Source organism: Passer montanus, unplaced genomic scaffold (assembly GCF_014805655.1).
Source record: "Passer montanus isolate IOZ18808 unplaced genomic scaffold, ASM1480565v1 scaffold255, whole genome shotgun sequence".
Taxonomy (NCBI): domain Eukaryota; kingdom Metazoa; phylum Chordata; class Aves; order Passeriformes; family Passeridae; genus Passer; species Passer montanus.
The window spans coordinates 36877-105692 of NW_024367206.1; the positions used below are offsets into that span (position 1 = coordinate 36877).

A 68816-nucleotide genomic window follows, 5' to 3' on the forward strand; every position below is an offset into this window, starting at 1 on the left:
CGTGCCAGCGGGCGGGATTTGGGGCAGGAATTCCTCCCTCGGGAGCTCCCGGGGATGCGATTCCCGAGCTCTTGGTGCCCTCTAAAGGACGGCATTGGGAGGAGCTGCGATCCCGGCAGCGGGAAAAATCCATGGAAAAGGCGGAAAATTCCTCCCTTGGAGCCTCGGGTTTGAACTGGGAGCGCGTCCGGACCCGAAGGAGGATTTGGGATCGCCCATTCCAGGTGGGAACATCCCTGAAGCCGGAGAGGAACTCCGGGATCAGACCCTGGTCCAGGGGGGCCCCGAGATTCCGCCCTTCCCATTAAAGATCCCAAAGAATTCCCGGATCCATCCTGGGTTTTCCCTCATTTTCCTCCTCTTCCCTGTTTTTCCCCAGTTTTTCTTCTTATTTTTAATTTTTTTTGTGGTTTTTTTTATATTTTTTTTTTGTTTCTTGGGGGTTTTTTGATGTTTATTTTGTTTTTGTTTTTGGGGATTTTTTTTGGTTTTGGTTTTTTTTTTAGTTGTTTGTTTTTCCCGATTTTGTTGCCTTCGTTTCCACCTTTCAAATTTTCCTCCTTTTCCTGCTTTTCTTCCTTTTCTTTCCTTCCTTTTCTTCCTCGGTTCTTCCGCGACATTCCCGGGATTTTTTGGGAAGGGCGGGGCCTGCGGATCCCGTGGAGCTCTGCCTCAGTTTCCCCACACCCAAATTCCTGCAGCTGGGAAGGGAAAAGGGGAAAAAGGAAAAAAAGGGAGAAAGGGGGAAGGGGGAAAAGGGGAAAAGGGGGAAAATTTAATCTTTAAGAAACTAAAGTCTGTATTCTTCAAATCTCCACTGTGCCATACAATAAGTAAAGCTCTCTCCTGTATCATTCAATAAAAAAGTACATGGATAGTTTTATATGGTATTATCATGTTTAGAAATGGCATTGTTCTTTGTTGGAAAGGAAGTTTCTCCACACCCAAATTCCTGCAGCTGGGAAGGGAAAAGGGGAAAAAGGGAAAAAAGGGAAAAAGGGGGAAGGGGGAAAAGGGGAAAAGGGGAAAAGGGGGAAAATGGGAAAAAAGATGGAAAAATGAAAAGGGGGAAAGGGGAAAAAGGGGGAAAGGGGAAAAAGGGGAAAAGGGAAAATGGGAAAAGAGGGAAAAGGGTAAAAGGAGAAAAGGGGGGAAAAGGAAAAGGGGAAAAAGAGGGGAAAATGAAAAGGGGGGAAAGGGAAAGGGGGAAAATGGGAAAGGAGCAAAGGGGGGAAAGGGGAAAAGGGGAAAAAGGTGAAGAGGAGAAAAAGGGAAAAGGGGGAAAAGGGTAAAAGGTGAAAAGGGGAAAAAGGGAAAAAAGGGGAAAAGGGGAAAAGGGAAAAAAGGGGAAAAGGGAAAAAAGGGAAAAAAGGGAAAAAGGGGGGAAAAGGGAGACAAAATGGGGGAAGGGTGGAAAAGGGGAAAAAAGGGGGGGAAGGGAGGAAAAAGGGGGAGAAAACGGAGAGAAAAGGGAGAGGAAAGGAAAGGAAAGGAAAGGAAAGGAAAGGAAAGGAAAGGAAAGGAAAGGAAAGGAAAGGAAAGGAAAGGAAAGGAAAGGAAAGGGGACAGGGAGCGGAGAGGGCAAAGAGGAGGAGGAGGGAAGGAAGGGGAGGAGGGGGAGGAAGGAGGGGCTGAATAACTCAGCGCCGGGAGCGGGGCCAGCCCCGCACCGGCTCCGAGCGGAGCCCCGCGGCTCTCCCGCTATCCCGGAATAATCCCGGGCGGGCTGAGAAGGTCAGGCCGGGGCTCCCGGGGATCCTCCTTCCCGCCGGCGGATCACCCATCCCTATTTTTAGAGCCCTGAGAGGATCAGCGGGAATCAAGGGTCGGGCGGCCGGACGGAGCCGGCGCCGGCCGCTCCCGGAGGGTCCGGCCTGGAGGCTCCCAGGTGAGCCGGGAATTTCGGGGGGGATCTGGGGGGTCCCCCGGAGTTTCTTACCAAGAAAAGTTGGGAAGAGACGCAGGGAATTGTTTCGGGGGGGGGTGGAACGCGTTGGGGTTTTTTGCTGGGAATGGCTGGAGTGGGATAGGGAATTTTGGGTGTGTGTAATCCATGTCCTGATTTTTTTTTCTTCCGGGGAATGGCTGGAGTGGGATAAGGAATTCTGGGGGTGGGGGGGGGTTAATCCATGGGTCTTTTCCTTCCTGGGAATGGCTGGAGTGGGATAAGGAATTCTGGGTGTGGGGGGGTTAATCCTTTTTTTTTTTCTTCCTGGGAATGGCTGGAGTGGGATAAGGAATTCTGGGTGTGTGGGGGGGTTAATCCATGGGTCTTTTCCTTCCTGGGAATGGCTGGAATGGGATAGGGAATTTTGAGGGAGGGAGGGGGGTTGTCTAATCCGTGGATGTCCTTGGGAAGGGCTGGAAGGGGATAGGGAATGTTGGGAGGGGTCGAATCCCTGTCCTGAATCCTTGGGAATAGGTGGAATGGGACTGGGAATTTCCAGGGGGTCTGATCCATGAATCCTGAATCCTTGGGAATGGCTGGAGTGGGATTGGGAATGTTGGGAGTCCTAATCTATGTCCTTTTTTTTCTGGGAATGGCTGGAGTGGGATTGGGAATGTTGGGAGGGGTCTGATCCATGTCCTGAATCCTTGGGAACGGGTGGAATGGGACTGGGAATTTTGAGTAGGGGGGGGATTGAGTCTAATCCATGTCCTAAATCCTTGGGAATGGCTGGAGTGGGATAGGGAATGTTGTGAGGGTCTGATCCATGAATTCTGAATACTTGGGAATGTTTGGAATGGGACAGGGAATGTTGGGAGGGGTCTAATCCATGGGGATTTTTTTTCCTGGGAAGGGCTGGAGTGGGATAAGGAATTTTGAGGGAGGGTTCTAGTCCAGAGATTGCACTGGGAATGGGAAAGGGAATTTTGGAGGGGTCTAATCCCTGTCCTGAATCCTTGGGAATGGCTGGAATGGGATTAGGAATGTTGGGAGGGGTTTAATCCATGAATCTTGAATCTTTAGGAATGGTTGGAGTGGGATTGGGAATGTTGGGAGGTGTCTGATCCATGAATCCTGAATGCTTGGGAATGGCTGGAACAGAATTGAGAATGTTGGGAGGAGTCAAATCCCTGTCCTGAATCCCTGGGAATGGCTGGAATGGGACTGGGAATTTTGAGTGGGGGGGGATTGAGTCTAATCCATGTCCTAAATCCTTGGGAATGGCTGGAGTGGGATAGGGAACGTTGGGAGGGGTCTGATCCATGAATCCTGGATCCTTGGGAATGTTTGGAATGGGACAGGGAATGGTGGGAGGGGTTTAATCCATGAATCCTGAATGCTTGGGAAGAGCTGGAACGGGATAGGGAATGTTGGGAGGGGTCTAATCAATGGGGTTTTTTTTCCTGGGAAGGGCTGGAGTGGGATAAGGAATTTTGAGGGGGGGGGGTGTAATCCATGGATGGCACTGGGAATGGGATAGAGAATTTTGGAGGGGTCTAATCCATGGGATGAATCCTTGGGAATGGCTGGAATGAGACAGGGAATGTTGGGAGGTGTCTGATCCATGTCCTGAATGCTTGGGAATGGTTGGAATCGGATAAGGAATGTTCTGAGGGGTCTGATTCATGTTCTGAATCTTTGGGAATGTCTGGAATGGGATAGGGAATGTTGAGAGGGGTCTGATCCTTGGATGTCCTTGGGAGTGGGATGGGGAATTTTGGGGGGGTCTAATCCCTGTCCTGAATCCTTGGGAATGGCTGGAATGAGACTGGGAATGTTGGGAGGGCTCTGATCCATGAATGTCCTTGGGAGTGGCTGGAGAGGGATTGGGAATTTTGAAGGGGGGGTCTAATCCATGTCCTTTTTTTCTGGGAATGGCTGGAATGGAATAGGGAATGTTGGGAGGGGTCTGATCCATATCCTGAATCCTTGGGAATGGCTGGAATGGGACAGGGAATTTTAGTGGGATCTAATCCATGCTGTGTTTCCTTGGGAATTCCTGGAAGGATCCTGGAATTTTGGCAGCACCTCTGGATGCTGCTCCCAAAAAAATTTTCCATCATCCATCTCCTTGCTCTGATTCCCATTCCCAGGAAGCTCCAGAATACCGGGATACCCAGTCTGGGGGAGCCATCTCCTTCCCACGCCTGATCCCAAGCAGCCAGGATTCCAGAATTCCGTAATTCCCAAGAATTTGGTCACTTCATCCCGACTTCCACGCCCTCCAACCCGTTCCGGAGGGCGGGAATTGCAGACCAAGGAGTTTTAAGAGAGCGGAGGATCCCAGCTGATCCCAGATTGGAATTCTACGGGATTAGATCCCCACCGGATCTCTGTGATCTGTGATCCCATAAATCCGCATTTCCCGGGATCGCGGGAATTATTCCCGGTTCGGCGCCGCCGCCTTCCCTCATGGAACTCCACCCGGGAAAAGCGGGATTGCTCTCCCTCCTCCTCGTGGCCGCGCTGAGCCGCCAATCCCTGGAGAAATCCCTTCCCGCCGGCTACCGGGAGCACGAGGATCCCCGGGGATCTCCGGGGCTGATCCGGTGCGGCGAGTACAGCAACCAGGTGCTGCCGGACGGGCGGTGCCGGATCGTGGCCACGCTGCCGCAGGGCGACGAGCAGCGCTGCCCGGACCTGTTCCGCTGCACCGACGAGGTCTCCTACTGGCTGCACGAGAACGAGGAGCGCAAGCAGCAGATCCTGGAGCTCCGCGAGCTCATCGCCGAGCTCCAGGAGGAGCTGCGCAACCACCGGCACCGCCTCAAGGCCCTGGAGATACAGGTGAGGGGGTGCCCGTGGGGGTTATTCCGTAGGCGCTTCCAGCTCCTGGAATGTGGCAGGGTTGGAACTTAGACACCAGGGTTGATTTCCTCAAAATCAATCCCAAATCCTTGAGTTTTATCCATGGAATCTCCTCCTTTAATCCTTCTCAGCTGTGGATCCATCCCATTCCCAAGGCCCTGGAGATCCCAGGTAAAATTGTCCATGGGATTTATTCCATTGGCGCTTCCAGCTCCTGGAATGTGGTAAGGTTGGAACTCCAGGGGTAATTTCCTCAAAACCAATCCAAAACCTTTGAGTTTTATCCATGGAATCTCCTCCACCTTTAGAAGGGCTGTGGGTCCATCCCATTCCCAAAACCCTGCAGATCCATGTAAAAATGTCCATGGGATATATTCCATGGGCACTTCCAGCTCCTGGAATTTGGTTGGGTTGGAACTTAGACACCGGAGTTAATTTCCTCAAACACAATCCAAAATCTTTGAGTTTTATCCATCGCATCTCCTCCACCTTTAGAAGGTCTGTGGGTCCATCCCATTCCCAAAGCCCTGGAGATACAGGTGAAGGTGTCCATGGAATTTTTTCCATTGGTGCTTCCAGCTCCTGGAATGTGGTAGGGTTGGAACTTGGATTCCAGGGTTAATTTCCTCAAAATCAGTCCCAAATCTTTGAGTTTTATCCATGAGATCTCCTCCTTTAATCCTTCTCAGCTGTGGATCCATCCCATTCCCCAAACCCTGCAGATCCATGTGAAAATGTCCATGGGGTTTATTCCATGGGCACCTCCAGCTCCTGGAATTTGGCAGGGTTTGAACTTGCATTCCAGGGATAATTTCCTCAAAACCAACCCTTGAGTTTTATCCGTGGAATCTCCTCCACCTTTTGGTGGGTTGCGGATCTATCCCATTCCCAAAACCTTGGAGATCCCAAGAAAAAGTGTTAATGGAGTTTTTTCCATTGGCGCTCCCAGTTCCTGGAATTTGGCAGGATTGGAACTTGAATCAGGAGCATTCCAGGAATAATTTCCCCAACATAAACCCCAGATTCTTGAGTTTCACCCATGGAATCTCCTCCACCTTTTTGAGGGCTGCAGATCCATCCCATTCCCAAAGCCCTGGAGATCCCAAGAAAAAGTGTCCACAGAATTTTTTCCATGGGCACTTCCAGCTCCTGGAATTTGGCCGGTTCAGAACTGGGATCAGGAGATTTCCAGGGATAATTTCCTCAGCATCAACCCCAAATCCTTGAGTTTTATCCATGGAATCTCCTTCACCTTTGGAAGGGCTGTGGATCCACTGCCAGACCCACGGCAGGAATTGGGAAGCGGAAGGGAATTCCCAGGCTGCTGCGAGATTTGGGAATTTCTGGATAAAGCCTGATCTGCCAACAATTGGGAACAAGGAGAGAGCGGCTCATTCCAGGTGGGATCGGGGTGTTCATCCCCCGGAATCCGCTCTGGGAATCTCCTGCCAGCCTCACCCTGGATTTTACACGGGATCAGAGTCTGATTTTCCTGGGGAAAAAAGGAGGGAAAGGGATGTGAATGTTCCTTTAGGGGCATCCAGGGCTGGAATTCTCTGGATGAGGAGAGGGTGGGAGACCTGGGAATGTGCACTGGGATCAGGGAAGGATCCAGGGAATCCCTCAAGGGGCTCCAGGAGAGCTGGGATTTGGGCAAGGGCTGGAGGGCCAGGAGGCAGGGAATGGCTTCCAGTGGGAAGGGGGAACTTGGGATGGTGGGATCTTGGGAAGGAATTCCCAGCTGGGCTGGAATTCCCAGAGAATCCCTGGATCCCTGGCAGTGTCCCCGGACAGGGTTTGAATCACCCTGGGACTGGGGTTGGAATGGGGTGGGATTGAAGGTCCATGGATCCCATCCCAAACCATTCCGGGATTCTGGGATCAAGGACACTCAGGATCCATCCCCAGGGATTTTTATGGAATTTGGGGATGGAAAAGGGAAGGGAGACCCTTCCTGGAGTCCTGAATTCCCAGGGAAGCCCCTGGATCCCAAAATTCCTTCTCCAGGAGGAGTTGGGATGGGGATGGATCCAGTGCCAGGCTGGGAGAGCTGGGAATGTTCACTGGGATCAGGGAAGGGTCCAGGGAATGCTTGGAGCCTTTTCCAGAGGCTCCAGGAGAGCTGGGATTTGGGCAAGGGCTGGAGGGCCAGGAGCCAGGGAATGGCTTCCAGTGGGAAAGGGGAGCTTGGGATGGTGGGATCTTGGGAAGGAATTCCCGGCTGGGCTGGAATTCCCAGAGAATCCCTGGATCCCTGGCAGTGTCCAAGGAAAGGTTGGATCACCTTGGGACAGTGGGAGTTTCCCTGCCCAGGGAATGGGACAAACTGGAATATCCCGATGAAAAAGATGTTTGGACAGCATCCTCACATTCCCAACCTGCTCTTCCCTCCCTTCACAGAATCCTGGGAACACCAATCTGAGTGGGAACCATGGGAATTCCAACCCCAATCCTTGGCATCTTTGATCCACGAACCCACCAGCTTGCCATCATTCCCAATCCTGTTTTTCCCCCCACAGCAGGAGGAGGCGGCGGGGCGGAACCAGAGCCTGATCCAGAGGCTGCAGGACCTGGAGCAGCATTCCCGGGAATCCAGCACGCTGCAGCACATCCAGGCCACGCTGCTCTACGACATCCAGGCGCAGATCAACAACATCTCCGCCCTGGCCGACTGGGCCTGGCGCAACCCCAGCTGCCTCAGCCCCGCCGACCTCCGCCTCCAGGAGGAGATGCGGCACCCAGGTGGCGGGAATGGGGCCGGGAATGGGATCGGGAATGGGGCCGGGAATGGGATCCGGAATGGGATCAAGAACGGCGATGGGATCCCGCTCCCCCCACTTCCATGGGGGCTTCTGTAACTTTTCCAGTTACGTGGGTGTAGGATGTTCTCAGGATCACACCTGGAGTTTGCACAAATTCTTGGAACATTTTCCACCCAAAAAAACCACAAAAAATTCCTAGAAATCTGAAGTTTTTACCATTAAAAATTCTATTTCTTCACTCGAAAACCCAACAATTTTTTGTAATTTCTCTGTTTTTTTAGTGAATTTTTCTTTTTTTTGGGCAGGTTTTTGGTTCTTTTCCAGGAGGATATACAGCATCAAGGTGGCGGGAATGGGGCCGGGAATGGGATTGGGAATGGTGTTGGGAATGGGATCCGGAATGGTGTCGGAATCCAGCTCCATCCCAGTTCCGTAGCTTTTCTATCTCTGTGGGTGTGGGATGCGCTCAGGATCACACCTGGAGTTTGCACAAATTCTGGGAATGTTTTCCATCCAAAAAAACCCCACCAAAAATTCCCAGAAATTTGGAGTTATTACCATAAAAATTCTTTTATTTCTACTTGAAAGTCCAACAAATTTTTGTAATTTCTCTGGTTTTTTAGTGAATTTTTCTTTTTTTTTTTTTTTTTTGCCAGGTTTTTGGTTCTTTTCCAGAGGGAGATGCGGCATCCAGGTGGCGGGAATGGGATCAGGAATGGGATTGGGAATGGTATCGGCAATAGGATTAGGAATGGTGGTGGGATCCAGCTCCATCCCAGTTCTGTAGCTTTTCCAGCTCCGTGGGCTTGGGGTGCGCTCAGGATCACACCTGGAGTTTGCACAGATTCTGGGAATCTAGACATCCAAAAACACCACAAAGAATTCCTGGAAATTTGGAGTTTTTACCATTAAAAATTCATTTTTTCCATTTGAAAATCCAACAAATTTTTGTAGTTTCTCTGGCTTTAGTGAATTTTTTGTTTTTTGGTTTTTGGCCAGGTTTTTGGTTCTTTCCCAGGAGGAGATGTGGCATCCAGGTGGCGGGAATGGAATCAGGAATGGGATCAGGAATGGGATCAGGAATGGTGGCGGGATCCAGCTCCATCCCAGTTCCGTAGCTTTTCCATCTCCGTGGGTGTGGGATGTGCTCAGGATCACACCTGGAATTTGCACAAGTCCAAGGAGTGTTTTCCATCCAAAAAAACCACAAAAAATTTCCCAAAATTTCGAGTTTTTACCATAAAATTTGGGGTTTTTTCAACTTAAAAACCCAAAATTATTTTGTCATTTCTCTGGTTTTAGTGATTTTTTTTACAGGTTTTTGGTTCTTTTCCCTGGAATAATTTGGGATTGTCCCTGGAATAATTTGTGATTCTCCCTGGAACAATTCCAAATTTTCCCTGGAATAATTTGAGATTCTCTATGGAATAATTTCAGATTTTCCCTGGAATAATTTGTGATTCTCCCTGGAACAATTCCAAATTTTCCCTGGAATAATTTGTGATTCTCCCTGGAATAATTTCAACTTTTCCCTGGAATAATTTGTGATTCTCCCTAGAATAATTTGGGATTGTCCCTGGAATAATTTGTGATTCTCACTGGAACAATTCCAAATTTTCCCTGGAACAATTTGTGATTCTCCATGTAATAAATTCAGCTTTTCCCTGGAATAATTTGTGATTCTCCCTAGAATAATTTCAGCTTTTCCCTGGAATAATTTGTGATTCTCCCTGGAATAATTCCAAATTTTCCCTGGAATAATTTGGGATTCTCCCTGGAACAATTCCAAATTTTCCCTGGAATAATTTGTGATTCTCCCTGGAACAATTCCAAATTTTCCCTGGAATAATTTGTGATTCTCCCTGGAACAATTCCGAATTTTCCCTGGAATAATTTGGGATTCTCCCTGGAACAATTATTCCCTGGAATAATTTGGGATTCTCCCTGGAACAATTCCAAATTTTCCCTGGAATAATTTGTGATTCTCCCTGGAACAATTCCAAATTTTCCCTGGAATAATTTGTGATTCTCCCTGGAACAATTCCAAATTTTCCCTGGAATAATTTGTGATTCTCCCTGGAACAATTCCAAATTTTCCCTGGAATAATTTGTGATTCTCCCTGGAACAATTCCAAATTTTCCCTGGAATAATTTGTGATTCTCCCTGGAACAATTCCAAATTTTCCCTGGAATAATTTGTGATTCTCCCTGGAACAATTCCAAATTTTCCCTGGAATAATTTGTGATTCTCCCTGGAACAATTCCAAATTTTCCCTGGAATAATTTGTGATTCTCCCTGGAACAATTCCAAATTTTCCCTGGAATAATTTGTGATTCTCCCTGGAACAATTCCAAATTTTCCCTGGAATAATTTGTGATTCTCCCTGGAACAATTCCAAATTTTCCCTGGAATAATTTGTGATTCTCCCTGGAACAATTCCAAATTTTCCCTGGAATAATTTGTGATTCTCCCTGGAACAATTCCAAATTTTCCCTGGAATAATTTGTGATTCTCCCTGGAACAATTCCAAATTTTCCCTGGAATAATTTGTGATTCTCCCTGGAACAATTCCAAATTTTCCCTGGAATAATTTGTGATTCTCCCTGGAACAATTCCAAATTTTCCCTGGAATAATTTGTGATTCTCCCTGGAACAATTCCAAATTTTCCCTGGAATAATTTGTGATTCTCCCTGGAACAATTCCAAATTTTCCCTGGAATAATTTGTGATTCTCCCTGGAACAATTCCAAATTTTCCCTGGAATAATTTGTGATTCTCCCTGGAACAATTCCAAATTTTCCCTGGAATAATTTGTGATTCTCCCTGGAACAATTCCAAATTTTCCCTGGAATAATTTGTGATTCTCCCTGGAACAATTCCAAATTTTCCCTGGAATAATTTGTGATTCTCCCTGGAACAATTCCAAATTTTCCCTGGAATAATTTGTGATTCTCCCTGGAATAATTTCAACTTTTCCCTGGAATAATTTGTGATTCTCCCTGGAATAATTTGGGATTGTCCCTGGAATAATTTGTGATTCTCCCTGGAACAATTCCAAATTTTCCCTGGAATAATTTGTGATTCTCCCTGGAATAATTTCAACTTTTCCCTGGAATAATTTGTGATTCTCCCTAGAATAATTTGGGATTGTCCCTGGAATAATTTGTGATTCTCCCTGGAACAATTCCAAATTTTCCCTGGAATAATTTGGGATTCTCTCTGGAACAATTCTGAATTTTCCCTGGAATGATTTGTGATTCTCCCTGGAATAATTTCATATTTCCCCTGTAATAATCCCCTTTAGGCTCTGTAAAACCCTGGAAAAATCCCCAGCGGCCACCGGAACCTGGACCCTCACTTCCAAAACTTCACCCCTGAACCTCCAAATCCAGGATTATTTTTTTTCCCCCAGCTTTTTCAGATTTATGGGAAAAGCTGTAAAAACCGCGTGTTTCTCCCCGTTCCCATTCCCAGAAATCAAACACGGCCGGAATTGTCCCATCGACTGCGCTTCCGTCTACTACAACGGGCTCCGGAGATCCGGGATTTACAGCATCCTGCCCTCGGTCCGCGGAATTCCCATCGAGGTCCTCTGCGAGATGGACACGGAAGGTCCGGAATTCCCGAGGGATCTTTTGGATCCCGGCCGTTCCAAGGCTGCGGTGGTTCCCAAGGGAATGGGGGTGTTCACAAAGCTGCCGGAGATCCCGGAGGGTTTGGGAAATGCTCGGGTGGGAATTTTGGGGTGTCCAGGAGTTGGAGGGGTGATCCTGGTGGGTCTCAACCGGATATTCCGTGGTTTGGGTTCAAAGCAGGCATAGGGAATGAGAAATCCTGGAATGGTTTGGGTGGGAAAGGGCCTCAAATCGCATCCCGTCCCAACCCCGACACCTCCCACCATCCCAGGGTGATCCAACCTTTCCTGGGACACTCCCAGGGATCCAGGCATTCTCTGGGAATTCCAGCCCAGCCAGGAATTCCTTCCCAAGATCCCAAAATCCCAAAATCTGACCCTCTGGCCATGGTGGGAGCCATTCCCTGTGCTGCCATTCCAGGCGCTTTTCCCAAATCCCTCTCCAGCTCTCCTGCATTGGATCCATCCCCATCCTGACTCCTTTCCAGAAAGGAATTTCGGGATCCAAGGCCTTCACTGGGAATTTGGGACTCCAGGGAGGGTTTCCCTTCCCTTTTCCATCCCTGAATTCCATAAAAATCCCTCAGGATGGATCCTGAGTGTCCTTGATTCCAGAATCCCGGAATGGTTTCGATGGATCCATGGACCTGCAATCCCATGATCCTGAGGTGCTCCAGCCTTTCCTTGGACACTGCCAGAGATTCTCTGGGAATTCCAGCCCAGCCGGGAATTCCTTCCCAAGATCCCACCATCCCAAGGTCCCCTTTCCCACTGGAAGCCATTCCCTGGCTCCTGCCCCTCCATCCTTTATCCCAAATCCCTCTCCAGCTCTCCTGAACAATCCCTGGAATTCGAATTCCGCTTTTTCCAATGGATCTCTCTGGGACTCTCCGGATTTTCCCCTGGATTTTTCCCGTTTCCCGTCCTCTCCCGGCAGGGGGTGGCTGGACCGTCATCCAGAGGCGCCAGGACGGATCCGTGGATTTCAACCGGACCTGGAACGAGTACAAAGAAGGATTTGGGGACCTCAACGGGGAATTCTGGCTGGGCAACGACAACATCCACAGGATGACCAGCCAGGGGGATTATTCCCTACGGATCGACCTGGAAGACTGGAATAACAAACACAAACACGCCTTCTACCAGGTCTTCAGGTAAAACCTGGGATAATTCCCGGGATTTCAAACCCCGGGAGACCCTCAGGCAACGGGAATTCTGTCCAGGGATGCTTTTTCCAGTGGATCTCTCTGGGACTCCCTGGATTTTCCCCGGATTTTTCCCGTTTCCCGTCCTCTCCCGGCAGGGGGTGGCTGGACCGTCATCCAGAGGCGCCAGGACGGATCCGTGGATTTCAACCGGACCTGGAACGAGTACAAAGAAGGATTTGGGGACCTCAACGGGGAATTCTGGCTGGGCAACGACAACATCCACAGGATGACCAGCCAGGGGGATTATTCCCTACGGATCGACCTGGAAGACTGGAATAACAAACACAAACACGCCTTCTACCAGGTCTTCAGGTAAAACCTGGGATAATTCCCGGGATTTCAAACCCCGGGAGACCCTCGGGCAACGGGAATTCTGTCCAGGGAGGTTTCCGGGCTGAGCCTGGTCTCTCCTTCCCTTCCCACCTGGATTTCATCCCAAATTTGGGATGAAAGTTGGGATAAAGTTGGATGTGAGTTAGGGAATGTGTGGTGTCATCCGGCCATGCCAGAATTCCAAATCCAAGGGAGAAAGGAGGTGTAGGATCCCATGGATAATCCCTGGCTTCTCCCGGTTGTTTTTTGACCCCAATTATTGGGCTCTGTGCCCAAAATCTGAGGATTTTGAGGAATTTGCCCCAAAATTCCGCAATTGGACTCAAATTTTTTCCTAGTTTGGAATTTTGTCTCCAATCTCCGCTCATTTATTTCCTGGAATCCTTTGGAATCTCCAGCCCTTCCCCTCTTCCTGTGTTTTATTTTTCCAACCTCCTCAGCCACGTCCGGGATTATTCCAGAGTGACCCAGAGTGCCTGGATTGCCCCAGAGGATCCCATTCCCTGTTTTTCCTGGAAATGCGTGTGGCTCCTAAAATCCTGGAATGTTTTGGGTGGGAAGGGTATTCCATAAAAATTCCCCTAAATAGATTTGGAATGTCTGTGATCCCAGAATCCCAGAATGGTTTGGGTGGGAAGGGGCCTCAGATCCCATCCCATGGACACCGCCCACTAACCCAGGCTGCTCCAAGCCCATCCAACACTTCCTTGGACACTCCCAGGGATCCTCTGGGAATTCCAGCCCAGCCGGGAATTCCTTCCCAAGATCCCACAATCCCAAGCTCCCCTTTCCCACTGGAAGCCATTCCCTGGCTCCTGGCCCTCCAGCCCTTGCCCAAATCCCAGCTCTCCTGGAGCCTCTGGAAAAGGCTCCAAGCATTCCCTGGATCCTATTTTTTTTCCCCTTGGAGCCACATCCCAAAGTATTTCTCTGCTGGGACAGAATTCCAGCCTGGAGCCACCCTGGCAGCTCCAGAGGATCCTGGAATGGTTTGGGCGGGAAGGGACCTCCAATCCATCCCATTCCATGCCCTGCCATATTTTTGGAGCAGCCTGGGATAGCGGGAAGTGTCAGGGTTGGAATGGGATGGGCTTTAAGGTCCCTTCCCACCCAAAGCATTCCATAATTCCATTATTCCAGTAATTAATAATTTCAGGGATGCTGCTCAAGTGCAGAGTGCTGGATAAATAAAGGGAATTTTCCCAAGGCTCCCACATTCCTTTGTCATGGTTTCCCAGTCTCGCTCTGCCCGTTTCATCCCGAAATTCCCAAATTCCTGACCACGTCCATCCAGAAGGCAAAAACAGAAGGGAAAAACCCTCCTCATCCTTGACTTTTCGAGGAGATAAATCCCAACAGGGATTCAGCCAGAGCCGCCACACCTCAAGAATGCCAAATCCCAGCCGGAAAATGAAAATTCCAACAATCCCAAGGAAAAAATTCCTTTTCTCCCCGCCCCGCAGCATCGAGGACGAGGAAAACTTCTACCGGCTGCACGTGGACGGGTTCAGCGGCACCGTGGAGGATTCCTTCGCCTGGTACCACGACAAGAGGAGCTTCAGCACTCCGGATTCCGGGAATATCTGCGCCGAGATTTCCCACGGGGGCTGGTGGTACCACCAGTGCTTCTTCTCCAACCTCAACGGCGTCTACTACAAGGTGAAGGCCAGGAGGGGTTCGGGAATTTTTGGAGATTAATTTTCCTCCTCAAAATCAGCGGGATGGACGTGAAGGAAAGGCGGGGTGGAGAGGGTGGGATGTGAGGGAGGGTTTCGGGAATTTTTTTCCCCGGTGGAGATTAATTTTCCTCCTCAAAATCAGCGGGATGGACGTGAAGGAAAGGCGGGGTGGAGAGGGTGGGATGTGAGGAGCGAGGGTGTTGCTCCTGGAATCGTGGAATTGTTGAGGTTGGAGAAGTTCTCCGGGGCTGAGTCCAAGCATTCCCAGGATTTCCGATCCTGACACTGATCCGTGTCCTCCCAAATCCATCCGGGAATGGGAAATCTGCCCCAGCCCAGGCCTGGAAAACCCTTTCCAGGCAGGAATTATTCCCAATATCCCATAAACCTTCTCTGGCACAGCTGGATCCCATCCCTCATTCCCTTAGAGATCATTCCGGAATTGTTGAGGTTGGAAAAGTTTTCCAGGGATGAATTCAAGCATTCCCAGCATTCCCAATCCTGCCATGGATCCTGGAAAGATTTAAATCCACAGGGATTTAAATCCATCCAGGAATGGGAAATCTGCCCCAGCCCAGGCCTGGAAAACCCTTTCCAGGCAGGAATTATTCCCAAAATCCAACTAAACCTCCCCTGGGACAGCTGGCGGCCGTTCCCTCCCATCCCATCCCTCATTCCCTGGGAGATCATTCTGGAATTGTTGAAAAGTTCTCCGGGGCTGAATCCAAGCATTCCCAGCATTTCCAATCCTGTCACCGATCCTGGAAAGATTTAAATCCACAGGGATTTAAATCCATCCGGGAATGGGAAATCAGCCCCAGCCCAGGCCTGGAAAACCCTTTCCAGGCAGGAATTATTCCCAATATCCCATAAACCTTCTCTGGCACAGCTGGATCCCATCCCTCATTTTCTGGGAGGTCATTCCGGAATTGTTGAGGTTGGAGAAGTTTTCCAGGGATGAATTCAAGCATTCCCAGCATTCCCAATCCTGTCACTGATTCGTGTCCTCCCAAATCCATCCAGGAATGGGAAATCAGCCCCAGCCCAGGCCTGGAAAACCCTTTCCAGGCAGGAATTATTCCCAAAATCCAAATAAACCCTCCCCTGGCACAGCTGGATCCCATCCCTCATTCCCTTAGAGATCATTCCGGAATTGTTGAGGTTGGAAAAGTTTTCCAGGGATGAATTCAAGCATTCCCAGCATTCCCAATCCTGCCATGGATCCTGGAAAGATTTAAATCCACAGGGATTTAAATCCATCCAGGAATGGGAAATCTGCCCCAGCCCAGGCCTGGAAAACCCTTTCCAGGCAGGAATTATTCCCAAAATCCAAATAAACCTCCCCTGGCACAGCTGGATCCCATCCCTCATTCCCTTAGAGATCATTCTGGAATTGTTGAGGTTGGAAAAGTTCTCCGGGGCTCAATCCAAACATTCCCAGCATTCCCAATCCTGCTCCTGTATTTCCAACAGGTCGTTTTTCCCATGATCCCATCCCAAAGGAGCTTCCAAGTGTTTCCCACTTGTAGTGGTTTTGGTTCATTAATTTAATTAACGTTAATTAATTTAATTTTGTTAAGAATTTTGTTAATTTAATTTTGTAATTTTGTTTAGTAACAGTAATTTAATTAATTCATTTAAATATTTAATTTTTTTTAATTTTGAGATTTCTTATTTAATGTGTTGATGTGTATGGTGGGTTTGGTTTTGGTTAATTATTATAATTATTATGGCTCCATTATTAATGTAAGTATTTATTATAACAATATTATTATAAAAATATTAATATAATGATATTAATAATATTATAAATCAAAATATACTACGAATAATATACTAATAATAGTATATTTATAATATTAAAATATTAACATTCTATATTGTAATAACAAAGTATTATACTGTAATATATATTATTATATATTATTATAGTGTACAAAAATTATGAGGAATATTATCTTTAGTGTATTTATTATTATTATTATCATCATCATTATTAATGTATTTAATTTTTGTTGTGAGGTTGGAATAGTAGAAAGGTAAAGTCAATTTCAAACTTTAAAAGTGTATAAAGAACATTTTATTAAAAGCAATAAAAATTTTAAAAAGTAGTAAGAATCAAAACAAATTAATTCATTTTTTACTGATTTTGATGTTTTTATGGGGTTTTAAAAAAAGTTTGCATTTTGGTTTTTTTGCTGTATTTTTGCTGTTTTTTGCCACTCCTGAGCTCCTTCCTCTGCTCCCCAGGGCGGCCGATATTCCATCAAAAACCGGAAGATGCTGGGCCCGGACGGGATCGTGTGGTATTCCTGGAAGGACACGGACTACTATTCCCTGCGGAAGGTGGTGATGATGATCCGGCCGCGCGCCTTCCGGCCCCACCTCTCCCCGTGACCCCTCCCGGGCCCTTCCCCGCCGCGCATCCCACGGAACGCCGGGAACGGAGGGCGGGAATCGCGCCGGGAAACGGATTCTGCATGGACCAAAGAGGAGCTCTTGGCGTTTGTGGGAACGATCTGGATCCAACCGGGATCCAACGGGGAATTGATCTGAGTGCTCCAATGCAGGAGATCTCCTGGGAATGAGGAGGTGATTCCTGGGAAGAGAATGGATCCAACTGGGAATCGATAAAAGTCCTCCAATGTGGGAAATCTCCTGGGAGTGTGGAAAGGAATGGATCCAACTGGGATCCAAATCTCCTGGGAATGTTGGATTGATTTCTGGGAAGGGAATGGATCCAGCTGGGATCCAGCTGGGATCCAGCTGGGGAATTGATCTGAGTGCTCCAATGCAGGAGATCTCCTGGGAATGTGGTAGTGGTTCCTGGGGAGGAAATGGATCCAACTGGGATCCAAATCTCCTGGGAATGGTGGATTGATTTCTGGGCAGGGCATGGATCCAGCTGGGATCCAGCTGGGATCCAGCTGGGATCCAGCTGGGATCCAGCTGGGATCCAGCTGGGATCCAGCTGGGATCCAGCTGGGATCCAGCTGGGATCCAGCTGGGATCCAGCTGGGATCCAGCTGGGATCCAGCTGGGATCCAGCTGGGATCCAGCTGGGATCCAGCTGGGATCCAGCTGGGATCCAGCTGGGATCCAGCTGGGATCCAGCTGGGATCCAGCTGGGATCCAGCTGGGATCCAGCTGGGGAATTGATCTGAGTGCTCCAATGCAGGAGATCTCCTGGGAATGTGGTAGTGGTTCCTGGGGAGGAAATGGATCCAACTGGGAATCGATAAAATTCCACCACTGTGGGAGACCTCCTGGGAATGTGGAGGTGATTCCTGGGAAGGGAATGGATCCAACAGGGAACTGAGCCGAGTGCTCCAACATGGGAGATCTCCTGGGAATGTTGGGATGATTCCTGGGAAGGGAATGGATCCAGCCAGGATCCAAATCTCCTGGGAATGTGGATGTGATTCCTGGAAAGAGAATGGATCCAGTGGGGATTCGATCTGGGTGCTCCAACGTGGGAGATCTCCTGGGAATTCCTGGGAAGGGAATGGATCCAACCGGGATCCAACACGAGATCAATCAGAGTGCTCCAATGCAGGAGACCTCCTGGGAATGTGGAAGTGATTCCTGGGAAAGGAATGGATCCAGCTCGGATCCAATGGGGAATCGATCCAAGTGCTCCAATGTGGGAGATCTCCTGGGAGTGTGGAAGGGAATGAATCCAACTGGGATCCAGCTCTCCTGGGAATTTGGTGGAGGTGATTCCTGGGAAGGGAATGGATCCAACTGGGATCCACCAGGGAATCGATCCAAGTGCTCCAACATGGGAGATCTCCTGGGAACGTGGAAGGGAATGGATCCAACCAGGATCCAAATCTCCTGGGAATGTAGAGGTGATTCCTGGGAACGGAATTGATCCAACAGAGAATTTATCCCAGTCCTCCAGTTTAGGATCTCCTGGGAATGTGGAGGTGATTCCTGGGAAGGGAATGGATCCAACTGGGATCCAAATCTCCTGGGCACGTGGAGGTGATTCCTGGGAAGGGAATGGATCCAACAGAGAATTGATCCCAGTCCTCCAGTGTAGGAGATCTCCTGGGAATGTGGAAGGGAATGGACCCAACTAGATCCAAATCTCCTGGGAATGTGGAAGGGAATGGATCCAACTGGGATCCAAATCTCCTGGGAATGTGGAAGTGATTCCTGGGAAGGGAATGGATCCAGCCAGGATCCAACTGGGAATTGAGCCAAGTGCTCCAATGCAGGAGACCTCCTGGGAATGTGGAAGGGAATGGATCCAACTGGGATCCAGCTCTCCTGGGAATTTGATGGAGGTGATTCCTGGGAAAGGAATGGATCCAGCTCGGATCCAATGGGGAATCAATCCAAGTGCTCCAATGCAGGAGATCTCCTGGGAATGTGGAAGGGAATGGATCCAACCGGGATCCAACACGAGACCAATCAGAGTGCTCCAATGTGGGAGATCTCCTGGGAATGTGGAAGGGAACGGATCCAACCAGGACCCAAATCTCCTGGGAATGTCAAGGTGATTCCTGGGAAGGGAATGGATCCAACTGGGATCCACCAGGGAATCGATCCAAGTGCTCCAACATGGGAGATCTCCTGGGAACGTGGAAGGGAATGGATCCAACCGGGATCCAACACGAGACCAATCAGAGTGCTCCAATGTGGGAGATCTCCTGGGAGTGTGGACAGGAATGGATCCAACCAGAATCCAAATCTCCTGGGAATGTGGAGGTGATTCCTGGAAAGGGAATGGATCCAGATAGGATCCAACAGGGAATCGATCCAAGTGCTCCAACGTGGGAGATCTCCTGGGAGTGTGGAAGGGAATGGATCCAACCAGGATCCAAATCTCCTGGGAATGTAGAGGTGATTCCTGGGAACGGAATTGATCCAACAGAGAATTTATCCCAGTCCTCCAGTTTAGGATCTCCTGGGAATGTTATGTTGATTCCTGGGAAGGAAATCAATCCAACCGGGATCCAAATCTCCTGGGAATGTTGTGTTGATTCCTGGGAAGGGAATCAATCCTACTGGGATCCAAATCTCCTGGGAATGTAGAGGTGATTCCTGGGAACGGAATTGATCCAACAGAGAATTTATCCCAGTCCTCCAGTTTAGGATCTCCTGGGAATGTGGCGGTGATTCCTGGGAAGCGAATGGATCCAACCGGGATCCAAACCTCCTGGGAATGTAGAGGTGATTCCTGGGAACGGAATTGATCCAACAGAGAATTTATCCCAGTCCTCCAGTTTAGGATCTCCTGGGAATGTTATGTTGATTCCTGGGAAGGAAAGCAATCCAACCGGGATCCAAATCTCCTGGGAACGTTGTGTTGATTCCTGGGAAGGGAATCAATCCTACTGGGATCCAAATCTCCTGGGAACGTTGTGTTGATTCCTGGGAAGGGAATCAATCCTACTGGGATCCAAATCTCCTGGGAATTTGGTGGAGGTGATTCCTGGGAAGGGCATTCCCAAGACTGAATGCAGCTGTTCGGAGGGTGGGAATCTGCTCCAGGCTGATCCATGTGGAGTCCCATGACGGCCAACCCACTGGAATTTCCCAAGGGAAGCAATGGAGGCATTCCTGGGGGAATTTTCCACCTGGGATTTGATGGAGCAGATTTTATTCCCGAGAATTTGCATCCTGTTTCCAAAGATCCCGAAGATCCACGACCACAGGGATGCAGGGAATTGGCTCTGAGGGAAGCCAGGAGATCCAGTGTGCATTCCCAGGGATGGAATCACAGGAAAACGAGAAAGGGTTGTGTTCCGCACCCTTGGGAATAAAAATATTCCAAACAAGAGGATTCCAAAGAAAAAAAAAAAAAAAAAAAAAAGCTGGGAAGTTTTTCCATTTCTCCTTCCATTTTCACCGCCCCGCCCTTTCTCTGGCAAAGAATTCCACATGAATTTTCCATCCATCCTAAAAGGATCAGGAACGATCGGGTGGGATTTAAAACACACTTTTTTCACTGCCTTACTCTGGATAATTAGAATTGATTTAGCTAATTTGAGTAATTCGTTTGGATAATTAATTTTAATTTTCCATGGGTAGTTTCAGCCGGAAACCCTCTTTTTCCCTGGCTTTGCCTTTTCCCTGGATCTGGATTTGGAAGCTGGGACTTGGCTCCACCTTCCCTATGTTTGGTGATGAATATTTAATTTAATTTAATTTAATTTAATTTAATTTAATATAATTTAATTAATATTTAATTAACTAACCTTTTTTCCTATTCCATGTTTTCTGAAGAGGGAAAATCAGATTTTTCTCTTCCAACCACTCCACTCTTGGTGCTCTCCTGGTGGATTATTTCTGATATTCCAGACTCTCTTTTCCCTGGAATGTCGGTTTTTTTTAATGGATAAATCCATGGACAAGTTGCCTTCCAAGAATCCCAGAAATAAATATTTCCAAGAGAATGAACCATTGTTTTTTGGCTCTTGATTTTCCTTGGAAGTTTTCCAAGGGCGCGAGGTATTCCCAAGACTTTCCCAGATGTGTCTTGGATCTGACATTCCCGTTGGATCATGGGCCAAAATACCATGATCCTTCCTGGATAATCAATACCCTGCTAAGGGATTAATTAATCACTTAATAAGCAGCAGATTAATTGATTAATTAATTATCCCGTTACTGTTATTAATCCACCATCTGATTTCCCACATTATTAAACCTGGCAATTCCCAAACCTTGGGAATCCCACACGGCTGATCCAGAGTGAATCCTTCCATCCTTCCTTTCCCACAGCGTTTATCCCTGGTGCAAATTCCTCCCTTTTATCCAAGTCTGGGATTCCAGAAGATTCCAGGAAATCCTTGGAGCTGCTTCCCGAGCCCAAAGGGGCTCCTGGAGAGCTGGAATTTGGGCAAGGGCTGGAGGGCCAGGAGCCAGGGAATGGCTTCCAGTGGGAAAGGGGAGCTTGGGATGGTGGGATCTTGGGAAGGAATTCCCAGCTGGCTATTCCATGTTTTCTGAAGAGGGAAAATCAGATTTTTCTCTTCCAACCACTCCACTCTTGGTGCTCTCCTGGTGGATTATTTCTGATATTCCAGACTCTCTTTTCCCTGGAATGTCGGTTTTTTTTAATGGATAAATCCATGGACAAGTTGCCTTCCAAGAATCCCAGAAATAAATATTTCCAAGAGAATGAACCATTGTTTTTTGGCTCTTGATTTTCCTTGGAAGTTTTCCAAGGGCGCGAGGTATTCCCAAGACTTTCCCAGATGTGTCTTGGATCTGACATTCCCGTTGGATCATGGGCCAAAATACCATGATCCTTCCTGGATAATCAATACCCTGCTAAGGGATTAATTAATCACTTAATAAGCAGCAGATTAATTGATTAATTAATTATCCCGTTACTGTTATTAATCCACCATCTGATTTCCCACATTATTAAACTTGGCAATTCCCAAACCTTGGGAATCCCACACGGCTGATCCAGAGTGAATCCTTCCATCCTTCCTTTCCCACAGCGTTTATCCCAGGTGCAAATTCCTCCCTTTTATCCAAGTCTGGGATTCCAGAAGATTCGAGGAAATCCTTGGAGCTGCTTCCCGAGCCTCAAGGGGCTCCAGGAGAGCTGGGATTTGGGCAAGGGCTGGAGGGCCAGGAGCCAGGGAATGGCTTCCCTTGGGAAAGGGGAGCTTGGGATGGTGGGATCTTGGGAAGGAATTCCCAGTTGGGCTGGAATTCCCAGAGAATCTCTGGATCCCTGGCAGTGGATTTGGATCACCCTGGGATCATGGGAAGTGTCCATGGGATGGGATGGAAAGTCCATGGATCCCATCCCAAACCATTCTTTCCCAGAGAATCCCTGGATCCCTTGGAATGTTCCCTGGGATAGGGGAAGGCATGAAGGGAGAAAAATGATTCCCCAAATCCTCATTCCTCAGGGTTCCTCGGGCCATGGAGCGGGGTGATCCTGGAATCCTGGAATGGTTGGGTGGGATGGGACCTCAAAGCTCTTCCCATTCCATGGGCGGGGACACCTCCCACCACCCCAGGTTTTTCAGGAAGTGTGGATGGATCCATGCCTTCTTTTCCTGGCCCCTTCCTGTCCCACCTGGACACCACGGGAATCCCAGCTGCATCCACAGGGAAGTCCAACCCCCTTTCCCTGGGTTTGTCTGATCCCACACCCGTGGGAATCACCCATCCTCAAAGATTCCCAGGATCCGGGATCTCTTTATCCCAGAGGATTGGATCTGGAGGAACGGACACTTTGGACACTCTGGAATGCTGCTCCCAAATTTTGGTCCCATTTTCGGGTGGAACAAAGATGGGAGAGGAACCTTCCCATTACTTCCTCCTTGGAGCCAGAGCAGGAATTCCCGGGATTTCCTCCTGGTCCTGAGGAACAAATGATTTCTGCCTGTTCCATGGATATTCCACCATGATCCCACCTCACCCAGCTCCTTCCCAGTTTCCTCCTCTCCCAGCACACGGAGGGAATTGGGATCCAACTCCCAGCTCCAGGTCTGGGATGGGAAAACTTCAAGGGATGAGTTTGGAACTCCCAAATCTTCCAGTCCCACCAGCTTTTTGAGGAATGGGGTGGAAAACAACCCAGACTCCCATCCTAATTCCCTCCCTTCCTCCTTTTCCCAGCTCCGGGATGCCCCAATCCTGGAAAAAAACCACACGGGAAGCACCGCAGGGATCATGGAAACCAAAGGAAAGGCCAAGGCAGTTTTATTTACATCCGTTGTGTACAAAAAAAAGGACAGCTCGTGCCACAATCTGTCCCCAATCCCTTTTTTCCCCTTTCCCAGGATTCTCCCCAGGGGCTCCGCGGTCAGGGTGGGCTTCTCCCGGCACCGGGAAAGAGCCGTGATTCCCTCCGGAGCTTGGAATGCCTTATCCACACATAGCGGAGACCCAAACCCTTTGTTCACATCCGGGTTGGAATTTTGGGGTGCCGCAGCACTGGGAACGCTTCCAGCTGGCAGCTGGGAATGCAGGGAATTCCCACCCCCCTGGAAAATCCAATCTTCCTTCTCCCCGCCCTTCCTGGAGGCAAAGATCCCCCAGGAATGGCATGGCAGCTCCCAAAAAAGCATCTTCTGGAATATTGGGAGGGTTTTCCACCCTCCCTGGTGTCACCAGGGGTTCCCACGGATATTTTTCCCTGCTCTCCACAGGGCTCCATCCCACCTCCACCTTTTTCCCGAATTTTCCCTCATTCCCTTCCATCGTGGTCTCCACAGCCCCGCCCTGGCTTCTCCTGCTGCTCCATCTCTGGGAGCCGATGGTTTTTCCAGCTGGAAAGGGGGATTTCATCCAAGAATTCCCGCCGGGATTGTTTTTTGGGAGGTTCTTACAAAAAGCTTCTTTGGGAATTCATGGGGCTTTGCAATGTCACCCTTGGGAAGGATCATGGGCGTCTCCAACAGCAGGGAAAAGACCTTTGGAGCAAGGGAATTTCACTCCCAGACCACCTCCAACAGTGGTGGTGGGCAAAAAAACTTCTCCCCCTTCCCAAATCAGTGCTGGAAGGGCAAAAAAACCCGCCAGATCCGGGAAGAGATCCCAAATCCAGGCGGGAACAAGGGAGGGAGGGACACCAAGAGATTCCGCAGCCCACGGATGGGATGGGATTGGATGCAGAAGACTCCGGAGGGATTCCCGCCCGCCCCGCCTGCCCAGCACCAAATTAAAGTCACACACGACGCACATTTCCCACAATTCCCTCCCCACCCGCTCCGGATTCCCGGGATTTCTCCCAGGGATCACCTCCTCAGGCCTGGGCTGTCCCCTCCGGACCTGGCTGACGGGCGGGACCCACCCGGGTGGGCACCCCAAAATCCCGCCCTCATCCCTTCCCTCCCCACCCTCCCCGGAACGACGACGACGACTCCGATGGCTTCACCCCTCAACTCGTCACATCCACGAACAAAGAAAGCAGAGGAACGTCCACCATTCCCACACCATTCCGACCTGGAGCTGCGGAAGCCTCCGGCACCTCCCCGGAGCTGTCAGTCCGAGCAGAGCCTCTTTACCTGGAGGCTTCTTCCTTGAGCTCCTTGTTTTTCCTCACTTCTTCCGCGTGTTTGTCCTGTGGGATTGGGAAGGAGGAGGGGAAGGAGGAGGAGGAGGAGGAGGAGGAGGAGGAGGGGAACACGCGTTAGCCGGGTTCCAGGATTCCGGGATCCCCACGGACAGCGGCTCCGGAGGGGTTGAAGGCACGAGGTTCATCCCGAGGGACGCCACGGATGGGTCACCAGCGTCCTCTCCTCCCCTGGGGTCACTTTAAGGGCTGCTGGTGGCACTTGGGGACACTTTGTCCTCGCCCTCTGGCTACGAGGGAGACGTCAACCGTCCCGGGAAGCCCCATGGAGCTGGGATTAGCTGGGATTTTCCGGCATTATCTGGCGCTCTCCGCCTCTGCCCCAGCGGAGGCGTTCGGAGAAGGGCCCTGGGCGGGCTCCGGATGTTTTGGAGGGAGCTGGAGGTGGTGAGGGTGGGATTTTCCGTGCGGAGGTTGGGAACAGACCTGATTCGGGAGAGAGAAGAGGGCTGGAAGGGTGGGAATGGCTCCCAGCACGGAGCTGGGGAGCTGCTGGATCCGTGGGAAGGGACCAGGGGGAGATCCGCCAGCCCGGAGGTGGGAAAAGTGCAAGGGGAGCGGCAGGGATGGAATTCCCAGAGAAGCTGTGGCTGCCCCTGGATCTCTGGAGGTGTCCAAGGAAAGGTTGGACGGGGCTTGGAGAAACATGGGATAGTCCAAGGAAAGGCTGGACAGGGTTTGGAGAAATCTGGGATAATCCAAGGAAAGGCTGGAGAGGGTTTGGAGAAATCTGGGATAATCCAAGGAAAGCTTGGACGGGGCTTGGAGAAATCTTGGATAGTGGAAGGTGCCAGGGGTGGAACTGGATGATCCTAAATGTCCCTTCCAACCCAACCATCCCAAGATTCTACAAGTCCTGGGATTCTGAGTCCCACCTTGGTGGGACACGGGAAAAGGAAGGGCTTTGCTTGTCCATGGACAAGATCCCAACTCTCCGACCTCTCCCAAGCCTACGGATCCACCCGGGCAGGATCCCCCAATCCCAGTGGGACGCTGCGCTTCGGTGGGAAGGGAAGCGGGACCCCCTCTTTGGTGTTGCCACCCCAAGATCCACCGGTATCCCGAATATCCCGACTCATCCCAAGCCCTTTTCCAGGCGCCCACCTTCTCCTGGAGGCGCTCCAACATGGCGGCCAGGTGGGCCTCGCGGTTCTCCTTGTTGGACTCCATCTTCTGCGCCAGCTTCTCCTTGGCCATCTTGATGAAGTTGTTGTTCTCCTCGATGGCCTTCTGCATCACCTCCCGCTCGTGCTCCCGCTTCTCCGCCAGGTGCTTCAGCAGCTCCGCCTCCTGGTACTGGGGACACCACGGGGACATTCCCGGGATAAAGCCACCTCTTCCCAACCCAAAAATGGGGGAGGAATTCCCAACCCAAAAACGGGGAACCCAAAACCTGGGGGAGAATTCCCAACCCAAAAATGGGGGAGGAATTCCCAACGCAAAAATGGGGAACCCAAAACCTGGGGGAGAATTCCCAACCCAAAAATGGGGAACCCAAAAACGAGTCGGGGGAATTCCCAGTGCAATAACAGGGAACTCAAAAATGGCGGGGGGAGAATTCCCAACTCAAAAATGTGGAACCCAAAAACGGAAGGGGAATTCCCAACCCAAAACCAGGGAACCCAAAAATGGGGGCGGTGTGGGGAATTCCCAACCCAAAAATAGGGAACACAAAACCAGGGGGAGAATTCCCAACCCAAAAATGGGGAACCCAAAAACGGGGGGGAATTCCCAACCCAAAAATGGGGGAGGAATTCCCAACCCAAAAACGGGGAACCCAAAACCTGGGGGAGAATTCCCAACCCAAAAATGGGGGAGGAATTCCCAACACAAAAATAGGGAACCCAAAACCTGGGGGAGAATTCCCATCCCAAAAATGGGGAACCCAAAAGCGAGTGGGGGGAATTCCCAGTGCAACAACAGGGAACTCTAAAATGGCGGGGGAAGAATTCCCAACTCAAAAATGTGGAACCCAAAAACAGGGGGAGAATTCCCAACCCAAAAATGGGGAACCCAAAAACGAGTCGGGGGAATTCCCAGTGCAATAACAGGGAACTCAAAAATGGCGGGGGGAGAATTCCCAACTCAAAAATGTGGAACCCAAAAACGGAAGGGGAATTCCCAACCCAAAACCAGGGAACCCAAAAATGGGGGCGGTGTGGGGAATTCCCAACCCAAAAATAGGGAACACAAAACCAGGGGGAGAATTCCCAACCCAAAAATGGGGAACCCAAAAACGGGGTTGGGGGGGCGGGAATTCCCAACCCAAAAATAGGGAACCCAAAAACGGCGGGGGCGGGGGGAATTCCCAACCCAAAAATGGGGAACCCAAAAACGGGGTTGGGGGGGCGGGAATTCCCAACCCAAAAATAGGGAACCCAAAAACGGCGGGGGGGGGAATTCCCAACCCAAAAACAGGGAAACCAAAAATGGGGGCAGGGGAATTTCCAACCCAAAACCAGAAAACTCAAAAATATGGGTAGGAATTCCCAACCCAAAAATGGGGAACCCAAAAATGGGGGAGAATTCCCAACTCAAAAATGTGGAACCCAAAAGCAAAAAGGGAATTCCCAAGCCAAAAATGGGGAACCCAAAAACGGGGGGGGGAATTCCCAACCCAAAAATGGGGAACCCAAAAATAGTGGGGAGAGGAATTCCCAACCCAAAAATGGGGAACCCAAAAATGGGGAGGGGAGGAATTCCCAACCCAACAACAGGGAACCCAAAAATGGTGCGGGGGAGAATTCCCAACCCAAAAATAGGGAACCCAAAAACAGGGGGGGAGATTCCCAACCCAAAAATAGGGAACCCAGAAACAGGGGGGGAATTCACCCACCTTTCTCCTCTCCTCTGCCGCTTCCAGCTTCTTCTGGATCTCCTCCAGGGAAGGGTCGCGGCGCCGGGGCAGAATGGGGAACCCAAAAATGGGGGGGAATTCCCAACTCAAAAATGTGGAACCCAAAACCAGGGGGAGAATTCCCAACCCAAAAATGGGGAGCCCAAAAACGGGGGGGAAATTCCCAACCCAAAAAATGGGGAACCCAAAAATAGTGGGGAGAGGAATTCCCAACCCAAAAATGGGGAACCCAAAACCTGGGGGAGAATTCCCAACCCAAAAATAGGGAACCCAAAAAAGGGGGTTGGGGGGAGAATTCCCAGTGCAACAACAGGGAACCCAAAAATGGCGGGGGGAGAATTCCCAACTCAAAAATGTGGAACCCAAAAGCAAAAAGGGAATTCCCAAGCCAAAAATGGGGAACCCAAAAACGGGGGGGGGAATTCCCAACCCAAAAATGGGGAACCCAAAAACAGGGGGAGAATTCCCAACCCAAAAATGGGGAACCCAAAACCAGGGGGAGAATTCCCAACCCAAAAAATGGGGAACCCAAAAATAGTGGGGAGAAGAATTCCCAACCCAAAAATGGGGAACCCAAAAATGGGGAGGGGAGGAATTCCCAACCCAACAACAGGGAACCCAAAACCAGGGGGGGAATTCCCAACCCAAAAATAGGGAACCCAAAAAAGGGGGTTGGGGGGAGAATTCCCAGTGCAACAACAGGGAACCCAAAAATGGCGGGGGGAGAATTCCCAACTCAAAAATGTGGAACCCAAAAACGGAAGGGGAATTCCCAACCCAAAACCAGGGAACCCAAAAATGGGGGCGGTGTGGGGAATTCCCAACCCAAAAATAGGGAACACAAAACCAGGGGGAGGGGGTTGGGGGGAGAATTCCCAGTGCAACAACAGGGAACCCAAAAATGGCGGGGGGAGAATTCCCAACCCAAAAATAGGGAACCCAAAAACAGGGGGGGAGATTCCCAACCCAAAAATAGGGAACCCAGAAACAGGGGGGAAATTCACCCACCTTTCTCCTCTCCTCTGCCGCTTCCAGCTTCTTCTGGATCTCCTCCAGGGAAGGGTCGCGGCGCCGGGGCAGGGAGGCGTTGAATTCCGGAATTCCGTCGAAGGATGGCGGCTTCAGGATGACCTCGAAGGATTGGCCCGAGGTGCGCTTGTTGAGCTCGATCACTTCCATGTCGGAGATGACGCACCAGGTCAGATCCACCGTGTCTGGGTGGGGAAAAAGGGCGTGGAATGAGCGCCGGGAATTCCCATTCCGGGATTTCCGCACCCCTGGAAGCTGATTCCGCCATCCTGTGAGTTTCATCCAGATTTAGCCCAAAAGCAAATGGAAGTGGGAATGGGACCGTGATCCCTTTTCCAGTGTGGATCCCCCTAGACAACCTGGAGGAGCCCCCCAAGGCTCTTCCATGGCCTCTGGACATGGATTGGGATGAATCACTCAGAGCTGAAAAATATGGATACGGGATGAAGGAATAAAGGGATAAAGGGCTCTGGAGCCTCCCTGGATCCCAGCTCATCCATGGGGGCTGAGCTGGGGATATCTGGGAGAGCTGAGGTTTGGGAATGTCCCTGTCTCTCCATCTCTCCCTGATTTGGGAATTGGATCATGATCCCATTCCCTGGATAACCTGGAGGAGCCCCCACAAGGCTCTTCCATGGCCTCTGGACCTGGATTGGGACGAATCACCTGAAGCTGAAAAACACGGATATGGGATGAAGGGATAAAGGGATAAAGGCCTCCTGGAGCCTCCCTGGATCCCAATCCATCCATGGGGTCAGGTTGGGGATATTTAGGAGAGCTGAGGGTTGGGAATGTTCATGTCTCTCCATCTCTCCCTGCTTTGGGAATTGGTAATTGGATTATCTAGGTTATCCCATTGCCTGGATAACCTGGAGGAGACCCCCAAGGGTCTTCCAGGGCCTCTGGACATGGATTGGAGATGAAAAATAGGGATACGGGATGAGGGAACGCGGAGCTCCCAGAGCTCCTCTGGATCCCAATCCATCCATGGGATCTGGTTTGGAATATCTGGGAGAGCCGAGGGAGATGGGTCAGCCCAAAACCCTCCAGATCCCAACCAGCCTTGTGCGGAATTCCCAGAAAATTCCGGAGCCACCACGCTCAGTTCAAGGCTGATCCCACTCATGCCGAGGAGGGGTTGAAGCCCCCCAGAGATCCCGGAACTCCGGGGGCTGCGGTGGGATTGGGAAGGGGGCCCCACCTTCGTAGGCGTAGGTCGGCTTGTTGAGGGGATCCGACAGGAAACAGGAGCAGAAGAGGGAGACGAGCGGCAGCTCCTTCATCTTCTCCTTGTAGGCTGGGAAGAGACATCGGGATCGGGATCAGAGGGGCTCCGTCGGCTGGGGAAGGGTTGGGATGGGGGAAAAAGGGATGGAGGGAATTCCAAGGGTCAGGGAAGGGGTAGGATCGGGATCAGAGGAATGAGGGGGCTCCATGTGCCAGGAATGGGATTGGGATGGGGGAAAAGGGATGGAGGGAATTCACAGGGTTGGGGAAGGGGTGGGATTGGGATCAGAAGGGCTCTGTGGGCCAGGGATGGGGGAAAAGGGATGGAGGGAATTCCAAGGGTCAGGGAAGGGGCGGGATTGGGATCAGAGGAATGAGGGGGCTCCATGTGCCAGGAATGGGATTGGGAGGGGGGAAAAGGGATGGAGGGAATTCCAAGGGTCAGGGAAGGGGCGGGATTGGGATCAGAGGAATGAGGGGGCTCCATGTGCCAGGAATGGGATTGGGAGGGGGGAAAAGGGATGGAGGGAATTCCAAGGGTCAGGGAAGGGGCGGGATTGGGATCAGAGGAATGAGGGGGCTCCATGTGCCAGGAATGGGATTGGGAGGGGGGAAAAGGGATGGAGGGAATTCCAAGGGTCAGGGAAGGGGTGGGATTGGGATCAGAGGGATGAGGGGGCTCCGTGGGCCGGGGAAAGGTTGGGATGGGGGAGAAAAGGGATGGAGGGAATTCCAGGGTCAGGGAAGGGGTGGGATCAGGATCAGAGGGATGAGGGGGCTCCATGGGCCAGGGAAGGGTTGGGATGGGGATCAGAGGGGCTCCGTGGGCCAGAGAAGGTTTGGGATGGGGGAAAAAGGGATGGAGGGAATTCCAAGTGAGATCAGATGGATGGAAGGGCTCCATGGGCCTGGGGAAGGGTTGGGATGGGGGAAAAGGGATGGAGGGGATTCCAAGGGTGGGATTGGGATCAGAGGAATGAGGGGGCTCCATGTGCCAGGAATGGGATTGGGATGGGGGAAAAGGGATGGAGGGAATTCACAGGGTTGGGGAAGGGGTGGGATTGGGATCAGAGGGATGAGGGGGCTCCGTGGGCCGGGGAAAGGTTGGGATGGGGGAGAAAAGGGATGGAGGGAATTCCAAGTGAGATCAGAGGGATGGAAGGGCTCCATGGGCCTGGGGAAGGGTTGGGATGGGGGAAAAGGGATGGAGGGAATTCCAGGGTCAGGGAAGGGGTGGGATTGGGATCAGAGGGGCTCCGTGGGCCAGGGATGGGATTGGGATGGGGGGAAAAGGGATGGAGGGAATTCCAGGGTCAGGGAAGGGGTGGGATCAGGATCAGAGGGATGAGGGGGCTCCATGGGCCAGGGAAGGGTTGGGATGGGGGAAAAGGGATGGAGGGAATTCCAGGGTTCAGGGAAGGGGTGGAATTCAGGATCAGAAGGACTACATGGGCCAGGGAAGGGTTGGGATGGGGGAAAAAAGAGATAGAGAGAATTCCAAGGGTCAGGGAAGGGGCGGGATCGGGATCAGAGGGGCTCCGTGGGCCAGAGAAGGGTTGGGATGGGGGGGAAGGGGTGGGATTCGGGATCAGAAGGGCTCCATGGGCCAGGGAGAGGGTTGGGATGGGGGAAAAGGGATGGAGGGAGTTCACAGGGTCAGGGAAGGGGTGGGATCAGGATCAGAGGGGTTGGGGGACTTCCATGGGCCAGGAGAAGGGCGGGATTGGGATCAGAGGGATGGAGGGGATGCCACATATCAGGCAAGGTTTGGGATTGGGGTCAGAGGGATGGGGAATTTCCAAATTCCAGAAAAGGGATGGGATTTGGATCAGAGGGATGGGGAGGAAATTCCACATTCCAGGGAAGGGATGGGCTTGGGATCAGAGGGATTGGGAATTCCCAGGGAAGGGATGGGATTGGGATCAGAGAGACAGGGGGGAAATTCCACATTTCAGGAAAGGGATGGAATCAGGATCAGAGGGATGGGGAAATTCCATGTCCCAGGGAAAGGGATGGGATCGGGATCAGAGGGACCCTGGGATGGGTTCGGGATCAGAGGGATGGGAGGAATTCCACAGCCCTGGGAAGGGATGGGATCAGGATCAGAGGGATGGGGAAATTCCATGTCCCAGGGAAAGGGATGGGATCGGGATCAGAGGGACCCTGGGATGGGATTGGGATCAGAGGGATGGGAGGAACTCCACAACCCTGGGAAGGGATGGGATCAGGGTCAGAGGGATTGGGAATTCCCAGGGAAGGGATGGGATCAGGATCAGAGGGATTGGGAATTCCCAGGGAAGGGATGGGATCAGGGTCAGAGGGATTGGGAATTCCCAGGGAAGGGATGGGATCAGGATCAGAGGGATTGGGAATTCCCAGGGAAGGGATGGGATCAGGGTCAGAGGGACCCTGGGATGGGTTCGGGATCAGAGGGATGGGTGGAATTCCACATTTCAGGAAAGGGATGGGATTGGGATCAGAGGGATTGGGAATTCCACATCCCCAGGAAGGGATCAGGATCGGGATGGTGGCCAGCCCCAGATGAGCTGAGTGTCCAGATGTACAACGGGAAAACTCGGGAAGGACTCGGGATTGTCCGGGGCTGTCGATCCCGGTTTGTCACCACCGGGATGCCGGGAGCATTCCAGGGCCGGGATGAGCCCGGGACACCCCGGGATGGGTTTGGGGTGCCAGGGAGGGGGTGGGGGGGGTTGGGGTGGCGTACCGGCCAGAGTCATGGCGAGGAAATCCTTGGAATTCTGCAGGAAGAGCAATCCTGGGCCTGTGGAGAGAAGGAAGGGATGGGGTCAGTGGTGGGGTCCTGGGAATGGGATGATGGGAACTCAGTGGGATGATGGGATGGGATGGGATGGGATGGGATGGGATCAATGGGATGGGATGGGCTGGGATGGGATGGGATGGGATGATGGGACAGGAACACCCTGGAGTGATGGGATGGGCACACACGAGGATGATGAACACATCCCGTGGGATGTTCCTGGCACATGCAGCCATTCCCAGCTCCACATTCCCAAACCACACGTGTAAGGACAAGTGCCAGGAGCCACACCTGAACACACCCGGACACACCCGGACACACCTGAACACACCTGGACATGCCTGGACACACCTGAACACACCTGGACACACCTGAACACACCTGGACACGCCTGGACACACCTGGACCTCTCCCAAATTCCCCCTCGAATTTCCCCCGCTCGTGTCCTGACATTCCCCATCCTCAGCTCCCCCCTTCCCAATGCTCCAGGATCCTCTCCTGCATCTTCTGGGATCATTCCCGGGGTCTCCAAGACCCCCACCCACCCCCAGGGCTTGGGATGGGAACTGGGAATCGTGGAAACCGGGATAATCCGGGCTGTTCCCCATTCCCACGGTTTTTTGGGTGTGGAAATGCAGAAATGCTCTTCCCAGCTGCACCAAAGCATGGAACGAGGTGGGATTTGGGGATTTTCCCGGATTTTGATCCCCAAATCCCTCCTGTAAAACAGGGATCCTTAAATCCCTGCAGCTCCCAAGGGAATGAGCATTCCAGAGCTGCGCCACGCCCAACCCATCCCGATAAATCCCAGCCCTCATTCCCCAAATCCTGCTGGGATCTGCCCTGGGAATCCCAAAAATAACCCGGCCGCAGCTTCCAGAGGCTGCTGGGGGGTGGGAACAGGGATAAAATCTGGGAATTCCAACTGGGATCGCCGTCCACTTTTCCAGGCGGGGGTGGTGGGGATGGGGTGGGGATGCTCCGATGGATTCCTGGATTCCGGTTATCCATGGATAACCCGGCTGCCGGAATTCCCACCCCAAATCCGGCTTTTCCCTGGGATCCGCTGGCATTCCGTGCCCGCTGCCTCACGTGGCGTTCCCACGGGATGAAACGTGGGGATCGCCCACCAGAGCCGGAACGGGAAGAAAACGGGATCCATCCCTATGGATACGGCTGGATGGGAGGGAGGGGAGTGGTCCAGCCCCGCTCCTGCCTGGATGGAGGCGATTTTCCAGGGGTTTGGAGGAGGGAATTCCTTCCCTGCCCCATTCCCAGTGGCAGTGGGATGTGGTAGGGGACCTGCTGCTGTCACCCCAAAATCCCAGCGAGGGTGGGATGATCCCAATCCCGACCAGGAGATCCCAATCCCGACCAGGCGATCCCATTCCTGAACACGAGATCCCATTCCTGACCATGTGATCCCATTCCCAGAGAGGTGATTCCATTCCTGACCATGTGATCCCAATCCCGACCAGGCGATCCCATTCCTGAACACGAGATCCCATTCCTGACCATGTGATCCCATTCCCAGAGAGGTGATCCTATTCCTGACCATGCCATCCTATTCCTGGCTGCACAATCCCATTCCTGACCACGCGACCCCATTCCCATTCCCAACCACGTAATCCCATCCCTGACCACACGATCCCATTCCTGGCCACGCGATCCCATTCCCAACCACTCAATTCCATTCCCGACCACATGATCCCCTTCCACACGTAATCCCATCCCTGACCACATGATCCCATTCCTGACCACGCGACCCCATTCCCATTCCCAACCACGTAATCCCATCCCTGACCACACGATCCCATTCCTGGCCACGCGATCCCATTCCCAACCACTCAATTCCATTCCCGACCACATGATCCCCTTCCAAACCACGCCATCCTATTCCTGGCTGCACAATCCCATTCCCAGCCTGGTGATCCCATTCCCAACCACTTGACCCCATTCCCAACCACGGAATCCCATTCCTGATCCCAGGATCCCATTCCCAGCCACTCAATCCCATTCCCAGCCTGGTGTTCCCATTCCTGACTACTCGACCCCATTCCCAACCACATGATCCCATTCCCGACCACGCCATCCTATTCCTGGCTGCACAGTCCCATTCCCAGGCAGGAGATCCCATTCCCAGCCTGGTGATCCCATTCCTGACCACTCGATCCTATTCCTGGCCACGCGATCCCACTCCCAGCCACACAACCACATTCCCAGCCACACAATCCCATTCCCAAGCATGTGATCCCATTCCTGACCACTCGATCCCATTCCTGGCCACGCAATCCCATTCCCAACCACTCAATTCCATTCCCGACCACGTGATCCCATTCCAAACCACGCCATCCTATTCCTGGCTGCACAATCCCATTCCCAGCCTGGTGATCCCATTCCCGACCATGTGACCCCATTCCCAGCCTGGTGATCCCATTCCTGACCACTCGACCCCATTCCAAACCACACCATCCTATTCCCGGCCACCCAATCCCATTCCCAACCACGCCACCCCATTCCCGGCCACGCAATCCCATTCCCAGCCTGGTGATCCCATTCCTGACCACTCGACCCCATTCTCAGCCACTGGATACCATTCCCAGCCAGGTGATCCCACTCCTGACCACACGATCCCATTCCAAACCACACCATCCTATTCCCGGCCACCCAATCCCATTCCCAACCACGCCACCCCATTCCCGGCCACGCAATCCCATTCCCAGCCTGGTGATCCCATTCCCAACCACACCACCCCATTCCCAACCACACGATCCCATTCCCAGCCAAGACATCCCATTCCCAGCCAGGTGATCCCATTCCCGGCCAGCCGCACGTGGCAGGGCGAGGAATCCCGCGGGATCCACCCCCCGGCAGGGCTGCAATCCCTTTTCCCACCCCTGAATTCCTAGGGAAGGACCCTCCCATCTCCCATTTTTAACCTGGAAAAAGCATCCAGCCATGGATGGAGGAATGGGAAGGGATTTGGGGGGCGGGGGGGCTCCTCATTCCCTGCCTGGAAGCTTGGGAAGCTCCAGAGGGGGAAAAACGGGATGGCAGCGCTTTCTTTTCCCTCCCTCCCCATCCCCTTTTTCCATTTCCCCGGAATAAAAATTCCACCGGCAGGAATTCCACATTTTGGGGGGCTCTGGGTGGGGCCGGCGCAGCCCCTGAGGGATCCCTGAGGGGCGCGGGGGGGACACAAAATCCCGGGAATGCTGAAGAGGATCCTCCCAGGGTAACAGGGTGAGGGTCTCCCAAAAAATTCAGGGCGGGGATCCCAGGAATGCGGAGGGAGCGGGGTCCGCCCCGGGAATTTGGGACTCTGAGGGTGCTGGAGGGGCGAAATCCCGGGATTTTGGGGGGGTCGGGGTCCCCCAGGATTTTGAGGGTGCAGAATCCCGGGATTTTGGGGGGTTTTGATCCCCCGGAGGATGCTGGGGGGGGCAAAATCCCAAGATTTTGGGGGGGTTTTTGTGCCCCGAGGATGTTGAGGGTGGAGAATCCCGGGATTTTGAGGGGGGTCGGGGTCCCCCAGGATTTTGAGGGTGCAGAATCCCGGGATTTTGGGGGGTTTTGATCCCCCGAGGATGCTGGGGGGCCAAAATCTTGGGATTTTGGGGGGGGTTTGGTGCCCCGAGGATGCTGGGGGGGGCAAAATCCCGGGATTTTGAGGGGGGTTTTGGTGCCCCGAGGATGTTGAGGGTGGAGAATCCCGGGATTTTGGGGGATTTTGGTCCCCCAGGAATGCTGGAATGGGGGTTCCCCCTCAGAAATGGGGGTCCCCGAGGATCCCGGGAAAGCGGGGTGTGGGTTATGGATTCTGGGGGTGGGGGGATTCTGCAGATCCTCGGAAAATTCTGGGAATTCTGGGAATGCTGGGGGTGCAGAATCCCTCGGGAATTCTGGGGGTGCGGAGCCCCAAAACCCAAATTAGGGGCGGCAGCCGAGGATGAGGATGAGGATGAGGATGAGGATGAGGATGAGGATGAGGATGAGGATGAGGGGGAAATCTCCAAAAGGAACGGGATAAGGAATTCCAGACGGCTGGAAAACGCCCCGGGAAGAGTGGGACCAGCACCCCAAAAGGGATGGGGACACCAGGGGAGACAAAATGGGGACCCCACCGCGACATCCAGAGCCAAACCCCCCCAAAAAACCTGCCGTACATCAACGCCCCCCCACACACCCCGAAATCCATCCGAACTCTCACGCCCTGAATGGAACCGGCCAAAATTCCCTAAAAATGCCCCCAAAATTCCCCAAAAAACTCCCCTAAAAATTCCTAAAAATTTTACCCCACGGCGGTGGTCGCGCTGCTCCTCTCCCCAAATCCTTTACGCCCCCCCAAAAAAATGCCATACATCAACCCCCCCACGCCCCCAAATTCATCCGAACCCTCCTGCCCTGAACGGAACCGACCAAAATTCCCAAAAAATTCCCAAAAATTCCGCGGGAGGCTGCCGGACTCACCCCACGGCGGTGGTCGCGCTGCTCCCGGCGCTCTCCCGGCTCCTTTAACGCGGCTTTGGAGGATCCCGGGCGGGGGGTCCCCAGCGCCCCCCATGACATCATCGCCCGGCCCTCTGATTGGTCGGGAGCCCGCGCGAATGAGGGCCCCGCCCGGTGACGTCACAGCCCGCAGCTATTTTGGGGAAGGGAAGAAAAAAAATGGGGGAAAAAAAAGGGATGGATGGAAAAATTAAGGGATGAAAAAAAAAGGGATTTGGGGTGAAAAAAGGGGATTTTGGGGGGTTTGGGTTGGAGGGAGGGGTGCGGAGCGGGGAGGGGCTCGGGGACAAAGTGACAAAGGGACGCGGAGGGGTTCGGGGCGCCGCAAGGGGGTCGAAGTGTCCCTTGTCCCTTCTTGTCACAGCGCGGGGACATTGGGGTGTCCCCCCGAATTTGGGGGACAATGGGGTGACATCGATATGGGGGGACAATGGGGTGACATCGATATGGGGGGGCAATGGGGTGACATCGATATGGGGGACAATGGGGTGACATCTTCTTGTCACAGCGCGGGGACATTGGGGTGTCCTGTCCATCCCGGGGGACATTGGGGTGACATCGATATGGGGGGACAGTGGGGTGGCATCGATATGGGGGGACAATAAGGTGACATCGATATGGGGACAATGGGGTGACATCGATATGGGGGGAAAATGGGGGGACATCGATATGGGAACAATGGGGTGACATCGATATGGGGAACAGTCAGGTGACATTGATATGGGGACAGTGGGGTGACATCGATATGGGGACAATGGGGTGACATTGATATGGAGGGGGACAAGGAGGTGACATCAATATGGGGACAATGGGGCGACACCGATATCGGGGGGGAACAGTGGGGTGACCTAAATATGGGGGGACAATGAGGTTTCCTTTCCATCCTGGGGGACAATGGGGTGATATCTGCAAGATTTGGGGACAATGGGATGTCATCTCCAAGATATGGGGATCATGGGGTGACATCTCCAAGATTTGGGGACAGTGGGGTGTCCCCTCCAAGATAATGGGGTGACTTTTCCAACATTTGGGGACAATGGGGTGATATCTCCCAGGTTTGAGGACAATGGGGTGACACCGATATCGGGGGGGAACAGTGGGGTGACCTAAATATGGGGGGACAATGAGGTTTCCTTTCCATCCTGGGGGACAATGGGGTGATATCTGCAAGATTTGGGGACAATGGGATGTCCCCTCCATCCCGGGGGACATTGGGGTGTCCCCTCCAATACAATGGGGTGACTTTTCCAAGATTTGGGGACAATGGGGTGACATCTCCAAGATTTGGGGACAATGGGGTGTCCCCTACATCCCAGGGGACATTGGGGTGTCACCACCAAGATAATGGGGTGACTTTTCCAAGATTTGGGGACAATGGGGTGACATCTCCAAGATTTGGGGACAATGGGGTGTCCCCTACATCCCAGGGGACATTGGGGTGTCACCACCAAGATAATGGGGTGACTTTTCCAAGATTTGGGGACAATGGGGTGACATCTCCAAGATTTGGGGACAATGGGGTGTCCCCTACATCCCAGGGGACATTGGGGTGTCACCGCCAAGATAATGGGGTGACTTTTCCAAGATTTGGGGACAATGGGATGACCTCTCCAAGATTTGAGGACAATGGGGTGACCTCCCCAAGATCTGGGGACAGTGGGGTGCCCTGTCCATCCCAGGGGACATTGGGGTGTCCCCTCCAATACAATGGGGGGACTTTTCCAAGATTTGGGGACAGTGGGGTGCCCTGTCCATCCCAGGGGACATTGGGGTGTCCCCTCCAATACAATGGGGGGACTTTTCCAAGATTTGGGGACAGTGGGGTGCCCTGTCCATCCCAGGGGACATTGGGGTGTCCCCTCCAATACAATGGGGGGACTTTTCCAAGATTTGGGGACAATGGGATGACCTCTCCAAGATTTGGGGACAATGGGATGTCATCTGCAAGATATGGGGATCATGGGGTGACATCTCCAAGATTTGGGGACAGTGGGGTGCCCTGTCCATCCCAGGGGACATTGGGGTGTCACCGCCAAGATAATGGGGTGACTTTTCCAAAATTTGGGGACAATGGGGTGACATCCCCAAGATCTGGGGACAGTGGGGTGTCCCCTCCATCCCAGGGGACATTGGGGTGTCCCCTCCAATACAATGGGGTGACTTTTCCAAAATTTGGGGACAATGGGGTGATATCTCCAAGATTTGAGGACAATGGGGTGACCTCCCCAAGATCTGGGGACAGTGGGGTGTCCCCTCCATCCCAGGGGACATTGGGGTGTCCCCTCCAATACAATGGGGTGACTTTTCCAAAAGTTGGGGACAATGGGGTGACATCCCCAAGATCTGGGGACAGTGGGGTGTCCCCTCCATCCCAGGGGACATTGGGGTGTCCCCTCCAATACAATGGGGTGACTTTTCCAAAAGTTGGGGACAATGGGGTGACATCCCCAAGATCTGGGGACAGTGGGGTGTCCCCTCCATCCCAGGGGACATTGGGGTGTCCCCTCCAATACAATGGGGTGACTTTTCCAAAAGTTGGGGACAATGGGGTGACATCCCCAAGATCTGGGGACAGTGGGGTGTCCCCTCCATCCCAGGGGACATTGGGGTGTCACCTCCAAGATAATGGGGTGACTTTTCCAAGATTTGAGCACAACGGGGTGCCATCTCCCAGATTTGGGGACAATGGGTGTCCTGTCCATCCCGGGGGACATTGGGGTGTCACCTCCAAGATAATGGGGTGACTTTTCCAAGATTTGGGGACAATGGGGTGACATCCCCACGATCTGGGGGACAGTGGGGTGTCCCCTCCATCCCAGGGGACAATGTGGTATCACCGCCAAGATAATGGGGTGATTTTCCAAGATTTGGGGACAACAGGGTGACATCTCCCAGATTTGGGGACAATGGGGTGTCCTGTCCATCCCAGGGGACAGTGGGGTGTCCCCTCCATCCCAGGGGACAATGTGGTATCACCGCCAAGATAATGGGGTGATTTTCCAAGATTTGGGGACAACAGGGTGACATCTCCCAGATTTGGGGACAATGGGGTGTCCTGTCCATCCTGGGGGACACTGGGCTGTCCCCTCCACCCTCCCACCCCCAGGACATGTCCCATTCCCAATCCCAATCCCACCCTGACCCATCATTCCCGGCCCCAAATTCCCGCCCAGACTCGTCCTCCTCCGTCCCCAATCCGGGCCACGGGAACCCCGAGAGGCCGAGCCCCAGATCCCAAAACTATTTTGGGGCGAGCGGAGGCTCCAGGGAATCCGTGTGGAACAAGGGCACCTCCGGAGTGCCGAGTCCTTCCCAAATTCCGGCTCTCCTTCCCCAAATCCGCCCGATCCCGGCCTATTTTCCGCCGGCCACGTGCCCGGCACCCCTGGGAATCATCCCGGTATTTTTAGGTTCTGGATTTCTCCGTCACGCACGGAGCGCCGGGAGGGTTTTGGGAACGTGGATGGTTCTGGAAAAGGGATTTAGGGTGGCTTTGGGGGGCAGGATATCGGGAAGGACGGGATGGCCCTGTTGGAATTTGGGGGTGAATTGGGAATTCCGGCTCTGGAATGTTCGATTCCGGGTTGGAGAAATCTGGGATAGGGGAAGGCGTCCTTGGGGTGGGATTGAAGGACCATTCCCACCCAAAACGTTCCATGATCCAATGATTCCTGGCAGGGACATCCCACTGAAATTCCTGAACTTCCAATTGTTTACCACGCGGGCAGGATTTGGGATTCCCGTGGGATTTGGACTGGAGCACATTCCAGAGGGACAAAGGCCGGGAAAGGGTCAAATCCCGGTGGCCAAGCTGGGGACAAAGAGCCCTTCAGTGGCTCCAGGGACGTCCCGGCCGTGCCTGGCACCGGCGGCTCCTTTGAGATTCCCGGGATCCAGGCCCTTCCCAGGATCCCAGCTCCGGGCACCACCCCCTCCCTGGTGGCCTTGGATCAGCTGGGAATGGCACTGGGAGCACTGGGAGGGTCACACCTGGAGGTGGCTCCAGGATTTCAGGAGTGGCTTTTTCAGGGATGGATTTTGGGATCAAATCCTGGAGCTGGGAATGGTGCTGGGAGTACTGGGAAGGTCACAGCTGAAGGTGGCTCCGCGTCCCAAATTTCAGGAGTGGCTTTTTCATGGATGGATTTTGGGATCAAATCCTGGAGCCTGGAATGGCTCTGGGAGGGTCACACCTGGAGGTGGCTCCAGGATTTCAGGAGCGGCTTTTTTTAGGGATGGATTTTGGGATTGAATCCCGGAGCTGGGAGTGGCTTTTTCATGGATGGATTTTGGGATCAAATCCTGGAGCCGGGAATGGCTTTTTAAGGGATGGAATTGGGGATCAAATCCCAGAGCTGGGAATGGCACTGGGAGCACTGGGAGGGTCACATGTCCCCAGTTTCAGGGCACACATGGAGGTGGCTCCAGGATTTCAGGAATGGCTTTTTCATGGATGGATTTTGGGATCAAATCCCGGAGCTGGGAATGGCACTGGGAGCACTGGGAGGGTCACATGTCCCCAGTTTCAGGAGTGGCTTTTTCAGGGATGTAGTTTGGGATCAAATCCTGGAACTGGGAATGGCTTTTTAAGGGATGGAGTTTGGGATCAAATCCTGGAGCCGGGAATGGCTCTGGGAGGGTCACACCTGGAGGTGGCTCTGTGTCCCCAATTTCAGGAGTGGCCTTTTTGGGCTGGGCTAAAGGGTGCTGGGAGCACTGGGAGGGTCACATGTCCCCAATTTCAGGAGTGGCCTTTTTGGGCTGGGCTGGAATTCCCAAAGACTCCGTGGGAATGTCCAAGGAAAGGCTGGATGGGGCTTGGATCAGCTTGGGATAGAGGGAGGTGTTGGGGATTCTGGGATCAAGGACACTCAGGAATTTCAGGAGTAGCTTTTTTAGGGATGGAATTGGTGATCAAATCCTAGAGCCAGGAATGACACTGGGAGCACTGGAAGGGTCACACCTGGAGGTGGCTCTGTGTCCCCAATTTCAGGAGTGGCTTTTTCATGGATGGAGTTTGGGATCAAATCCTGGAGCTGGGAATGGCTCTGGGAGGGTCACACCTGGAGGTGGCTCTGTGTCCCCAATTTCAGGAGTGGCCTTTTTGGGCTGGGCTGGAATTCCCAAAGACTCCGTGGGAATATCCAAGGAAAGGCTGGATGGGGCTTGGATCAGCTTGGGATAGAGGGAGGTGTTGGAGATTCTGGGATCAAGGACACTCAGGATCCAGCTCCAGGAGAGCTGGGATTGGGGCAAGGGCTGGAGGGCCAGGAGCCAGGGAATGGCTTCCAGTGGGAAAGGGGAGCTTGGGATGGTGGGAGCTTGGGAAGGAATTCCCGGCTGGGCTGGAATTCCCAGAGAATCCCTGGGAGTGTCCAAGGAAAGGTGGGATCACCCTGGGATGCGGGAGGTGCCGGGGTTGGAATGGGGCGGGATTTGAGCTCCTTCCCACCCAAACCATTCCCTTTCCATGATTCCCTTCCCTGGGAATGCCGGCGACTCCCAGGATTCCCGGAGAACCTCCCCGGAAGGCTCCCGCAGCCCCCAAAAATCCCCAAAATCCCCCCCAAAATCCCCCAAATCCCCGGGAAAATCCCCCAAATCCCCCCCAAAAGCCCCCAAATCCTCGGGATGCTCCGGGTACCAGGAGGGAGGGGCGGGGCGGGGCAAAGGCGCGGGGTCGGGCGTTGATTGGTCAGAAATGACATCATCGATTTGACACAGCCAATGGGAAGCCGCCGGCTGTGGAGGCAAGGAAAGGTGGGATCACCCTGGGATGCGGGAGGTGCCGGGGTTGGAATGGGGCGGGATTTGAGCTCCTTCCCACCCAAACCATTCCCTTTCCATGATTCCCTTCCCTGGGAATGCCGGCGGCTCCCAGGATTCCCGGAGAACCTCCCCAGGAGGCTCCCGCAGCCCCCAAAAATCCCCCAAATCCCCCCCAAAATCCCCCAAATCCTCGGGATGCTCCGGGTACCAGGAGGGAGGGGCGGGGCGGGGCAAAGGCGCGGTGTCGGGCGTTGATTGGTCAGAAATGACATCATCGATTTGACACAGCCAATGGGAAGCCGCCGGCTGTGGAGGCCACGCCCCGAATCCTGGGAGGGTCCAGGGGGATCCCGGGAATGGGGCGGGAATTGTGGGAAAATGGGGGAAAAGTGATGGGATTTTTGTTGGAAATTGGGATAAAAATGGGAAAATGGGATGGGGAAAATGCGGGGAAAAGTAGTGAAAATAAATGTGAATTAAATTTTTGAATAAATGCCTAAAATCGAAAATAAATTGCAAAATAATGCAAAAATAAATGTGGAATAAATTTAAAATAAATGCAAATATATACATAAAATACATTTTAAACACATAGAATGAATATAAAATAAAAATAAACAAAAACCCCTAAAAATATTATACAAAGCAAATATAAAAATAAATACAACACCTGCAAAAATACAAAATAAATTCAAAATAAATAAAAAAGTATGATAAATATATAGTTATGATTGAATAGATATAAAATATTTATATAAAATATAAAATGCAAGATAATATATAAAGAAATATAAAAACAGAAGTAAATAATTTATTTAAACACAAATTAATTACAAAATTTTAATTAAGGTAAACCCAAAAAAAATAATGAAGGTAAATGTAAAAATAGAAATAAACAACAATAAACTAAAAGCTGAAATGAAAGCTTAAAAATAGAAAATAAAAAGGGAAAAACAGTTTAAAAATGAAAAGAACAGTTAATAAATATAGAAATTAATTTTACTATTTTAGAAATATAATAGTTTTAATGTTAAAGTTGAAATAAAAGCCTAGAGAAGAAAAATAAAAATTAATTTTTTTTTTAAAACCCACTATCAAACAAAATTAATTTAAAAATTAGAAATGAAAACCTAAAACCAAAACAAATTAAAACCTAAAAAGCAAAAACACATTTTAAAAAAAGAAAATGTAAAAATAAAAATAAAAATAATTGAGACCCTTCCAAGCAAGAATCCACATTTCTCCTGGTGGAATTCCAGGTTTTGGGATGGAAAGGTGCAGAGGAACCCCTTGACCCCCTCCAGTGTTTCCCCCACCTTTATCCTCCAAAATTCCAGGGAAAAAAAAAAAGGGAAAAATCCCAGGCCTCACATTCCTGAACCTGAATTGATGTTGGGATACTCAGAATTCGGGGAAGTGCTGGGATTTTGGGGTGATGGAAAATGTTGGGATATGGGACAGGGAAGGCGATCAGGATGGGCCGGAGGGAGGGGATAATGGGATAATGGGATTGGGATTGGGATTGGGATTGGGATTGGGATTGGGATTGGGATTGGGATTGGGGTGGGATGGAATTGGGATTGGTATTGGGACAGGGATGGAGATGGGATTGGGATTGGGGTGGGATTGGAATTGGGATGGGATTGGGATTGGGACTGGGAATTGGATTGGGATGGGATTGGGATTGGGATGGGATGAGATTCGGATTTGGATTGAGATCAGAATTGGAATTGAGATGGGATAGGGATAGGATTGGAATTGGGATGAGATTGGGATTGGAATTGGGATTGGGATGGGGTTGGGATTGGGATCGGAGATGGGATGGGGATTGGGACAGGACTGGCATTGGGATGGGATTGAGGTGGGATGAGATGGAATTGGAATTGAAATTGAAATTGGAATTGGAATTGGAATTGGAATTGGAATTGGAATTGGAATTGGAATTGGAATTGGAATTGGAATTGGAATTGGAATTGGAATTGGAATTGGAATTGGAATTGGAATTGGAATTGGAATTGGGATTGGGATTGGGATTGGGATTGGGGTGGGATGGGATGGGATGAGATCAGACTGGGGTTGGGGATGGGATGGGGATTGGGATAGGATTGGCATTGGGATGGGATTGAGGTGGGATGAGATGGAATTGGAATTGGAATTGGAATTGGGATTGGGATTGGGATTGGGATTGGGGTGGTAAAAATAAAAATAAAAATAAAAATAAAAATAAAAATAAAAATAAAAATAAAAATAAAAATAAAAATAAAAATAAAAATAAAAATAAAAATAAAAATAAAAATAAAAATAAAAATAAAAATAAAAATAAAAATAAAAATAAAAATAAAAATAATATAAAGAGAAATAGAGATAGAAAATAAAAATAAAAATAAAAATAATATAACGAGAAATAGAGATAGAAATTAAAAATAAAAATAAAAATAAAAATAAAAATAAAAATAAAAATAAAAATAAAAATAAAAATAAAAATAAAAATAAAAATAAAAATAAAAATAAAAATAAAAATAAAAATAAAAATAAAAATAAAAATAAAAATAATTGAGACCCTTCCAAGCAAGAATCCACATTTCTCCCGGTGGAATTCCAGGTTTTGGGATGGAAAGGTGCAGAGGAACCCCTTGACCCCCTCCAGTGTTTCCCCCACCTTTATCCTCCAAAATTCCAGGGAAAAAAAAAAAGGGAAAAATCCCAGGCCTCACATTCCTGAACCTGAATTGATGTTGGGATACTCAGAATTCGGGGAAGTGCTGGGATTTTGGGGTGATGGAAAATGTTGGGATATGGGACAGGGAAGGCGATCGGGATGGGCCGGAGGGAGGGGATAATGGGATAGTGGGATTGGGATTGGGATTGGGGTGGGATAGAATTGGGATTGGTATTGGGATTGGGACTGGGAATTGGATTGGGATGGGATTGGAATTGGGATGGGATGAGATTCGGATTTGGACTGAGATCAGAATTGGAATTGAGATGGGATAGGGATAGGATTGGAATTGGGATGAGATTGGGATTGGAATTGGGATTGGGATGGGGTTGGGATTGGGATCGGAGATGGGATGGGGATTGGGACAGGACTGGCATTGGGATGGGATTGAGGTGGGATGAGATGGAATTGGAATTGAAATTGGAATTGGAATTGGGATTGGGATTGGGGTGGGATGGGATGAGACTGGACTGGGGTTGGGGATGGGATGGGGATTGGGATAGGATTGGAATTGGGATGGGATTGGGGTGGGATGGGATAGGGATGGACAAGGGATGGAAAAGGGATAGTCATGGATGGAGATGGGATAAAATGGGAATAGAGGATTGGGATGGGATGGAATTGGAATTGGAATTGGAATTGGAATTGGAATTGGGATTGGGATTGGGATTGGGATTGGGGTGGGATGGGATGGGATGAGATCGGACTGGGGTTGGGGATGGGATGGGGATTGGGATAGGATTGGAATTGGGATGGGATTGGGGTGGGATGGGATAGGGATGGACAAGGGATGGAAAAGGGATAGTCATGGATGGAGATGGGATAAAATGGGAATAGAGGATTGGGATGGGATGGGATGGGATGGGATGGGATGGGATGGGATGGGATGGGATGCAGGGATTTGGGATGCTGCAAATCCCTTTTTTCCTGCTTTGCCGTATCCAGGGATACGCTGTGGGAGGATCCCGGGGTGGCCCCCAGCTCCAGCGTCTCCCTTTTGTCTTCCCTCCTCCGGCTCCTGTTCCCGAGGAGCTTCCCGAGCAAATGGTGGGAAACCATGGAAACCACCCGCTCCCGTCAGAATCCGGGCAGGAACAAAGCAGGAAAAAGGCAGGAAAAGGTCGGGAAGGGCCACCCAGACCCCTTCCCTTTCCCCACGGAATCACCTGAAATCCCAAGGACTCACCTGGATTTGGGAAAAAAAAGTTTAATTCTGGGTAAAAACTCTGAACTTCCTCATTTTCCCAACACCGACAACGCATCTTCACTGGATTCCCAGAGCTGGAAATTCCATTAAAAAACCCCTTGGAGGGATAAAGCCGTGGGGAAAAGGGTGGAGGAGGTGGGATCCTGCTCCCAGGGATGTTCCCATGGATGGTTTTCCATGTGTCAAATCCCGTGGGATTTTCCCATTCCAAGAGCCGGGATCAGGACCACCGTTCACAGCAGGGATTCCTGGATCCCTGAAAACTTCAGGAAAACCCCCCAAATCCTTTAATTCCTTATTTGATCCTCATTTGTCAGGGAAATCCCTTCCAACCAAATTCCCAGTTTGAATCCACGACAGAGAGCAGCAGGAAAATTTGGGATTTGGGCACAGAACCACACAGGGAGATACGTCGATAATATTTCTAACATTTATTAAAGTTTATTAACGATAAAAACCTGAGGCGTTACAAACAAAAATTCTTTTTGTCCCTGCTTATTCTCGTTTTTTCCACCCGGAAAAGCTGGAAAAGCACCCGGAGAACCCGGCCAGGAAGAAGGAGATGCCCTAGGTGGGGACATCCTCAAGGACACGGACCCGGAGCGGGCAAATCCGGAGCGTGTTGGTGTTGGCCTTATCCTGGGAGCTGCCCACATAGAAATAGGGGTAGACCACGCCGCCGAACTTCTCGTGGAAGGTGTAGATGTGGCTCTGGAGGTCGGCGTCGTAGAAGGACAATTCCCCCTCGGTGCAGTCCAGCTCCACCCGGATCCGCCGGATGTTCCCCAGCGCCGTCTGCGAGCGCACGGCGTTGGACGCCCGGCACTCGTCCTTGCCGTGGAGGTGGTAGATGTACCAGAAGCCCGAGCGGGAATCGTGGTGGAAACTGCAGTGGGAATCTTTGTGGGGCCGGGAGACGCCCACCCTCCAGTTGGTCAGCCCGCCCAGGTCCACCTCCCAGGTGTGGAAGCCTTCGGAGAAGCCGCGGGATCCCAGGATGCAGGGGGCGGAGGTGAAGCGCTCCGGGTTTTCCACGGAGCCTTTGTAGCCGCAGCTGGAGACGCTGGAGAGGTCCTCAGACACGGAGAGCCAGCAGGCGGCGGAGTTGGGATCCAGGCTGAAGGGGTCTGGCCGGGAAGGGAATGTTTAATGGGAATTTTGCAGCTCGGTAGGGATCCATCTGTCCCTCCGTGGAGCCCTCCAGGGATCCACCCATCCATCCCTCCATCCATCCATGGATCTTTCCATGGATTCATCCATGGATCTCTCCATCCCTCCATCCATGGATCCTTCCATCCATCCATCCATCCATCCATCCATCCATCATCCATCCATCCCTATCCATGAATTTGTCCCTGTCAGACGCACATTCCCAAGTTCCCCTTTTGAGGAAAAAGCCCCTCCCTTCACTTCCCCAATCCCCAATCCCAGCTCCACATTTCCCATCTTTCCCGACCCCACAACCCCAATTTTTAGGGAAGAATCCATCTCCACATTTCCCATCTTCCCAGACCCCCTGGAAAACCCCGTTCCGGACATTCCCGGCTCCTCACAGGCACTGATGGTGTCCAGCATCTTCTTCCACACGTTGTACTGGAGCGATCCCAGGTACTTGGCCACGTCCAGGAGCATTCCCAAGGGAACAGCTTCTGGCTCCTCGGCCGTGCAGGCGATCCTAGGGCAGGGATTGACCACGGAGAAAGGATTGGGATGAGGCACCCAGCATCTCCCAAGCTTGTTCTCCCTCAATTCCCAAAAAATCTGGGATTTAACGCTTCCCGCAAACCCTGAAATTCCGCTTTGTGTCCCCGCCATCCTGCCCAGAGCACCCGGGGGACATCCAGCACCTCGGAGGGGACGCTGGAATTTTCTTGGAGCGGGGACCTCAGGAGACCCCATCCAGCCACCAGGAAGGGCTCAGACATTCCCAAATTCCCTTGGATATGATGGGATCAGGACCTACCTCCGCTTGCGGTTCTTGTGGGTCTGTAAAACAAAAGAGGGAGACACTGGGAATCAGATCCCGGCTGCCACCGGAATTCCGACAGCGGATGGATGACACAGGGGAGGCGGGATCTGGGCCGGGAGCGGGATCCCGCTGGGAATGAGCATCGGGAATGTGGGAATTACCATCAGGAAGGTGTAGTCGTCCTGCTTGAGATCGGCATGGAGCCGCGCGGCCTCGTTGAGCAGGGCCCGGCTGGCCTCGGCCAGCTGCTCCATCTTTCCCTGGATCAGATCCTGCTTCCGCCCCGTCTCCTCCCGGAGCTGCGCCAGCACCGCCTGCTCCTCGTCCCACAGGAACTTGTGCAGCTTCTCGAATTCCCACTTCACCTGCCGCTCCAGACGCTGCGATTCCGCCTGGGAATGTCGGCACCTTGCTCCAGGTGGGGACGGCGGCAGCGCCCCAATTCCCTGGGATCCCTTCCAGGCAGCTCCAGAATTCAGGGATTCCCTGGGATCACGCTGCGCTTCCCAATTTCCATCCCCACTTTCAAATCCCCACTGCTCTCCTTTTCCAGAATGGGATCAGGGTTTCACTCCAGCTGCATTCCCAGTCAGGATCAGGATCAATCCCACCTCTGGAGCACCCAAATTCCCTGGATTCCCCCTTCCCAGAGCTCAGGGATTCCCTGGAATCACCCTGCCCTTCCCCATTCCCCACCCAGGATGGAATCAATACTCCACTCCAGTGCATGTGCAGGATCGGGTTTAGGATCAATCCCACCTCTGGAGCACCCAAATTCCCTGGATTCCTCCTTCACAGAGCTCAGGGATTCCCTGGGATCAAGCTGCGCTTCCCAAATTCCCTTCCCTTCCCTGCTTCCCAAATCCCCATCGCTCTCCTTTTCCCAGATGGAATCAGTGCTCCAACCCCAGCTGCATATGTAGGATTGGGATTGGCATCAATCCCACCTCTGGAGCACCCAAATTCCCTGGATTCTCCTTTCCCAAAGATCTGGGATTAACTGGATCATGCTGCCCTATCCGAATTCCCTTCCCAGCTTCCCAAATCTCCACCACTCTCTTTTCCCAGATGGAATCAGTGCTCTCCCTCAGATGCATGTGCAGGATTGGGATCGGGATTAATCCCACCTCTGGAGCACCCAAATTCCCTGGATTCCCCCTTCCCAGACCTCAGGGATTCCCTGGCATTCAATGGGATCACACTACCCATCCCAAATTCCCTTCCCTGCTTCCAAAATCCCCATCACTCTCCTCTCCTGGGATGGGATCAGGGCTCCACCCTAGTGAACACGCAGGATTGGGATTGGGATTGGGATTGGGATTGGGATTGGGATCGCGATTGGGATCGGGATCAGGATTGGGATCGGGATCGATCCCAGCTCCAGGAGGGATCACGCACCTCGTTGTGCCGGGAGATGAATTCATAGGATCGCCGCATGGCCCCAAAATCCTTGGCCTTGTCCCGCAGGGAAGACTCCATGTTCGCCAGCTTGGCCTGCGGGGAGGAGACGCCCTCAGGACTCCCCCACTACTGGGATTTTCCGGGATTTTTCCAGGATAAACACCCCTGGAGCTGGATCCTTGCTCCTCCAACCTTTCACCTCAGGCAGGCGGGAGGAAGAGGAGCTTTGCTCCATAGGAAATAATCCTCCCTGTTTTTAGGGATATTTCATCCCAGTGCTGCGGCAGCCCCATTCCCATTCCCATTCCCATTCCTACTCCCACTCCCACTCCCACTCCCACTCCCACTCCCACTCCCACTCCCACTCCCATTCCCAGGAACACTGGCCAAGCTTTTCCCGCCACGTTTGAAATCCAGCGGGATGAGTCAGGGCGGCGCCGGCTGTTTTCCAGCGTGTCCTGGCAGCATTCCCAGCTCCTGGCTGCATCCCATCCTCCTCCTCCTGCCCCTCAGGCAGCCACAGCCCGCGCCTCCTCTCTGCTGGAATTGTGCAACTCCCAAATCCCAGCCCCGCTCCCAAACCCTGGAATAACCAGCGTGGCAGGATCCAGGCTGGGATCAAGGGAATCACCAAACTGCCGGGAAGAATCACCCTGCTCCCCTTTCCCGCAGGATCATTATCCGGGATGGCGCCGGATAATTAAAAGGCAGGAGAGCATCCAGCATCCGCCACATCCCCGCGGGGAAGCGTGGCTGCCTCATCCCAAATCCTGGCAAATTTGGGACACCGCCAGGTTTTAGGGATGCCTCTTCTTGTCATCCATCTAGGGATGCATCAATGGATCCATCGCTCCCTGTTCATCCATGGATCCATCGCTCCCTCCCTCCATCCTTCCAAGCATCCATCCCTCCATCCACAGATCCATCTATGGATCCATTCCTCCATCCATCCATAGCTCCATCCCTCCATCCACAGAGCCATCTATGGATCCATCCATGCATCCATCCATCCATCCATCCATAGATCCATCCATCTATCATCCATCATCCATCCATCATCCATCCATCATCCATCCATCCATCCATCCATCATCCATCCATCATCCATCCATCCATCCATCCATCCATCATCCATCCATCCATCCCCACTCCCTCACCCTAAAATCCGCCGCCGCCTCCTGCACCGGCCTCATCTTGTGCCCCAGGTGCTGCTCGGAGCTCTGGCAGGCGAAGCACGCCAGCTCCCTGTCCTCCAGGCAGAAGAACTTGCGCTCCTCCTGGTGCAGCGGGCACAGCGCCGCGCCGCGGCCCTGCCGCTGCCCTTCCTCCCTCATCACCAGCTCCACCAGGTTCCTGAGCGTGTGGTTGACGCGGAGATCCCCCAGCGAGGAGCTCTCCTTGCACAGCGGGCACGCGTGACGCTGGTTCTCCCACGAGCGGCTGATGCAGCCCCGGCAGAAGTTGTGGCCGCACGGCAGGGTCACGGCCTCGCGGAACGGCTCGTAGCAGATGGGGCACTGCAGCTCCTCCTTCAAGCCCGGCGTGCTGCCCGATGGAGCTGCCGAGCCGCTGGAGCACGGCTGCTCTCCTTTCTCCATGCTGCGGGGAGGGATTTTGGGGCAATGGGGTTTTTTTACCAACTGCCCCGACCGGACGGACGGCTCCGCTTCTGATGCAACCGCTGGGTTTCCTGTCGGTGACTCAGCCGCGCTCGCTCCCGCACGCTGACACCGCCCCGGGGCCGCCGCCGGGGGGTTCCGGCCCGCGGGGACGGCGGCGGGAGCGGCCGGGACCCCCCCCCGATCCGGGGTCGGACCGAGACCCGAGACCCGGACACGCCCGGGGCAGCCCCGGTGCCGGTTCTGGGTGCCCAGGTCCCGGTTCTCCCCCAAACTCAGGGCTGATCCAGTGCCCGGTTCTGGGTCCCAAGATCCCGGCTCCCCGAACTGGGGACAGCCCCGGTGCCCGGTTCTGGACCCTCAGATCCCGGTTCCCCCAAACTCGGGGCAGCCCCGGTGCCCGGTTCTGGACCCTCAGATCCCGGTCCCCCCAAACTCGGGGCAGCCCCGGTGCCCGGATCTGGGTCCCCAGGTCCCGCTTCTCCCCCAAACTCGGGGCTCCCCCGGTGCCCGGTTCTGGGTCCTCAGGTCTCGGTTCTCCCCCAAAATCGGGGCTCCCCCGGTGCCCGGATCCGGCTTCCCCGCCCTCTCCCGGGGCAGCTCGGGTGCCCGGTTCCCCCCCTTTTCTCCGCCAGGACAGCCCCGGTGACCGGAGCTGGCTCCTCTGTCCCGGACCCGGATTTGGACCCTCACCCCGGGGCAGCCCCGGTTCCCCAAACTCGGCACCGGACCCGTGTCCCCCCAGGCCGGGGCAGCCCCGGGTGTCCAGACCTCCAACCCCGGGGCTGCTCCTGTGCCGGGACCCCCTTCTTTCCCGGGACCCCCAACCCCGGGGCCGCTCCGGTGCCCGGTCCCGCTCCCCCACTCCCTGAACACCCCCTGTCCGCCTTCCCGGGACCATTCCGGTGTCCCGTACCCCATCCCAGTGCCCGGTGCCGATCCCCCACCCCCAATCCCCCACCCCGGTGCCGCTCCGGTGCCCGGTCCCGGTTCCCAACCCCCTCTCCCGCTCCACGTGGCATCCCGGTCCCCCCGGGCCCTTCCCGGTGCCGGTGCCGGTTCCGGGCCGGCGTCCCCGGTACCGGGGGCCTCACCTGGCCGAGCGGCACCGTTTGCACCGCGACCTCCTCCGCTGCAGGCGGCGCGGGGGGCCCCGCTCGGCCTCCTGCGACATCCCGGTGTTCCTGATATTCCCGGTGCTCCCGGAGGGCGGAGCGGGATGGGAGGGTCGGGATGCGGCTCCGGGGGCGGCTCCCGGTGCTGGCCCGGCCTCTCCCGGCCCGGAGCCGCCCCCCGGTCGGACCGAGACCCCCCCAACCCCGGGAGTTTTGGGATCTCAGAAATCGCGGTTTCCAGTTCCGCCTCTGACCCCGCTTCCCTCGGGAATGGGGGGGCCGAGGAATCCCGCCGGGATTTTCCAGGCGCGGCGCCCGCCTGGGCGTTGTGCCCGTTCTTGGTTTTCCCTTTTCCCTGTTTTCCACCCGCTTCAGAATTTCCTGGGGGTTTTTTTTGTTTGTTTTTTTGTTTTGGTTTTTTTCCCCCACGTTTCTAAGCCGGGAGTTGCGTGGTGCTCCCCAAAATCCTCCCATTTCACTCAAAAAAAAAAATTAAAAAAAAAAAAATCCTGCAGTGGGAAGCGGGAGGAATCCAAAAATTATCCAAGGAAAGCCAAACAACAGAGGGAAAAATGGGAAAAAAGGGGAAAAAAAAAAAGAAAAAAAAATAACCCCGGTACCGGGGGCCTCACCTGGCCGAGCGGCACCGTTTGCACCGCGACCTCCTCCGCTGCAGGCGGCGCGGGGGGCCCCGCTCGGCCTCCTGCGACATCCCGGTGTTCCTGATATTCCCGGTGCTCCCGGAGGGCGGAGCGGGATGGGAGGGTCGGGATGCGGCTCCGGGGGCGGCTCCCGGTGCTGGCCCGGCCTCTCCCGGCCCGGAGCCGCCCCCCGGTCGGACCGAGACCCCCCCAACCCCGGGAGTTTTGGGATCTCAGAAATCCCGGTTTCCAGTTCCGCCTCTGACCCCGCTTCCCTCGGGAATGGGGGGGCCGAGGAATCCCGCCGGGATTTTCCAGGCGCGGCGCCCGCCTGGGCGTTGTGCCCGTTCTTGGTTTTCCCTTTTCCCTGTTTTCCACCCGCTTCAGAATTTCCTGGGGGTTTTTTTTGTTTGTTTTTTTGTTTTGGTTTTTTTCCCCCACGTTTCTAAGCCGGGAGTTGCGTGGTGCTCCCCAAAATCCTCCCATTTCACTCAAAAAAAAAAATTAAAAAAAAAAAAATCCTGCAGTGGGAAGTGGGAGGAATCCAAAAATTATCCAAGGAAAGCCAAACAACAGAGGGAAAAATGGGAAAAAAGGGGAAAAAAAAAAAGAAAAAAAAATAAAAAGTGGGGGAAAAATAAAAAAAAAGGGAAAAAACAATAAAAATGAAAAAAGAAAAAAGAAAAAGAAAGAAAGAAAAAAGAAAAAGGAAAAAGTGAGGGAAAAAAAGAAAAAAGAAAAAGAAAGAAAGAAAAAAGAAAGAGGAAAAAGTGAGGGAAAAAAGAAAAAAAAAGAAAAAATAAGAAGGAAGAAGAAAAAAGAAAAAAAAGGGGGGGGGGAAACAATTAAAAAAGAGAGAGAAAGAGAGAAAAAAAAAGAGAAAAAAGAGAAAAAAAGAGAAAAAACAGGGAAAAAAAGAAAAATAAATTATTTTTTTTCCCAGACCTTCGGAGCCGTGTTTTCCAAAGGCTCGGAGTCCAAGGTCAAAGATAAAACCGGCTGGGAATCCACACCGGGAAGGAAAAAACAATAAAAATGAAAAAAGAAAAAAGAAAAAGAAAGAAAGAAAAAAGAAAAAGGAAAAAGTGAGGGAAAAAAAGAAAAAAGAAAAAAGGGGGAAAAAAGAAAAAAAGAAAAAATAAGAAGGAAGAAGAAAAAAGAAAAAAAAGGGGGGGGGGAAACAATTAAAAAAAGAGAGAAAGAGAGAAAAAAAAGAGAAAAAAGAGAAAAAAAGAGAAAAAACAGGGAAAAAAAGAAAAATAAATTATTTTTTTTCCCAGACCTTCGGAGCCGTGTTTTCCAAAGGCTCGGAGTCCAAGGTCAAAGATAAAACCGGCTGGGAATCCACACCGGGAATGTGGGAATGAGATTTGACTGGTGGGAAGAGGGGGGTGGAGGTTGGCAGGGACGGGAAAAATCCCTGCTGGAAAAATCCCGGCCTCTGGAGCCATCCCGGCCTGGAATTTGTGGGAATTAGGGACAGGGAAAGGTGACTGGGGTGGGGTTTTTGGGATCGTGGAATTATTTAGGGTGGAAAACCCTCAGGAATCAGCGAATTCCAGGATTCCTGTCACACCCCCCCCCAAATCCACAGGGATTTGAAATCCCGCCAGGAATAGGGACTGGAGACCCTTTCCAGGCTGGAATTCTTTCCAGGTCCTTTTCCCCACCAGGCAGAATTCCAGCCTTGAGCATTCCATGGAGTTCTCGGGACCCAGACATCCTTGGAGCTGTCAGGGATATTTGGGATTTTTGGGAAGGAATTCTTTTCGGGGAGGGGCTGGGCTGGGATTCCCAGAGAATTCCCAGATGGAAGTGCCCAAGGAAAGGTTGGAGCATCCTGGGATTGTGGAATTCCCGGAATTTGACGATTCAGTGCCCCAGATCCCATGGTTTTGTGCCACTTCCTACAATTCCATAAATTCCCTGGATCATGGAAAATGTGGGGTTGGAATTAGGATGGGACTTAAGCTTCCATCCTGGAATTCCGTGCTGCAGAACCCACAGCTTTGTGGCACTTCCCAGAATTCCAAGAATTCCCTGGATCCAGGAATTCCCTGGATATTGGAAGGTATCGGGGTTGGAATGGGATGGGATTTAAGCTTCCATCCCAGAATTTGACCATTCCAGGCCTCAGATCTCACAGCTTTTGTGGCACTTCCCCCTGTTCCAAAAATTCCGTGGATCATGGGAAGTGTCAGGCTTGGAATGGGATGGGATTTAAGCTTCCATCCTGGAATTCGAGGATTCCACACCTCAGATCCCACAGCTTTGTGGCACTTCCCAAAATTCCAGGAATTCCCTGGATATTGGAAGGTGTCAGGGTTGGAATGAGATGGGATTTAAGCTTCCATCCCGGAATTCCAGGCCACAGATCCCATGGCTTTGTGCCACTTCCCAGAATTCCAAGAATTCCCTGGGTGGCGGGGACACCTGGACATGCTCCCATTCCCGAGCTGCTCCACACACAGATCCAGGTTTGGGAATGATTTATTAACCCCTGCCAGGAATTCCTGGCTCAGATCCAGGGAAATCCACACCTGGCACCGGCGATTCCCAGCTTTAGCTCGATCCCGGTGGGATCCGTGCCCGGAATATCCCCAGGAATGGGAAGTCTGACCTCACTGGCCTTGCACGGATCCCAAATATTCCTCCAGCAGCATTCCCAGCTCCGAGTTCTGCCGCTGCAGGGTGGTGGCCTCGGAAAAGAGCTCGGATCTCCGGGTCAGCACTTTGCTGGGAAAGGGACACCGGGATAACGTGGAAAATCCATGGGAATGCGTGGAAAATCCCTGGAATTGTCCCAGTCCTGCCACCCCCCCAGGTACTCACTGATATTCCAAGAGTGCGGCTCCAAGCGCGTCCCAAAGTTTGAGTTTCCGCTCGGGAATGACGTGGGTCAGGGCTTCCCAGTATTCCCCGTCCTTGGAATTGTCCCGGAGGTCCTGGATTTCCTTGGGGGGTCCTTCGTCCCTGCGGGTGGAAAACGAAGCTTTGGGATGGAGATGGGAAGATTGGGATGGAGAAGAAACCCTTGGGATGGAGAATGAATCCTTAGGAATAGTGAACAAATCTTTGGGATGGAGAGCAAATCCTTGGGATGGAGAACAAATCTTTGGGATGGAGAACAAATCCATGGCAACTGGGAATTGAAAATTGGGAAACAAATCCTTGGGAAGGAGAACAAATCTTTGGGATGGAGAACAAATCCTTGGGATAGAGAAAAAATTTTTGGGATGAATAACAAGTCTTTGGTATAGTGAACAAATTCTTGGCATTTGGGAATTCAAAGCTGGGAAACAAATCTTTGGGAAGGAGAATAAACTTTGGGATGGAGAACAAATCTTTGGGATGGAGAACAAATCTTTGGGATAGAGAACAAATCCATGGCAACTGGGAATTCAAAACTGGGAAACAAATCCTTGGGAAGGAGAGCAAATCCTTGGGATGGAGAACAAATCCTTGGGATGGAGAACAAATCCTTGGGATGGAGAACAAATCCATGGCAACTGGGAATTCAAAATTGGGAAACAAATCCTTGGGATGGAGAACAAATCCTTGGGATGATGAATAGATCTTTGGGATTGAGAACAAAACTTTAGGACGGAGAACAAATCCTTGGGAAGGAAAATAAAACTTTGGGATAGAGAGCAAATCCTTGGGATGGAAATCGAAACCTTGGGAAGGAGAACAAATTTTGGGATGGAGGACAAATCCTTGGGATGGAGAGCAAATCTTTAGGAATAGTGAACAAATCGTTGGGAATAGTGGACAAATCTTTGGGAATAGTGGACATATCCATGGCAATTGGGAATTCAGAACTGGGAAACATAACCTTGGGAAGGAAAAGAAAACTTTGGGATGGAGAGCAAATATTTGGGATGGAGAGAAAACTCTTGGAATGGACAACAAGTTCCTGGGATGGAGAAAAAATAAATCTTTGGGATGAAGAGCAAGTCTTTGGGATAGAGAACAAAATTTTGACATGGAAAAAAACCTCTTGGAATGGACAACAAATCCTTGGTGTGGAGAACAAATCCTTGGGATGGAGAGCAAATCTTTGGGATGGAGAAGAAACTCTTGGAATGGACAACAAATTCCTGGGATGGAGAACAAATCTTAAGGATAGAGGAAAAAAAAACTTGGAATGGAGAAAAAACCCTTGGAATGGAGAAAAAAAACTTTGGGATGGACAGAAAATCCTTGGGATGGACAACAAATTCCTGGGATGGAGAACAAATTTTTGGCATGGAGAACAAATTCTTGGGATAGAGAATAAATCTTTGGGATGGAGAAGAAATTCTGGGAATGGACAACAAATTCCTGGGATGGAGAACAAATTTTTGGCATGGAGAACAAATTCTTGGGATAGAGAATAAATCTTTGGGATGGAGAAGAAATTCTGGGAATGGACAACAAATTCCTGGGATGGAGAATAAATCTTTGGGATGGAGAAAAAGTCCTTGGGATGGAGCCTTGGGAATCTCCTGATCCCTCAGGGAAGGTTGGGAATCTCTTTCTCCCAGAAGCAGAACAACCCAGGAAATCCCAGGACATTCCCTGGATCCCAGTTTGTACTTGGGAATAGGAAAAAAACCTTGGAATAAAGAACAAATTTTTAGGAAGAAGAACAAACTCTGCCTTTCCCTCCCTTCCCAATTCCTGGATCATCTCCTGCTTGTTACTCCCAGCCTTGGGAATCTCCTGATCCCTCAGGGAAGGTTGGGAATCTCTTTCTCCCAGAAGCAGAACAACCCAGGAAATCCCAGGATATTCCCTGGATCCCAGTTTGGCTCCAATCCCGATGCCATCCCAATTCCCACCTGAGCTTGACAAATTCCTGCAGGAATTCCCTCAGGATTGTCAGGACATGGTCCGCTTGGATGGACGGGATGTGTGGGGCGCTCCCGGGGGGCTGGCGCTGATCCTGCTGGGAATGGGATCCGCTCTTCCCTCGCTCCTCAGCCGGATCCGCGGGACCTTCTACCTGGCTGACCTGGAGGGAGAAAAGCCGGGTGTGGAATTTTTTGGGATGAACACACCCATCCTCCTTCCCGGAATTCTTGGGAAGCTTTCCCGGGGATCCTGGGATCTGCTGGGGTCTCCCGTGGTGATCCCACCTGGATCTTGGGCGCGTGGTGGGATTCGTAGTCCAGGAAGAAATCCACGAGGTCGCGCAGTTCATCCTCGTCCTCGATCCGGAGGGCCTGGAAAAGCGGGAATTCCGTCAGGGATGGGCAGGGGAAGGGACGGGAATTTTCCAGGAGCAGAGGGAATGCTGGAATTCCAGCAAACGCCGGCTGGGGAAGGAATGGTGGGAAGAGGTTGATGTGGGATAGCCAGGAATATCCGTGGACGGGAAAGTGTGGGAACAGGCTGGAGGAGCCATGGAGGTGTTTAAATCATCGGGATGGGCTGGAGCTGGGAATCTGGGAATCTTGGAATGTTTCGGGTGGGAAGGGACCTCACAGCTCATCGCATTCCATGGGTGAGCACTTCTATGATCCCAAACCTTGGACATTCCCAGGGGTCCAGGGGCAGCCACGGCTTCTCTGGGAATTCCAGCCCAGCCGGGAATTCCTTCCCAAGATCCCACCATCCCAAGCTCCCCTTTCCCACTGGAAGCCATTCCCTGCCTCCTGGCCCTCCAGCCCTTGCCCAAATCCCAGCTCTCCTGGAGCCTCTGCAAAAGGCTCCAAGGATTCCCTGGATCCTTCCCTGATCCAGGTGAACATTCCCAGCTCTCCCAGCCTGGCACTGGATCCAGCCCCATCCCGACTCCTCCTGGAGAACTTGCCCAAATCCCAGCTCTCCTGGAGCCTCTGCAAAAGGCTCCAAGGATTCCCTGGATCCTTCCCTGATCCAGGTGAGCATTCCCAGCTCCACGTCCTCCTGGTGCTGAGCATTCCAAGCCCAATCCCGGGAGATCCCGTCCCAGCTCACCTCAAAGATGGATCGGATATGCTGGACGTCATTCCTGGGTCCCACCACCTCCCGCAGCGGCTTTAGGAGTTTGTTTTCCAGCAGGAATTCCTTGGGAAAAAGGCCGGGAAAGAGCCACGGTGAGCGTTCCCAGCCCTCATTCCAAAGGGATCCACAAAAAAATCCCCTGGATCTGGGGCTGCTCCCGGATCCCGAGCTCCAGCACCGCTCACCGACTCCTCGCTCACGACCTCCAGGATTTTTCGGAGTGTTTTCCTGGGAATGCCTGGCCGGGATGTGATTCTTTCCTCGATCCTTTCCTGGTTTTCTTTCCCTCCCTCTGCGCTCCGGGATCCTTTCTTCTTACTCCTCCTGCCTTCCTGCTCCGGTTTTCCAGACTTGATCCCTGAAAATCAGAGAGGGAAGTGGCAGCGAGATCCCAAACCGTGGGAATCCCTGGAAAACAAAGCTCCTGGGATGACAGCTGCTTCTTGGAATTGGGAAAAAAACCAAAACCCAGCGGGAATATCCCTCGGAATGAGCCAGCTCAGGGTTGGCGCCTCCCGGAAAATCCCATCTGGAAACCTCAAGGATCGGCGGGACACGGGAGCAAGATTCCCAAGGAATTTTACGGATCCCACCTTCCAGAAGCTTCGTGGCCAGCTGCATGGCATCCCCCTTTTCCTGGGAGCGTCCCAGGGGCCCCACGTTATCCATGAACCAGAAGTGAGGCTCTTCCCACGGCATTCCCAGCTGCTGGACGTGGATGATCCGATCGGCGTCCAGCGCTTCCCGGATCAACGCTTTGGCCTCTTCCTCGTTCACGATCCAAACCTGACGGAATTTCTCGGCGCTGCTGCGCATCAGCTGCCTGCGGGAAAGGATCCCAAAGGGATCGGATACCGCTGCGGTGTTCCCGAGGCTCCCCAGTTGGGGTGGAATTCCAAGCGCTTCCCACCTCATGCGGTTCCGCGTCTCCTGGTACTGCCCCGTGACCCGCTCCAGCTCCGACTCCAGGCTCTGCTTTTCCTCTTGGAATTTCAGCTCCTGCTGGGCCATTTTGGCCTGCAGCAATTCCAGGGATGTCCGGAGTCTGGGAAGGGACGAAGAGGGCGGGTTTGGGAATGCTCCAGACGTGGGAGAAGCTTTGGAATGGGAGGGGGTTTCTTGGGATGGAATTTACTGGTTGATTTTCCTTTTCTGCAGGGATCGGAGCGTGGAATTTTCCACATCCAGCTGCCGGAGCACGTCCAGGTTGTATTCCAGCTTCACCTGGTTCAGGTGGTGAATCCCCTTCATCTGCCGGAGCTTCCTCTCCAGGTGCTGGAATTCCATGCGGGAAGAAAAAAAATTCACACAGAATTCCATGGAAATTCTGTGGAATTCCATGGGGGGGGAAAAAAACTGTACAGAATTCGATGGAAATTGCACGGAATTCCATGGGGAAAAAAAAATTCACACAGAATTCCATGGAAATTCTGTGGAATTCCATGGGGGGGAAAAAAACCGTACAGAATTCAATGGAAATTGCACAGAATTCCATGGGGAAAAAAAAAAAACAAAACACAAAGAATTCCATGGAAATTGCGTGGAATTTCATGGGGGGAAAAAAAAAAAACAAAAAAAACCCCACAAAGAATTCCATGGAAATTGCATGGAATTCCATGGGGGGAAAAAAATTCACAAAGAATTCCATGGAAATTGTGTGGAATTCCATGTGAAAAAACCCACAAAGACAAGACTCAGGCAAAACCCAGGGAAACTCCCAGAAAGGTTTGGATTCCCCAGGAATAAAAAAAAGCTGGAATTAAATCCCAGCAGGGCCAAGAGTTTTTTCCGTATCCAGAGGATAGAGGAAAGCCACGATCCAGGGGATAATTCCCAAAAATCCCACATCCAAAGGCAAACCCTAAACAACCATCAGGGAAGTCCTATCCAATCCCAGGCTCTCCCAACTTGGAATTCCCTCCCTAAATCCCAGTCCCAGCTTCAATTTTCGCTTCCAGGGTTTTTTTTTTCCACTTGCAGTGTGCACATAGAATTCCTGCTCCTCCTCCTTAAGGAATTCTGCGTTTTTAGGGATTAATAATTGGATATTTTACACCATTTGGGGAAGAAAATATTCCTATTATCCTGTGGAAAACTTCCCCTGGAACAGCCTGAGGGATTTCTCTGTTATTTTCCCTGTTCCCAAGGCTGCTCCCAAACCGGGATAAGGCCTTGGAACACAAAGAGGGAAAATTATCTCCGGAGCCTGCCCCAGCCACAGCTCAAGGTCGTTTTTCCAACGTTTTTCCCGTCTTTCCAACGGCCCCACGGCATTATCTAGGAATGCTGAGCTCTGGCACGGAGCTGTTTCCATCCCAAAACACCTGGGAACATCCCACACTTCCAAGTTATCGGGAGCTGAGGGCGAGGAGTTGCTGGAGCCAGGCCAGGGAATGCCACGGAGCTGCTCCAGGGCTGGGAGAGCTGGGAATGTTCACTGGGATGAGGGAAGGAGTGGGATGGGATTGTAGGTCCATGGATCCCACCCAAACCATTCTGGGATTCTGGGATCAAGGACACTCAGGATCCATCCCCAGGGAATTGGGGGATGGAAAAGGGAAGGGAGACCCTTCCTGGAGTTCTGAATTCCCAGGGAAGACCCTGAATCCCAAAATTCCTTCTCAAGGAGGAGTCGGGATGGGGATGGATCCAGTGCCAGGCTGGGAGAGCTGGGAATGTTCACTGGGATCAGGGAAGGATCCAGGGAATGCTTGGAGCCTTTCCCAGAGGCTCCAGGAGAGCTGGGATTTGGGCAAGGGCTGGAGGGCCAGGAGCCAGGGAATGGCTTCCAGTGGGAAAGGGGAGCTTGGGATGGTGGGATCTTGGGAAGGAATTCCCGGCTGGGCTGGAATTCCCAGAGAATCCCTGCATCCCTGGCCGTGTCCAAGGGTGGATTTGGACCACTCTGGGATCATGGGAAGTGTCCGTGGGATGGGATGGAAGGTCCATGGATCCCATCCCAAACCATTCCAGGATTCTGGGATCAAGGACACTCAGGATGCGTCCCGAGGCATTTTTATGGAATTTGGAAATGGAAAAGGGAAGGGAGACCCTTTCTGGAGTCCCCAAATTCCAAGGGAATCCCCTGGATCCCAAAATTCCTTCTCAAGGAGGAGTCGGGATGGGAATGGATCCAGTGCCAGGCTGGGAGAGCTGGGAATGTTCACTGGGATCAGGGAAGGATCCAGGGAATCCTTGGAGCCTTTTCCAGAGGCTCCAGGAGAGCTGGGATTTGGGCAAGGGCTGGAGGGCCAGGAGGCAGGGAATGGCTTCCAGTGGGAAAGGGGAGCTTGGGATGGTGGGATCTTGGGAAGGAATGCTTGGCTAGCCTAGAATTCCCAGAGAATCCCTGGATCCCTGGCAGTGTCCAAGGCCAGGTTGGATCACCTCGGGATCGTGGAGGTGTTGGGGTTGGAATGGGAATGGATTTGAGGTCCCTTCCCACCGAAACCATTCCAGGATTCCCAGAGGTGATTCCGTGATCCAGGGCCTTTCCCAGTACCTGCACGTCCTGTTCCAGCTGGAATTTCATGCTGCTGTAAGTTTCCAGGCTCTCATCCTGCAGCTCGTTCAGCTGCTGCTCGAAATCCCGCGCCTTGTCCATCTGCTTCCGCAGGAATTCCAGCTGTGGGAACAAGGAGAACCTCATCCCACCTCATCCAACCTCATCCCACCTCATCCAACCTTATCCCATGTCATCCCACCTCATACAATGTCATCCAACCTCACCCAACACTCTCCAACCTCCTCCCACTTCATCCATCCTCCTCCAAACTCTTCCAAACTCCTCAAACCTCATCCAACCCTATCCATCCCAATCCATTCTCATCCAATCTCATCTCATCTCATCCAGCCTCACCCAACCCTTTCCCACCTCATCCAACCTCATCATCCAATCTCCTCAAAACTCATCCAACCTCATCCCACCTCATGCAACATCTCCCAACCTCCTCCAACCTCATCCAAACCCATCCAAGCCCATCCAACCTTATCTAACCTCCTCCAACCTCACCCCACCTCATGCAACCCCATCCAGTCTCATCCAACCTCATCCAATCTCATCTAACCCCATCCACCACAATCCATTCTCATCCCACCTCCTCCCACTTTATCCCACGTCATCCAACTTCATCCCACCTCATCCCTCCTCTTCCAACCCCATCACACCTCATCCCACCTCATCCAATCCCATCCCACCTCATCCAGCTTCATCCAACCTCACCCAACCTCCTCAAACCTCATCCAACCCCATCCATCCCAATCCATTCTCATCCAACCTCGTCTCATCCAGCCTACAATCCCATCCCAGCTCATCCAACCCCATCCCACCTTATCTCACCTCATCCAACCCCATCCCACCTCATCCAACCCCATCCAACCCCATCCAACCCCATCCGACCTTATCCAACACCATTCAACCTCATCCTACCTCCTCCAATCTCCTCCAGCCTCATCTATCCCAATCCATTCTCATCCAATTTCATCTCATCCAGCCTCATCCAACCCCATCCCACCTCATCCAACCTCATCATCCAATCTCATCCACTCTCATCCAACCTCCTCCAACCTCATCCCAGGTCATACAGGCTCATCCAACCTCCTCCCACTCCTCCCACCTCAACCAACCTCCTCCAACTCCATCCAACCTCATCCAAACCCCCCCATCCCAATACATTCTCATCCCCCCTTATCCCACCTCATCCCACCCCATACAACCTCCTCCCACCTCCTCTAATCTCCTCCAACCTCATCCAACCTTATCCCATGTCATCCCACCTCATCCAATGTTCTCCAGCCTCATCCAACATCCTCCAACCTCATTCCACCTCACCCAACCTCATCCAACCTCCTCCCCCTCCTCCCACCTCAACCAACCTCCTCCAACTCCATCCAACCTCATCCAATGTCATCCAAACCCACCCATCCCAATACATTCTCATCCCACCTTATCCCACCTCATCCCACCCCATCCAACCTCCTCCCACCTCCTCTAATCTCCTCCAACCTCATCCAACCTTATCCCATGTCATCCCACCTCATCCAATGTTCTCCAGCCTCATCCAACATCCTCCAACCTCATTCCACCTCACCCAACTTCATCCAACCCCATCCAATCCCATCCAACCTAATCCAACCCCATCCAACATCCTCCAATCCCATCCAACATCCTCCAACCCCATCCAACCTCCTCCAACCCCATCCAACCTAATCCAACATCCTCCAACCCCATCCAACCTCATCCAATCCCATCCAACCTCATCCAAAGTCATCCAATCCCATCCAACATCCTCCAACCCCATCCAACCTCATCCAATCCCATCCAACATCCTCCAATCCCATCCAACCTCTTCCCACCCCATCCAACCTCCTCCATCCCGATCCCTGGCCTGTTCCCACCCCAATCCCAATCCCAAAAAACCCAGCTCCTCCACGCTGCCTTCCAGGGCAGAGCTGATCCCGGCATTCCAAGCAGGACCTGGAGCGTGTCCAGGGAAGGGAATTCATTGGGAATGGGGTTGGAGCACCGGGAGCAGCTGAGGGAGCTGGGAAAAAATGTCTGGAGAAAAGGAGGCTCCAGAAGGAACTTTCTTGTTCTTGAATTCCCAGAAAAGCTGGAGCCAGGTGGGATCAGCCTCCACTCCCACAGGATAAGAGGGGAAGTGCCAGGGGAGGTTTAGCTGGATATTGGGAACAATTCCCACCTGGAAAGGGTTTTCCAGCCCTGGAAGAGCTGCCCAGGGCAGGGTGGAGTCCCCATTCCCGGTGGGATTGAAATCCATGTGGATTTGGCCCTTTTGGGGGCATGGATCAGCGCTGGGAATGGTTGGACTCGGAGATCCCAGAGGACTTTTCCACCCTCAGCGATTCCCGTGATCCCAAATCTCCCGCGGGATTCACCTCCTGCTCGTTGTGGGCCTGGATGGCCTCATTCCACCTCTTCCGGTTGCTGACCAGCATTTCCTGACGCTCCTCCTCGAACGTTTTCTGCGGAAAAAACGGGAATTCCACACCGGGATCTCAGGGAATGGCAACAGCTGGGCAGCAACACTTCGGGATCGCTCCCAAAATCATTCCCAACCCCTCAGGCTCTGGATTCCAGCCTCACCCTCCCAGATTTCATCATGAAATCTGAGGGATTTTTTCCCAAATATACGGAGAAGCAAAGCGGTTTTCCCGCTTTTTCCGCTTTTCCCGGGATTTGGGTACCTCGATCTGCCGGAGGTGGTGGCGGTAGGCTTTGAGCATATTCCTGGTTTGTTCTTCCATCCTTTCCAGGAGCACCCGGATCGCATCCGCCTGCTCCTTCAGGGCCTGCTCGTACTGCTCATCCCTGGCCTTCAGCTCCTGGAAAAACCAGGGAAGGGAGGCCGGAATCAGCGGGAATCCAGCAGGAATCCTCAGGGAAAGGGCAGGACACGGAATTATTGTGGACTGGGTGAGAAGGGACTTTAAGGATCATCCAATTCCAACCCAACAATCCCAAGGTTCTCCAGCCTTTCCTTGGACACTCCCAGGGCTTCTCTGGGAATTCCAGCCCAGCCGGGAATTCCTTCCCAAGATCCCACCATCCCAAGCTCCCGTTTCCCACTGGAAGCCATTCCCTGGCTCCTGGCCCTCCAGCCCTTGCCCAAATCCCAGCTCTCCTGGAGCCTCTGGAAAAGGCTCCAAGGATTCCCTGGATCCTTCCCTGATCCCAGTGAACATTCCCAGCTCTCCCAGCCTGGCACTGGATCCAGCCCCATCCCGATTCCTCCTTGAGAAGGAATTTTGGGATCCAGGGGCTTCACTGGGAATTGGGGACTCGAGGAAGAGTCTCCCTTCCCTTTTTCCATCCCTGAATCCCATAAAAATCCCTGGGGATGGATCCTGAGTGTCCTTGATCCCAGAATCCTGGAATGGTTTGGGTGGGATCCATGCACCTTCAATCCCACCCCAGGGACACTTCCCACGATCCCAGGGTGCTCCAACCTTTCCTTGGACAGTCCCACGGATTCTCTGGGAATTCCAGCCCAGCCGGGAATTCCTTCCCAAGATCCCACCATCCCAAGCTCCCCCTTCCCACTGGAAGCCATTCCCTGCCTCCTGGCCCTCCAGCCCTTGCCCAAATCCCAGCTCTCCTGGAGCCCCTTTGGGATCAGGAAGCCGCTCAAAGGATTCCCTGGATCATTCCCAGCTCTCCCAGTCCTGGGAGCAGCTCCGAGAATTCCCAAATACCTCCTGGAGCTCTCGGATGAGCCGGTTCTTCCCGGCCAGGAGCTCCTCGCACTGCTCCCGCTGCTGCTCCAGCAGCTCCCACAATTCCTGCGGGATCCTCACGTCCCCCACCAGGGCCCACTTGGAGTTGATCTCCTCCAACTTTTCCGTGCCGTGCCTGGCTTCCGCCTCCAGCTTTTCCAGCCTGCGGGAAGACGTGGAAGCAGGGAGCTGGGATGGGGCTGGAGTTGCTCCAGACCTGGGGTTCTTCCCATTCCCTAAAACTCTTCCCTGAATTCCTTTCCTTCCCTAAATCCCTTCCCTAAATCTGTTTCCTAAATCCCTTTCCTTCCCTAAATGTCTTTCCTGAATCTCTTTTCTAAATCCCTTCCATGAATCCCTTTCCTTCCCCAAATCCCTTCCCTAAATCCCCAAATCCCTTCCATAAAATCGCTTTCCTTCCATAAAATCCCTTTCCTACCCTAAATCCCTTTCCTTCCCTGAATTCCTTTCCTTCCCTGAATCCCTTCCTAAATCCCTTCCATGAGTCCCTTCCATGAATCCATTTCCTTCCCTAAATCCCTTCCATAAATCCCTTTCCTTCCCTAAATCCCTTTCCTTCCCTGAATTCCTTTCCTTCCCTAAATCCCTTCCATTAATCCCTTCCCTAAATTCCTTCCCTAATTCCATTCTCTAAATCCCTTTCCTGAATCCCTTTCCTTCCCTAAATCCCTTTCCTTCCCTGAATTCCTTTCCTTCCTTAAATCCCTTCCCTAAATCCCTTCCCTAAATTCCTTCCCTAATTCCATTCTCTAAATCCCTTTCCTGAATCCCTTTCCTTCCCTAAATCCCTTTCCTAAACCCCTTTCCTAAATCCCTGTCCTAAATCCCATCCATGAATTCATTCCCTAAATCCATTCCCGGAATTCCTTCCCTAAATCCTTTCCCTGAATCCCTTCTCTAAATCCTTTCCCTGAATGCCTTCCCTGAATCCCTTTCTTTCCCTAAATCCCTAAATAATTCCCTGAATCCCTTCCCTAAATCTCTTTCCTAAAATCCCTTTCCTTCCCTAAACCATTTCCCTGAATCTCTTTCCTAAATCCCTTCCCTAAATTCCCTCCATGAATCCCTTCCCTAAATCCCTTCCAGGAATCCATTCCCTAAATCCCTTCCCTAAACCCATTCCCTGAATCCCTTTCCTTCCCTAAATCCCTTCCATCAATCCCTTCCCTAAATCCCAGGAGCACGGGTTTGGTGTTTCCTGGGAATTCCGGGAATGGAGCTGATGGAAAAGCAGGATAGGACCGGCCAGGAATGCTCCTGGTGGGGGGATCAGGGAATGCCAGAGGCTGGAAAAACCTTTGGAAAATCCCAGTAGGAAAAATTCCACTGCCAGAGCAGGATGGGCAGGGCCTTCCCGGGAATGTGCTGAGGAATTCCAAGCGGGAATTCCAAGATGGTTTGGATGGGATTTGTGGACCTTCAATCCCATCCCACTCTCCCTTCCCTTTTCCATCCCCCAATTCCATAAAAATCCCTGGGGATGGATCCTGAGTGTCCTTGATCCCAGAATCCCGGAATGGTTTGGGATGGGATCCATGGACCTTCAATCCCATCCCATTCCCACCCCACCATCCCAGAGTGCTCCACTCTTTCCTTGGATAGTCCCAGGGATTCTCTGGGAATTCCAGCCCAGCCGGGAATTCCTTCCCAAGTTCCCACGATCCCAAGCTCCCCTTTCCCACTGGAAGCCATTCCTTGCCTCCTGCCCCTCCAGCCCATTCCCAAATCCATCTCCATCCCTCCTGAAAACCTCTGGAAAACTCCCTCAAACCACCTGGGCCAGGTGGGATTTGGGGGCCTCGTCGCGGGCCGGAATTTTCCGTCGGAATCCGGCGGCATTCCCAAACCCCCGCTCACCTCCTCAGCTTCTCCTGCCCCTCCTTTTCCCGCCGCCGCGATTCCCGCAGGTCGGATTCCACCTGGACATTCGTCAGCAGCTGCGTCCCGTGGAAGAGCAGCTTGGCCAGGGCCTGCCGGGGAAGGGACACGCTGGGAATTCCGGCTTGGAATGCGCCAATGTCGGATCCTTCCCGCCCGTGCGCTGGTTGGGAATCCAGTTCCCAGGATCCCGGTCAAGTTCCAGTTCCTAAAGGATCCTGAAATCCCTTTCCATCCCTAAATCCCTTCCCTGAATCCCATCCCATAATCCCATCCCATTCCATCCCATAATCTCATCCTGGAATCCCATCCCATAATCCCATCCCATAATCCCATCCTGGAATCCCACCCCATAATCCCATCCCATAATCCCATCCTGGAATCCCATCCAATTCCAGAATCGCCATTTATGGTTGGAAAAGCTCACGGAATCCAACCAT

At 52.2% G+C, this 68816-nt stretch overlaps 4 protein-coding genes across 7 annotated transcripts in view; 1 reads left to right on the forward strand and 3 right to left on the reverse strand.

Annotated features, from left to right (window-relative positions):
• The first annotated feature begins 1825 nt into the window (after nt 1-1825).
• LOC120503439 (fibrinogen-like protein 1) lies at nt 1826-16945 on the forward strand. The gene is made up of 7 exons (XM_039711921.1): nt 1826-1888; nt 4042-4735; nt 7276-7498; nt 10994-11131; nt 12091-12307; nt 14158-14353; nt 16624-16945. Exons 2-7 carry the CDS (start codon nt 4361-4363, stop codon nt 16768-16770), a joined length of 1296 nt encoding a protein of 431 aa, XP_039567855.1. The 5' UTR covers nt 1826-1888; nt 4042-4360; the 3' UTR covers nt 16771-16945.
• Nucleotides 16946-23023: 6078 nt separating this feature from the next.
• STMN4 (stathmin 4) lies at nt 23024-36870 on the reverse strand. 3 transcript variants are annotated; one of them, XM_039711927.1, is made up of 6 exons: nt 36793-36870; nt 32269-32325; nt 29518-29613; nt 28296-28501; nt 25535-25726; nt 23024-24418 (listed from the first exon to the last, which is right to left on the reverse strand). In XM_039711927.1, exons 2-6 carry the CDS (start codon nt 32279-32281, stop codon nt 24359-24361), a joined length of 567 nt encoding a protein of 188 aa, XP_039567861.1. In that variant the 5' UTR covers nt 32282-32325; nt 36793-36870; the 3' UTR covers nt 23024-24358. The 3 variants fall into 3 exon arrangements, with proteins under 3 accessions (XP_039567861.1, XP_039567859.1, XP_039567860.1); XM_039711925.1 differs by lacking the exon at nt 23024-24418 and adding an exon at nt 24425-24856; XM_039711926.1 differs by lacking the exons at nt 23024-24418; nt 36793-36870 and adding exons at nt 24425-24856; nt 36618-36636.
• A 10072-nt stretch (nt 36871-46942) lies between these two features.
• Nucleotides 46943-53532, reverse strand: TRIM35 (tripartite motif containing 35). 2 transcript variants are annotated; one of them, XM_039711924.1, is made up of 7 exons: nt 53263-53532; nt 51054-51495; nt 49894-49989; nt 48657-48887; nt 48490-48512; nt 48080-48201; nt 46943-47653 (listed from the first exon to the last, which is right to left on the reverse strand). In XM_039711924.1, the coding sequence occupies exons 1-7, from the start codon at nt 53340-53342 to the stop codon at nt 47094-47096; spliced, it is 1554 nt and encodes a 517-aa protein (XP_039567858.1). In that variant the 5' UTR covers nt 53343-53532; the 3' UTR covers nt 46943-47093. The 2 variants fall into 2 exon arrangements, with proteins under 2 accessions (XP_039567858.1, XP_039567857.1); XM_039711923.1 differs by lacking the exon at nt 53263-53532 and adding an exon at nt 52610-52840.
• A 2250-nt stretch (nt 53533-55782) lies between these two features.
• The window catches only part of DRC1 (dynein regulatory complex subunit 1), a 19611-nt gene continuing 6577 nt past the window's right edge, over nt 55783-68816 (reverse strand). Inside the window, exons 5-17 of the mRNA XM_039711917.1 lie at nt 66457-66640; nt 65449-65586; nt 65140-65226; nt 62744-62866; nt 60377-60516; nt 60152-60286; nt 59835-60064; nt 59427-59599; nt 59215-59304; nt 58392-58478; nt 58095-58267; nt 56104-56244; nt 55783-56007 (exon numbers count right to left, since the gene is read on the reverse strand). Of these exons, the coding sequence (XP_039567851.1) occupies nt 55893-56007; nt 56104-56244; nt 58095-58267; nt 58392-58478; nt 59215-59304; nt 59427-59599; nt 59835-60064; nt 60152-60286; nt 60377-60516; nt 62744-62866; nt 65140-65226; nt 65449-65586; nt 66457-66640 (1816 nt within the window). The 3' untranslated portion in view covers nt 55783-55892. The remainder of the gene's footprint in view (nt 56008-56103; nt 56245-58094; nt 58268-58391; nt 58479-59214; nt 59305-59426; nt 59600-59834; nt 60065-60151; nt 60287-60376; nt 60517-62743; nt 62867-65139; nt 65227-65448; nt 65587-66456; nt 66641-68816) is intronic.

Excerpts from the sequence above, each read along its gene's own strand:
- TRIM35 (XM_039711924.1), bottom strand. The coding sequence starts at position 53,342 with ATGTCGCAGGAGGCCGAGCGGGGCCCCCCGCGCCGCCTGCAGCGGAGG. Across the intron at positions 51,496-53,262 it reads AAACGGTGCCGCTCGGCCAG|CATGGAGAAAGGAGAGCAGC; the intron begins GTGAGGCCCCCG and ends CCCTCCCCGCAG. Across the intron at positions 48,513-48,656 it reads ACGACTACACCTTCCTGATG|ACCCACAAGAACCGCAAGCG; the intron begins GTAATTCCCACA and ends TTTGTTTTACAG.
- LOC120503439 (XM_039711921.1), top strand. The coding sequence starts at position 4,361 with ATGGAACTCCACCCGGGAAAAGCGGGATTGCTCTCCCTCCTCCTCGTG. Across the intron at positions 7,499-10,993 it reads GGAGGAGATGCGGCACCCAG|AAATCAAACACGGCCGGAAT; the intron begins GTGGCGGGAATG and ends TCCCATTCCCAG. Across the intron at positions 11,132-12,090 it reads CTGCGAGATGGACACGGAAG|GGGGTGGCTGGACCGTCATC; the intron begins GTCCGGAATTCC and ends CTCTCCCGGCAG.
- STMN4 (XM_039711925.1), bottom strand. Across the intron at positions 25,727-28,295 it reads CGGCAGAGGAGAGGAGAAAG|TACCAGGAGGCGGAGCTGCT; the intron begins GTGGGTGAATTT and ends TGGTGTCCCCAG. Across the intron at positions 24,857-25,534 it reads TGGAGCGCCTCCAGGAGAAG|GTCTGTTCCCAACCTCCGCA; the intron begins GTGGGCGCCTGG and ends CTCCCGAATCAG.